Source organism: Lycium barbarum, chromosome 5 (genome assembly GCF_019175385.1).
Source record: "Lycium barbarum isolate Lr01 chromosome 5, ASM1917538v2, whole genome shotgun sequence".
Taxonomy (NCBI): Eukaryota; Viridiplantae; Streptophyta; class Magnoliopsida; order Solanales; family Solanaceae; genus Lycium; species Lycium barbarum.
The window spans coordinates 94855265-94927353 of record NC_083341.1 but is presented as its reverse complement, the minus strand read 5'-3'; positions in this window follow the sequence as shown (position 1 = coordinate 94927353).

Sequence of the window (72089 nt, the reverse complement as noted above, 5' to 3'; positions counted from 1 at the left end):
ATGTGTGGAGTAATTAGTGCCCTTACAGGAGTCGCGCAGAACGAGGCGGACTAAATGGGCAAAAAGAAAAGGTGCAACACCGCTCGGGAAATTGAGCGGATTTGAATAACAGTCAGAGACGTTCGCCAGTAAGATACTAGTAAATATATATGTATGTGTGTATGTGTGTGTGTATAATTTTCGTTTGGTGCCCATATGGATCAAGAGCCGAGTCTCGGCAACTAATGTTGTGATAGACGAAAGGTTTTACTAAACCGAATACATGAAACGACGCGGAGACGGGGATTCGAATGTCATCAAAGGATAGAAAAACCCCTATTCCATTATAACTCGGTCTGGTATGACGATGTCTGAAAAAGAAAATGAGTATGGATAGTAGGAAAGATGAAAGATAAGAAGTGTGAATAAGCGGAATCTTTGAAAAGGTCGATAAGCGACACGTAAGACGATTTGTATGATAACTTGGCGAACAAGTTTACAAATAAGGGAAATTTTCATAAAACACTGGAGCCTTAATAGGAGTGATCTGATTCTAATTCAGATCCTATCTGTTATACTTCTGCACCCCCGATTCTGATAAGGCTCTGCCTATTACGCCTCTGTACTTCTGAACTCGATTATGTTCCCGTCTGATAAATCTTTGTACATCTGCTTCTGAATACGTTTCCGTTTGACACACCCCTATACGATTGACTCTGATTACGAATCTGTCTGACACGCCTCTGTGTGTCTGATTCTGGATATGAATCTGTCTGATACATCTCTGTACGTCTGATTTTGATCACGCGTCTGTCTGATACATCTCCGTATGTCTGATTCTGATTACGACTCTGTCTGATACATTTTTGTACGTCTGATTCTGATTTCGAATCTGGCTGATACCTCTTTGTACGTCTGACTCCAATCTCATGTTTGTCCAACATACTTCCGTACATCTGGCTTCGACCATGAATCTGTCCGATATCCTTTTGTGCGTCTGGCTCTAGTTATGAACCTGTTTGATGTAACGTGAAATTATGATAACGTTGTAAGGAACCGAGAAGTGTGACAAGAGGTGAAAGATGTTGATAGCAATCGTAACGTTGAAAGGAATTTTGAAAGAAAGGAAGGAACCTCCCCGAAGTGTCACGAGGCCCCCTAAGGTCAATCGAACATTCGAGGACGAATGTTCTAAAGGGGGGGGAGAATGTTATATCCTGCATTTTCGAACGTCGAATTATTTGTAAGCTGAGGTGGGGCCCACACATCTATTTTTTTTTTGGGACATGTGAAAAGTTATATGAATCGTATATGTAAAGTTAAACACAACCCGTGAAGGGCCCTGGGGCCAAATCAAAGTGGAAGCCCTCCAAACGAATATTTTTAAGAAAACGTTTTCGGATGACCTGACTTGGAGGGGCACAAACGGCATTATAAGTTTAGAATTTGGGAAAATTCCCACATATAAAAGTTGTAGATAATTGAAATAGCTTTCCAACGGTAGGTCGTGGGCTCCCAGGCGACGTCGGTACAAGGAGATATGGACATTTTAAGGCGGAAAGGTCAAGCTGGGCAGTGAAATGGGCCCAACCCGATTCCAATCCGGGTCAGGCCCATTTCCTTATTATTTAAGGGAGTTTTCAGCCTCCTCCTCCACATTTCAGATCAGAAAAGATCCAGAAAATTCCATTAGAGAGAGAGAGAGAGAAAACTTCAAGGCTAAGAAGGTCATTTTGATCAAAATCCGAGCTCCGAATCCCGAAGCTCATGAAGAGAAAAACGTTGTACGTTGCGTTGCCTTCAATTTGAGATAAATATTGGTCTTGGGGGATGAAATTTTCGTGGTGGATCTTCTGATAAGGTATTTATAAAATTCCTTTTATGTTATTAAAGTGTTTATTTAGAGTTTTAACGAATTAGAACGGAGAAAACAACATTATAAACTCGTTTGTTGTTTTGTTGAAATTTATGGGTGAGGGGCTGTTTTAATTGAAATTGATGGACTGATTTGAATTAATATTTTGGTTGTTTTAATCATGGATTATGTGAGGAGAGTGAAGGAACTTAATGGTTATTAAGTTGTTGTAGGAAAACATACAACTTTGTTATGGTTTATGTAAAAATGGAAATGAAAGTATCAAGAGGAAAATTATGATTATTGTGGATGAATTTGGAAGATGGAAATGTATAATGAACTTGTATGTTGAAGGTTAGGAAAAATTGGAAAAGTAGTGGCTTAATGGAAAGTTTGAATGTTCGCATACCTTATGAATATTGGGTGAAAATGGTATGGATGCTTCCGATGTATGTTGTAATGAATTTGGTGGGTGATGAATATCAAAATAACAAGTTTGGTTTGGAAATGTAAGTTTGAAACGAAAGATGTGCATTATGCCGAAACGATGGCTAGTGATGCCATAGTGTGTGTTTTAATGTCTGTTGTTGTTTTTGCTGTTGTTCTGGGTTGTTGTGTAGTGAATTGAGCCGAGCTAAGTCTCGGGGATGTCTTATATACAGAGGAAATGCTGCCGAAATTTCGGTAGGCAAACATGTGTTAAGTTGGATTATTGAAAAGTTTGAAACTAACAAATGGTAAACTTGACCATTTCTAGATTTTGGACGAGATTGGGATCGACGCCAAGCGAGCGTAAGGCGCTATCGAGGTATGTGAAGCATTTTCCTTTGTTCCTAGGCATGTTCTGGATGTGATAGGCTCGGCCGCGAGCCTTAAGTACGACTCCGTTCCCCGGAATTTGAGACGGAAAACCGCTCTAATTCCTTCAATTCAATTGAAGCTATTTTCTTACAAATTGCCTTTAAAGTGAATTTTTGTACAAAACTCCCCTAAACGGAGTCGGAACACTTCCAAACGATTATGGATGACCTCATAAGGTCTATTAGCGATAATTTACATATGTTGCCTCGAGTTGGTCCGAGGCGGGCCCGCAAGGCCCGATATCTTCTGTAATACTTTAAATACTTCCGTTTTGTCCGATTTTCTCAGAAACCATCTGAACTATTATTTTGATTATGATACAACTATTTTTATGAAATTCTTATAAAATAACTTCTGAACATCTGAGAATCCGATTCTGATAATAATCTGTCGTGCCTTCCCAAGTAGGATATAGGCGCGTACTATGCATACTATCCGTATACTCTGATTTTGGCTCGCCGTTTGGCACCCTTTAGTCTGATTGAGTCTGTATGTGAGTCTGTATGTATGTGGTTTCCCATGGATCTGTTCGTGGCTGTCTCAATACATTCCTTCACTGCGTCCCGGGCCAGGTTCTGTTATCGTGCATATTTCTCTGCATTGTTCACCGCGTCCCTCGGCGTACGGGCCGGGATCTGTATGTCTATATGATACTATGATCTGTGTATGGGGATGGCGGCCAGGATGGCATATGATCTGATCTGATTCTGTCTGTCCACTGCGTCCCGTACTAAGAGGGCCGGGTTCTGTTACCGCGCCCCCAGACAGGGCCGGAATCTATATGTCTGTATGCATGTGCCATCAGTATCTATATAAGCACATGCCTCTGTATGATTCTGTATTGTTCAGTATGACTCTGCACTACTCTGCATGCATAATTCTGTCTGTCCGTCTGAATTACGACTATGTCTGTATGTCCGTATGGCTTCTGATTCTATATGTCCGTATGGATTCTGATTCTGTATGTCCGTATGGATTCTGATTCTGTATGTCCGTATGGATTCTGATTCTGCTCGTCTGTCCGGATTATGATTCCGTCGGTCTGTCCGAACCATGATTCTGTTTATCTGTATGGACCACGATTCTGTATGTCTGTCTGGATCATGACTCTGCCCGTCTGTCTGATGTATGGTTCTGTCCGTTATGTTTCTGTGACTCCGGTTTGAACTATGATTGTATCTGTTATGTTTCTGCTTTACATACTCGGTACATTTTTCGTACTGACCCCCGTTCTTCGGGGGCTGCGTTACATGCCCGCAGGTACAAGCGCACTCGGTGACACCCCGCCAGTCTAGGGCACAGGTTCTGCTATCTTGAAGAGCTCCTTCTGATTCGGAGCATGTACTTTGGTATATATATCTTCTGTTTTCCGTATGTTCTGTATATATGGAAGTTCTGGGTACGGCGGGGCCCTGTCCCGTCATATGATTCTGTATGTCTGTAGAGGCTTGTAGATAGATGTGTGGGTTACGGGTTTCGTCTGTATGTTAGCCTTATCGGCTTATCTGTAAATGTCTGCATGTTCAGGTATATATATATATGTTTGCGCGTGTGCCGTATTTGTATCGGCCTACTTCTGTAATATCCGTTTGAAAAGAAAAATCTGTACGATACGAAATTCGGTCAGGTAGGTATGTACGGATACCCAACTAGGGTGCCAGTCGCGGCCCACGGGGTTGGGTCGTGACATTGCCAACACCACTTGAACATCTTCTATAATATCTTCCACTCATCTGGGTGTACCTGCGTGGCATGAAACGCACCCCCCGAAGAAGAGGGGGTCAGTACGGAAAATGTACTGAGCATGTAAGGCATGAAATATAGGAAACAGAATCATGACTGAAACAGAGAATTACCAAAACCAAGTATGACCATTTAGAACATCAAGGTACTTGCCTTTTTAAATGAAAATCTTGCATATTCATATCATATATCATATATACAGATAACGTGTCCCGGCCCTCCAGTGAGGGACTCGGTGGACAAAATCATGCATGTCAGAGTCATATATCACATATGCATATAACGTGCCCCTGCCCTCCCGTGAGGGACGCGGTAATCATATATCTTGTATACATCTAATCTACCCCGGCCCTCCAGCGAGGGACGCGGTAAATCATATATCATGTATGCATATAACGTTCCCCGGCCCTCCAGCGAGGGACGCGGTAAATCATATATCATGCATGCCAATGTCATGTATCATATATGCATGTAACGTGCCCCGGCTCTCTTTTGCGGGACGCGGTGAATAAATCATGTGCCATCCTGGCCACTACCCCGTCATCACATCATAATGTCATCATATCATATATAACAGGCCCCGGCCCGCAAGTGAGAGGGACGCGGTGAATAATGCAGAGAAGTTCGCACGAGAACATACCCTGGCCCGGGACGCAGTGAATGGACATACTGAGACTTACATGAACAGTGTAGTGCGAAACCATAAGTACATAAATCAAGACTCAATAGATACGTACACTTATCGACATCTGATGGCTCAGAAACAAGTATCGAGTCAATCCGAATTAGTATAAGAAAGTTATAAGCGTTTGAAGTACAGAACGTTCTATGAACATTTCAGAAGCCGTTTTTGGAAAATAAAAGCAACAACCATATCAAGTACTTTTCAGATATCGTTATGGATCAAATTAAATATAAATCTTGGAACCATATGTACGTGAAAGTTACGGACATTTTTACCACAGAACTTTTACGAACATTTCAAAGCAAAACCGAGATCTTTTACGGAAGTTAGGGACATTAAAACTTACAGATCTCTTTTAGAAACACAATTCTTTCTGCTTATCTCGTTATTCAGTCATATAATAAGCTCGATCATATCAGACTTAGTTATATCAGAAGTGAATCAGAATCGTAGACAACCTCGGAAACATATCAAATAGAGCTTCGGAAATCATATATATGCATCAAAACTATATGGAATAGCTTATAGAATTCTTGTGAAAACATGTCAAAAGTGCATAAGAATCATAAACAGACTCGGAATCCAAGAATAGAGTAGCCCCGAAATGCATATCATACCTTATTTGGCTCTAAGACATGCCAAAAGAAAGAAAGGGTAAGCCTTACATACCTGTCCCACGACCAACTAGCTACGCTTATTTGTCCAAACTTGCTAATCTACATTCAAGAGAATTGACATAATCATTAGATTCATCAACATATACTTGTCTTAGTCTTTCAAATGAATTCACTTATATTTTACCGAAATTTCGGCAGTATTTCTACTATAAATACACCATCCCCGAGAATCTAACTCGGCCCAAATCATCAACAACAAATCCGAGAATGTAACTTGGCCAATTTATCAACAATAATCCGAGAATTCCACTCGGCCACATTATCCACAATAATTCGAAATCTTCAAAACTTAATAAGGACAATAACAACACATTGTTTTCTTCCAAATTCATGAACTACACCACAATCTACACATTAACAACTTTGTCAATCAATTCCAAGTACCTTCTAACGTTAGTAACTTCTTTTACATAATTCGACAACGTTTTCTTATATTCCATTCAATCACAACAACCAACTTACAATCTTCCAAACACATGTCTCACTTCCAAATTCATAAATTATATTTACAACTTACACATTAGGAATATCATTCCTACAAGTATAAGAAACCATACTAATGTCATACTAACTTCTTCAATAATACACAAACAATTTCAAATTCATGGAATCCACAACACAACAATCAAACTACTAAATAAAATTAATTCATCCCTTCTACACCACCACCACTCCATTCGGCCACACCCCTATACTTACATATTTCATGAATTTCATTCATTCCTCACTCTACAACATATACAAAGCATCCATAATATATGAAAAGAAGATTGAACATATACCTTTCTTCACTTATCCCTTCTTGCTCGGCTAGGTTCCCAATTTGCACAAAAAGTACTCTACTTTCTCCAAAAATTACTCCATGTTAAAGAGGACGTTTCAATTAGTCGGAATACTAGAAAAATATTTTTTTTTCTTAACAAATTTCCATGGGCTAGGTTTCGGCCATGGTGGCCGAATACCCTCCCTCTCTCTCTCTCTCTCTCTCTCTTTTTTTTTTTTTTGTTTCCTAGTTTCTCTTATGTTGGAAGATGAATGAATTAATCACCTCTCCCCTTTTATATACTTAGTCCCTCGTAATGATAATTAGACATATGTCCCTCCTTCTGTGCTTGAATTAATTTGTCCAACAAAAAGGGGTGGGACCCATGTACACACACACACTTACACGGCCAAGAGGCCTTTCAAGAACTTTCTTGAATTTTTTTTTTGTGAAATTCCCGTTTTGTCCCTAGCCTTCCATAATGTTAGCATGAGCTACTTTGCGAATTTCCCTTTTTACCCTTAACCTTTCTCAATATCTCCATATAAATAATATTCATAAACAACTTGTACATTAAAATAATTTTGGAAAATGGGCTTGCCTTCAACATACCACGACTACCTTGATATATTCGAACGTACAAAATACAAGCTATAACAGATCTGTCCTGTTATACCTTCCTATCTACCTTCCCTTTCATTCTTCAACTTTACATTTCAATCGTACTTCAATATTCTTTACCTTATTCGACATGCGTCTTTCGCACCGTCGCTTACCTGTGTACTTTGTAACTTCCAATATCATCAGTCACTTTCGTCTGGCGATGCCGTTCTTCAGCTGAAATCAAGGGTTAGTATAAGGAATCTTATTTCCTATGGCTTGGCTCTATCGCACGATCTTAGATATGAATGAAATGTAACCATCCTAAATGCCCTGTAGCCTCCTTCTCATAAGTGTGGTCGACAACACACCCATGAACAAGACTCTACCTGACACGACTTTGCAGACAACCCCTAGAACGAACTGCTCTGACACCACTTTGTCACACCCTAGCAATGGTAGGGCATGACAGGCACCCGACTCTCATCAGAGTTGAGCGAACCCTTAGACATCCGCTCTATTAAAACCTGTCATTTCAAAAACTTTTAAGAATATAAAACTTTTCCAAATAGAAATCATTAACTCTATAACGATTATGAAAACTTTCAATCAATAAGTACTTTAGACCCAGCTATATCATCTAAAATACATACTCTTTTAAAATCCATAAATGACTCAACTGATATCATTTCATCGACATCTCGACAAACATACCACAGGACACTGTCTGCAGAAGTCTCTAAGAAATGAACTGAACATTATGAGTCAGAATAGGGCCCTGACATACCCGTAATCATACTTATCTATACATGACTCAGTACAGGTCCAGAATGAGGTGGAACTTGCCAATCCCAACTGACGTCCAAGCATCCTAGCTATACACTTAACCTGCCAAACAATCTGGGGCTGCGGGCATGAACGTAGCGTCCCCAGGCAAAAGGACGCCAGTACGGACAATGTACTGAGTATGTAAGGTGGTAACAAATCATAATCATAATTTGATATAGGAGAGAAGATATCGCAATCTACTCAATACCTGCAGCCTTTACTGGAAGAAACATAAATATATACACGAAGTCTCCAAAACAATCTTCAAGTAAATAATGCAATCCAACACACATTGTTTAAGTAAATAATGCAATCTCACACACATGTCTCTTCCGACATGTTAACAAAATGTCCCTTCGGACAGCCGCTTCCGGCTAGTATCACAATAGTCCCTTCGGATGGCCGCTTCTGGCATAATAATGATGTCCCCTACGGGTAGCCGCTTCCGGCTTAATAATGATGGCCCCTTCGGGCAGCCGCTTCCGGCTTAATATCTCAATCATGTCAACACAAACTTAATCCACCAATATCAATGCAAAGAGATGATGCTATGGAATGTAAACATAAGTCGTAAACGAAATGAAATAGTAAATCCTCGCACCCCCTTCAGAGTGGTTTTGAAAGTCTAACTTTATGTTTCCTTTACTATAAAACTAATTTCCTCGAAATCGTTAGTAAAACCATATACACAACCCAACTGGCACCTTATGGGTGTTCCCTTTGGAACAGAATAGGAGTACTATATCAATAAACAATCACAAGAAACATTTAGATCTTACTCGTCTAAGAATGGAATCATATGGAGTACATATAGAATGAATAGGACGAGAATCATGAATCACATTTGGAACCTATGAATGGAGTTACCCCAAAGTTCATATCATTCATCACTTACATGTAAGACATGCTAAAAGAAAGAAGGGTTAGCCTTACATACCTTTAGTGCTTATTCACCACACAATATGTATACGCTGCCCAATAATACTTCAACCTATATTAAGACGCCAACAACTACGGTTAAGCTATGGGGAGATTCAAAATGTATCCTAACGTTAGTAACTCCTTTCTAGATGTTTAGACGGTGTTTTCTCTTGTATCCAAACCAACTACATACAACCAATCCAACATCAATAATTATATGTTCAATACCAATCCGGACAGCCCACACAACATTCCAAACAACCCACATTCACAACATGCAATAACGATTCACATACGGCTACTACATTACAAGTTATTCCTAATAGTTCGTAGCCTTAATGTTTGCATGTAACAATTTTATAACAGCCCATCCAACATACAACACAATGCATAATCTTAATTATCATTAATCTTCCAAGCTCAATAAGAATAACAACAACGTGTCAAAACAGCCCGTACCTTACAACACTAGATAATAGTGTACATGTGATTATGACACATCCAATTTATTCTTGCTAGTCTATAGTCATAATATTTCGTCGAAACGATTCTATAACAGCCCAACCACTATGACAACATGATGTATACTCCTAACTAAAATTATTTTTTTCCAACTTAATGAAAACAACACGTCCAAAACAGTCCCTAACCAACAACACGTCCAAAACAGTCCCTAACCGACAACATAACAATGTTCGGAATTCTTGCAAACGTTTACGAACATACTAAGCAAACCACATATGATTCTTACACATTATTTCATGTCTTATTTTCATATAATTTCAGTAAGTTATGACCAGCAATCACATGAGTACTACATCATCAATTCATACGCAACTAAGCTACATTATTATCACTATAATCCTTACAACAACTCACAAACGACTTTAGTTCCAACTCCAACCATTAAACACCTTCATTCCCATCATAAAATTCATGACAATAACAATCAAAATATCAAGTAAAATCAGTTCACAAACTTCTACAAAAACAGTCCACTACATGGCATAACTATGCTTCAACATCACTCACATAAAATCATAGACTCAATTTATTTTCATACTAACACAACTTCACCTTTAACCTTCCAATTCTTTTCTTTCTTTTTACCATGGAATCTATGATGGAAACAACCATAATTACTAAAGAAAATCAGTCCATCAATTCCACCAAAACAGTCCCTACGGCCACACAATCATTCCAACACCAACATTCATGATTTTATGCATGCAATTCATGTCCACCAAGTTACAACCATACTTCAACATCAACATATATAACTCCTTGGTTACTATCATGTTCCAACATCAACGCACATCATTTCATGCATACAACTTATATTTACTCATCTACATCACCCTTAATACATGAAAAAGAAAGTTAGATCTTTACCTTGACAACTTGACTTCTCAACTTGGCTAGAGTTTGTGAATTGAAATGATAATGGTTCTCGTTGATCCAATGACTATCTTCACGTTTCTAGGGACGTTCTAAAGGGTTGAAATGCTTGAAGAAATTATTTTTTTGATCAACACACAAAGAGCTCAAAAATCAGCCCCTTGGCCGAGACTCTCTCTCTCTAGGTTCTAAGTTTTCTATGTTTGTGTTGTGAAGTTGAAATGAATTGTAATGGATGATTTCTTAGTCATCATTTGGTTAAACTATGATGACTACAAGTTGGACACAACACATGCTCCACTCATGACATTGAGCACTCAATTAACTTTACACTAAAATTCAATTCTTTTTCTCTATACTTTCGGCCAACCTCACTTCTTTGTCTCCTTTCTTCTTCTTTCCATTTAATTGTTTACAAGACAATTGCATGTGTAGTGGATGATTCATACACTAACCTTGTCCATTGCAATCATACAAAGATGAATGGTCAATATTTAAATGTGCAATGACTCATCCAACTTGTATACCTTCATAAAATAATGCATGCCTTCATAAAATAATGGATACTTTCAATATTCAAATGCATGCCTCAACTTTTTCTCCTCTTATTTTCAGCCATCTTGGCCGAATTTCACTTCCCTTTTTCTTTCCATTTGGTTGTCCATAATATAATGAAAGTGTAGTGGATGAATCAACATTAAATGCATATTTGTATGTATTCCATAATAGCCTTATTTTAGATGACTTTGAGTCATCTTTAGGCATTGGCACATTAATGTTCATCTTGGCTCATTGTTGCCACTAATTTTTACTTAACACCACAATTAATTAGTTACTAATCTCCAATAACATTTTTATACTAAGTAAAATTTATAACCGATTAGTTCTAGTTTAGAAATTAAAAATCCGAGGTTTCTATCTCACGTCGATTCCTTCGCGAATAACTCGACGTATAAAATACGGGGTCTAACAATATAGAATGTCCACATCATAACCTTTTAACCTCTCTAACCATCGCCTCTGATGCAAGTTCAAATCCATCTGCGTAAAGATGTATTGGAGGCTTTTAAGATCAGTATAGTTATCAACATGGACACCGTACAAGTAGTGCCTCCATATCTACAAGGCATGAATCACTGCTGCCAACTCAGGATCGTGGGTTGGATAATTCTTCTCGTGCTTCTTTAACTGCCTAGAAACATAGGCTAAAACCTTACCGTGTTGCATCAATACATAGCCCAATCCAACACTTGAAGCATCACAATACACCATATAGCCGTCTGCTCCTTCTGGAAGAGTCAGAACTGGTGCTGAAGTTAGCTTATCTGTCACGACCCAACCCCGTGGGCCGCGACTGGTACCCTAACTGGGTACCCGTATATACCTACCCGACTGACTTTCGAATCATACGGATTTTTTTTTAAAACATATGTTACAGAAGTACGCCGATACAGATACGGCACGCGCGCAAACATATATATATATACCTGAACATACAGACATTTACAGATAAGCCGATAAGGCTAACATACAGCCGAAACCCGTAACCCACACATCTATCTACAGGCCTCTACAGACATACAGAATCATATGACGGGACAGGGCCCCGCCGTACCCAGAATATCCATACATACAGAGTATACGGAAGACAGAAGATATATACCAAAAATGTACGCTCCGGATCAAAGGAGCTCTTCAAAACAGCTGGATCAGAAACCTATATTGGCGGCGTATCACCTGGCGCGTCTGTACCTGCGGGCATGTAGCGCAGCCCCCGAAGAACGGGGGTCAGTATGAAAAATGTACCGAGTATGTAAAGCAGAAATATAACAGATATAAGCGTAGTCCGAACCGGAGTCACAGAAACATAACGGGCAGAACCATAAATCAGACTGACGGACAGAGTCATGATCCAGACAGACATACAGAATCGTGTTCCATTCAAATAAACAGAATTACGGTCCGGACAGACAGATGGAGTCATAATACGGACAGACGAGCAGAATCAGAATCCATACGGACATACAGACATAGTCGTAATTCAGACGGACAGACAGAAGTATGTCGGACAAGAATTATGCATGCAGAGTAGTACAGAGTCATACAGAATCATACAGAGGCATGTGCTTATATAAATACAGATGGCACACGCATACATTCATACAGATCCCGGCCCTGTCTGGGGGCGCGGTAACAGAACCCGGCCCTCTTAGTACGGGACGCGGTGGACAGACAGAATCAGATCAGATCATATGCCATCCTGGCCGCCATCCCCATACACAGATCATAATATCATACAGACATACAGATCCCGGCCCGCACGCCGAGGGATGCGGTGAACAATGCAGAGAAATATGCACGATAACAGAACCTGGCCCGGGTCGCAGTGAAAGAATGCATTGAGACAGACACGAACCGATAAATGAGAAAATACTTACATACAGCCTCAACATACAGACTCAATCAAACTGAAGGGTGCCAAACGGCGAGCCAAAATCAGAATATCCAGATAGTATGCATAGTACGCGCCTATGTCCTAGTTGGGAAGGCACGACAGATTATTATCAGAATCGGATTCTCAGATGTTCAGAAATCATTTTGTATAATTTACACAAAAATAGCCATATCATACACAAAATAATAGTCCAGAAATGTTTAGAGAAAATCGGACCAAAACGGAAGTATTTAAAATTATACAGAAAGTATCGGGCCTTGTGGGCCCGCCTCAGACCAACTCGAGGCTACATACGTATATTATTGATAATAGACCTTATGAGGTCATCCATAATCGTTTGGAAGTGTTCCGACTCCGTTTAGGGAAGTTTTGCACAAAAATTCACTTTAAAGGAAATTTGTAAGAAAATAGCTTCAATTGAATTGAAGGAATTGGAGCGGTTTTCCGTCTCGAATTCCGGGGAACGGAGTCGTACTTAAGGCTCGCGGCCGAGCCTACCACATCCAGAACATGCCTAGGAACATAGGGAAATGCTTCACATACCTCGACAGCGCCTTACGCTCGCTTGGCGTCGACTTCAATTTCGTCCAAAATCTAGAAATGGTCAAGTTTACCATTTGTTAGTTTCAAACTTTTCAATAATCCAACTTAACACATACTTGCCTACCGAAATTTCGGCAGCATTTCCTCTGTATATAAGACCTCCCCGAGACTTAGCTCGGCTCAATTCATCAACACAACAACCCAGAATGACATCAAAACAACAATAGACATTAAAACATACACTATGGCATCACTAGCCATCTTTCGACATAACGAAACATCTTTCGTTTCAAACTTACATTTCCAAACCAAACTTATCATTTTCATATTCATCATCCAACAAAACCATTACAACATACGTCGGAGGCATATCATACCATTTCCACACAATTTACACAAGATATGCAAAACATACCAACTTTCCATTAAGCCACTACTTGTCCAATTTTTCCTAACTTTCAACATATAAGTTAATTATACATTTCCATCTTCCAAATTCATCAACAATAATCATAATTTGCCTCTTGATACTTTCATTTCCATTTTTACATAAACCATAACAAAGTTGCATACTTTCCTACAACAACTTGATAACCATTTTTCCAAGACAATAAAAATTGTTATCTTTCCATTCACTTCACCATAACATACTTAATATACAAACAAGATCAAATTCATACTCCATCAACACATGACCATACCACACGACCACCTCCTACATTCTTCAATTTTCACTAATTCATTCCACTTCCATTTCTAATACAATTTCCACCACACTACAATTAAATTACAACATGAATTCAAATCATCCAAGACATGTAATACATATACATGTATTCGGCCAACATGCATATTTTTCAACACACAAAATTTCCATGTTTTTCATTCATTCACACATACTACAACATACATATACCTTCCATAACATATCAAAAGTATAAAATCCTTACCTTTCTTCAAGTTCTTCACTTGGCACTAAACTTGTCCTCTTGCCAAACTAATTGTACCAAGTTGTAGAGGACTTTGCACTTAGTAGTATTCCCACAAGAATTGAATTTTAAACTCAAGGATTAGGCTCCAATTTTTTTCTTTCTTTTCTTTCTTTTTCTCCTCTCAAACCCGAAATGGTCTTGTTCTCTTTTTCTTGATTTTTCTTTCTTTCTTGAACCTTCTATGGATATGTATAACCCTATATAATATTACCTAATTAAAATCATGGACTTGGGCCCCCTTTTTTTTACATAGCATGGCTGGTTGGGCCTTGTTTTATTAATTTTGTTGAGCCCAAATTGGTGGTTACATCTTGTAATTCATAAGGCAAGTTTCCAAAATTCCAATTTTGCCCTTGGCCACCTTTCGTAATTCCACACCATTGAATTCATGACCTACACATTCATACCAAGTAAGGTCCAATTGTGGACTTATTCATCACAAGTCAATTTATCTTGAATTTTTCGAATAAGCAAAAATGTCGGATGTAACATTATCATTCAACTGGTGCTGAGTCAAAACGAGCGTATGTGTTATGACCCGTGTTTTCACACGTTTGGAAAGACTTGAATTACGTTGGATTCTTGAGATATAAGATCAATTTGATATTTTGTTGAACATAGGAGTTATGCATGAAAGAATAGAGTCATGAAAGTGTGGGACAAGGTTAAGGGTAATTTTGGAATTTTGGAAATTAGTTTCGGGAATTACAAAATGTGATCCATAAGTATTGGGCTCAAAAAATAATTGAAGCAAAGTGAGGCCCAAAATGGGGTGCTTGGCCGGCCACTTTGGCTTGGTCCAAGCCCATTTTATGGGTCATGTGCTTGGTCATGTGACCAAGCACTTCAATACTTATATAATTGAAGACTATGATAAGTATGAAAGGAGATAACCAAGAACAAAAAAATAGAAGAGGAGAAAGAAGAGGGTTTCGGGTTTGCTAGGAAAAAATAGGTACCAAAAATCTTGCTTCAAAAATTTATTTCTTGTTAATTTCCTACTAAGTCAAGGTTCCTTTGCAACTTGGTATAGTTGGATTGGAGTGGGGAGCACTAGAATCATCAAAGTGACTACATCTCCAAGTGAAGGAAACTTGAAGAAAAGGTATGAATTTCTACCTTTTTATTGTGTTGTGAAGTTTTGATTGTGTTGTAGTATATGGAAATGTGTTGATTGTATGAAGAAATGGAAGTTTGCAATGTGGGTTTGGTATATGTCTTGTAGCCGTGTGTATATGCATGTTGTATAGCCAAATTGTATTGAATTTATGTTATATTCTAGTTATGATTGTGATGAAATGCATGTGGGAATTGAAAGTTGGATGAATTTAGTTGATATGGAAAAATAAGCATATGGCCGTGTGGTATGTTGGCTATGGAGTGGAATTTATTAAGTTTGTTTAGTGTATTGGAGTGTTGTTGTAATGCTTGGCATAGAAATGAAGTTAGAATGATATAAGTTTGTATTGAATTGGAATGTAGAAACTTATGTCGTTTTAGTATGATTTTCCGACATTAAGGAAATGAAGTTGTTTGGTTGTTAATGGTGATAATCATTGATGAATTTGGAAGTTGGAAACTTGTTATGGAATTGCATGCCAAAGATTTGATGTTTTGCATAAGTTAAGACTTTGGCGGACAATTGTATATTATGTATATCAAGTGTATATCTTAAGGCAAACGATATGAAATGTATCTAGAACTATATGGTGATGATCTTGATTGTTGATGAATGTGAAATTATTGATATTAGTGAAAGTTTGGATTGAAAGGAAGGTTATGTCAACTTGTGAGAAAAATGTCTAGTTGAAGGATATTTGTGTTCTTAATGTTCTTTGTTGATGTTAATGTCGTCGTTTGGGTTGTTGATGATTTCTAGCCGAGTTGAATTCTCGGGGTGCCATATGTATAGGGGAAGTGCTGCCGGAATTTCGGTAGCCAAATATGATTAAAGTTGTAATAATGGCATTAATAACTCACAATTGGTAAACTTGACCAATTGCAGTTTTTCGACGAAACGGGAAGTGAGTTTGGAAAGGCTTAAGGAGCGTGAAAGGTATGTAAAGCAAACCCAATTCTTCCCTTGGAATGCCCTTAGTGTATTAGGGTCGGATCCGGGCCTCGAAGGACCTCTTGGCCCTCGGAATCCGCAAGACAAAATTTCAGTTTTTCCTTCAGTAGAATTGAACCATTTTGATACGTTTTTTCTGAAATTATGCAATTGTGCTCTAAATTACTCAGAAAGTCATAGGATGTCTGTATAACCTTCGTAGATGATATTATATGTTTAGAGGGCACAATTTGAGCCCGCCGCCTTATTTGTTCTAAGGCGGGCCCACTATTTACGTGTTTGCCCCTAATGTGTGAAAGCTTCCTTTTTAAGCGATTTTTGAAAGAAATGTTTTAATTACCCTACTAATCGCTTAACGAATATTATTTTAAATATTCTGTTAAATATTATAAATTATTTTGACACTCGGAATGACTTCGGGAAAGTTATACTTCTGTAATTTATTATGATATCCGAAATACATTTATTATGATTCCGTCCGACCCCATTGGATTTGTTTGTCTTTGATACGCTTCATCGAGTCTTTGAAAACATTTATTATATTTTTAAATTGCATTAGTCTCTCACTACTCCATTCGTGGATGTCCTAATGTTTCGCACACTGAGCCCGGGCCAGGATATGTTGTCAAGCGTAATTCTCTGCATTGTTCGCCGCGTCCCGATGTGAGGGGGCAGGTATACGCGTACATGGGTCTGTGGAGTATGATGTGCCATGTCCGCCTATTCTGATCTGATCTGTTATGGCCATTTTGATATGACATTATATGATACGGGGCCACGCCCCTTTTTCTGATTCCTCTGTATAGTGGCACCAGCGTCGGGAGGGTGGCCACATTCTGTCTGCCGAGTCCCGTGGCAGGGACCGGATATGATATGATATGACATATGTTTCTGTACACATTCTGTCTGATTTGGAAATATGCATTTGACACTCTAGATTTTGTACCCATTTTCTGTAATCATTATGATTTGACTTCTGTGATTCCGCTTTACATATTCAGTACATATTTCGTACTGAACCCCTTTCTTCGGGGGCTGCGTTTTCATGCCGCGCAGGTACGGACGACAGGTTTGCTGATCCGCACGTTTAGGATCCCATTTCTGCTATTTTGGGGCGCTCTCTTCTACAGAGCCCATCGTTTGGTACAGGCTGTCACTGCTATCTGGATATGTACTTTGTTCAGGGTATGACGGGGCCCTGTCCCGTCTTATGATTATGATATGTTCTGTAGAAGTCTGTGGATACATCTGTGTGGGTTCTGTACATATGTTTGGGATGTTTTGTTATATGACAGCCTTATCGGCTTCTGTGTGCCAAGTCTGCTCTTCTGCTAAATTCTGTAGCATCCACTAATGTTATTATTATATTATTATTCTGATAATATGCTAATTTGGGTATCGGGTACGTATAGGTGCCCAGCTAGGGCACTGGTCGCGGCCCACGGGGTTGGGTCGTGACAGTATGTCCACTGGAACATAACCGACTTATGGGTCAATTTGGTCAATGGGGCTGAAAGAGAGGAAAAACCTTCTACAAACCTTCTATAGTAACCTGCCAAGCCCAAGAAACTACGTATCTCCGTTGGTGCCGCGGGCCTTGGCTAATTCTTCATAGCCTCAATCTTCTAGGCATCAACTCTAATGCCTTCCTCTAAAATAATGTGACCCAGAAAAGCCACAGAGTTCAACCAGAACTCACACTTTGAAAACTTGGCATACCACTTCTTACCTCGAAGAATTCAAGAGCACTGTCCGCAGATGTTCCGCATGATCGGCCTCTGATGGCGAATAAACCAAAATATCGTCTATGAACACAATCACAAACAAATCTAGAAAGGGCCTGAATACAAGATTCATCAAATCCATGAATACAGCTGGGGTATTAGTTAGCCCGAACGCCATAACACGGAGCTCATAGTGGCCATATCTAGTCCGAAATGCTGTCTTCGGAATGTCTTCTTCCTTCACTCTAACCTGGTGGTATCCTAACCTCAAGTCTATCTTCGAGAAATACTTGGAGCCTTGCAACTGATCAAATAAATCATCGATCCTCGAGAGCGGATACTTATTCTTTACAGTCACTTTATTCAATTGCCTGTAATCAATACACATTCGCAAAGAGCTATCCTTCTTTCTCACAAATAACATTGGTTCTCCCCATGGTGACGTAATAGGCCTGATAAAGCCCTTCTCAAGAAAATCTTTCAACTGCTCCTTCAATTCCTTCAACTCCGCAGGTGCCATCCTATAAGGAGGGATAGATATTGGCTGAGTGTCTGGCAATAGGTCAATGGAAAAATCGATCTCCCTCTCTGGGGGAATGCCTGGAACCTCATCTGGAAACACTTCTGGGAACTCATTAACTACAGGAACAGACTGAAGAGTCGGCGACTCTGCTTGCACATCTTGAACTCGAACTAGGTGAAAAATATACCATTTTCTAATCATCTTCTCTGCCTTAAGGTAGGAAATAAACCTACCCCTCGGCGAAGTAGCATTACCCTTCCACTATAGGACTGGCTTACCGGGGAACTAAAATCGAACTATCTTTGTTCTGCAATCAACATTTGCGTAATAGGAAGGCAACCAATCCATACCCATAATAACGTCGAAATCAATCATCTCTAGATCAATCAAATCTGCTACAGTGTGGCGATAACAAACTATAACCACACAATCTTGATATACTCACCTAGCTATGACCGGATCACCAACTGGTGTAGACACGTCAAAAGGTCTAATCAACTTGGGCTCTATGCTAAACTTACAAGCAACAAATGGAGTAACATATGATAAAGTGGAACCTGGATCAATCAGTGCATAGACATCATGGGAGGAAACCGAAAATATAACTGTAACAACATCAGGAGACATCTCGCAGTCCTTCCTACAAGCTAGTACATATATGCGGTAGTGAGGATAGCTCGAGCTGGACACTCCACTCCTCCCACTACCTCGTCCTGTCGGTGACTGAAAAGCTTGCCCAAAAGGGCGCACTGCAGAAGAAGAACTAGATGTGGACCCTGTAGGCTAAGTAGTGCCCATGCCACCTCCTGACGGACAATTCCTCATCACATGACCTGGTCGTCCATAAGAATAACAAGCATTCCATCCCAATCGGCACTGCCCGATATGTAACCTACCACACTGGGCACACCGTGGCATGGGTGGCCTCATCTTTCCTGACTCTAGTCTGTACTGGGAGCCTGATGCTCTAGAACTCTGGCCGCTCCGGAATAAGAAGACCGATCAAACCTCGGGCCTGAAAACCGTAGAGGTGCACTCCCTACTGAATGATATGAATATTGGGAATGATGTTGCCTCTGTCCTCCTCTGGACTCACTTCCAACGTCGAAAGATCTAGCCCTCTTATCATGGCCTCGGTCACGGTCACGCTCTGCCCCCCTCTGACGCTTGCGATCTTCCAGATTCTGTGTATATGCCTGTATACGGGAAATATCCATGTATGGCTGTAATGCAGCAGTCGTACAAGAATCTATCAAATGTGGCCCTAAAACAGCCAAAAAACGGTGAACTCTGTCCGCCATCTCAACCACCATAGCTGGGGCATACCTAACTATAGAATTGAAATACACACAATACTCTTGAACACTCATGCTGCCCTGCTCAACACGTAAATTTTTTGTCTGCTCGGGCTCACCTGACCTCAGGAAGCAAATAATGGCGAATAAAAGCATCTGCGAACTCTCGCCAAACAGCTGGAGGAGCATTCTCTCCTCTAGATAACTCCTATGTCTGATACCACTGTACTACAATATCACGAAGTCTATATGAAGCTAACTCCACCGACTCAACCTCATTTGCATGCATAACCCTCAAAGTCCTCTACATACCATCAACGAAATCTTGGGGATCCATATTCTGCTTTATCACTGACAATTCTGGAGGATCTAACTTAAGGATGGCCTTAACCCTAGAACTACCAGCTCTCTGCGGCAGAGCCTAAGTGGCTACTAATCTGGTCAATAATTGAACAGCATCCCGCACATCCGGGCCTGGTACATCTAGTTGAGGAACTAGGACAGGTGCTGAAGACGATGTATGCGATGTCTCGTATGGGCTCTCACTCTGAACCTCAGCCTGGGCCCTAATGGCCTACCGAGTCCGGCTAGTGGCCTCTCCTGCGGCTTTCTTGCCTTTCCGGGCAGCTGTAGCTTTCTTGGGAGGCATTGCTGAAATCAAAATAGTTCATCAGAAAGCGAACGCCTAACACATGGCTCTATCGCACAATCTAGGAGAGAAAGAATAACATCATCCTAAATGTCCTGTAGCCTTCTGTTTATAAGTGTAGTGCACAACACGGCTAAAAACAAGACTCTACTAGACACGATCTGTAGAAAACCCTAGGACGAAACTGCTCTGATACCACTTCTGTCACGACCCAAACCGATGAGCCGTGATGGGAGTCTGACCTCTAGCGACCAAACGCCCATATTCTCATAACTGCATCTTACTAATCACCAAGGGCCTACAATGGCATAAACTGATCTCATAAAGAGGGAACATCAAGACCTTATACAATCTGCATATACATACACAACATGCGGAAGAACAGTGCAAGCCAACTAGGCTTCTACATATACTGTACACAAAAGAATGTAAGCCGACAAGGCTACATCTTCTGACTACTGCCTACAACTGTCTACAGACCTCTACTGGAATAAAGCTGTAGAAAGGACAGGACAGGGCCCCATCATACCCATCTATATACGTCTCAAAAGAATGGCCTACCAAAATAGACTGCAACTCCGGATCGAATGGAGTGCACTGATCGCTGCTGGATAAGGGTCCTACTAAACCGGACCACCTCCCTATCTACCTGTACTTGCGGGCATGAACGCAGCCCCCTGAGCAGCGGGGAGTCAGTACGGATAATGTACTGAATATGTAAAGCATAAAGACAACAATTATGAACATATATTTAGAAATCATGAATAAGATCTGACTCATAAGCTGAAATGACTATCTGCATGAATCTGTATGAACTAGTACATGTCTGTAACTGATTGAATCTGTATGTCGGAAAGTATAGACATGTATATATATATATATATATATATATATATATATATATCTAGTAGGTACACGCCTCATTGTCACATCCCATGCCACAACTTCACCCCCTGTCAAGTGTGCCTTTCTCATGTATATACTCCTACATCATAGGCCACTCATGGACCACTCATAGGCCACACCTTCACCCTTGTCAACCGTGCCTTTCACATATGAAATATAATAACGCAGGTCACACCTTCACCGCCTGTCAAGTGTGCCTTTCTCATGTACCCCTGAGAACTGAAAGTGAATGCATAGCACAAATAAAACTGAAAAACAGTATTTTTAAACAATATAATGACAATTGGCCTCTCATGGGCCCTACTGAACTCGTACTACTAGGACAGAAAATCACAAGATCTGTACATGGGGATATACCATAGCCGGGATATGGAAACATTAAAACTGTATTTCTCTTAGTGCTTAAAAGAATAGGGTAATATGGAAACTCTATGACTCGTTTATTGGTTCATATCATAGGATCATGCCAAGTGAAAGAAAGGAAAAGCCTTAATATACCTTGACGTATATCAAGTCGCCCAACTCCTACCTTTTGAACTTGTAAGTGTACAATTATGGTAACATAAGTCTTAATTAGGATACTTGCCTTGCTTACTAATCATCCTCAAGCACATATAAAGCTTAACGAACTGTAGACAACCATCCCCTTTATAAGCTTACCACTCTTCAACTTCGCATTCGATCCAATATCAACTACAATACCTAAAATACAATGACAACAACTATAGATATCAAAATACATGTAAATCCATTCTTAATAATTTCTTAAAATAGCCTCATGTAACTACCTTGTCGTTCATCAATCTATCACTCCCACAATTACCTACAACCACTAAAACTCTCGGTAGTCAACTTAAATATAATGGTAGGAATCATTTACATACCTTGAGGGGTCAAGAATCCTAAGAATCACTTTAACTTCAACTTCCTAAGCTTCCCATTCTAGGAGAAACCCTAGAACCAACCTTCTTCCTCAGAAACTCGGGTTTACGGGGTTCGGGTCTTGTCAAACCTTCACTACTACGCCATAAATGTTGGGAGAGCAAAATATTAGGGTTTTCTGATCTGGGAATGAGAGAAATATGAAATAAAGTTATGGACCATGTATTTATACTCGGAGAATTAAATGCTCCAGTGGTCCGGTTCGACGAGCGGGTCGACTACCCGTCGACGTGTCGACGGTCCGTCAACGTGCTGGTCGACCTGCACCTGCAGAATGTAGAGCTGCGGAACCCTATCGACACGGCATAAAACGGTCCATCGACAGGTTCGACGACCCGTCGATCTTGACTGGTGTCTGCAGATTTTTTTGCTTTAGTTCGAGTTGCGTCGATTTGATTCGTTCAACTTCTAATCCTGTAAATCACTAGGAATACCTGTTGGTACCATTGCACATGGGTTAGGAAACTTCCTATCTCCAAAACTCGAGCTCGGGTCTCAATTCCCAAGGCATACCCAACTAGGAAATCATAAGTTCTATCACTACGAAAACGAGGGGTGTGACAGTTTATTGGTATCACTCTTTGGGTATATATTTTGGCATGGCGGAGTCCTACATCGTCTTTATGGGTTCCTGTATTTTATATAAAGGCTCGTAGACAGATGTATGTAGCTAGATGTCCCACAACCTTATTAGTTCATCTTGTTGTGTAATATTTTGGCAGCCTACCCGGATTGTGATGATGGGCACAAAGTTGATGATTATATAGCGATGTGTCATTATCTTGCGATATATGCCCATACAAATTATGATACCCATGAGTTGTCTTTATGGTCCACCTAGAAATGGATATGCGATGTATGTTCAGGGGTGCTCAGTAGGTTAGCTCCGGGTGCCCGTCATGGCCCTCTAGTTGGGTCGTGACAGTTTTGCTCGCTCCAGCGAGGCGAATGTACCAGAATGGAAATTTTCTGAGGCACTTAAGATCTTATCGACACTTGGAACTCATTTAATCACTCTTTGTACAAGAAACAGACCCATAAAACACCACAACCACAGTATCACTAGATGCCAGTTAGAATCAACTAGATACCAATTGGACACATCTAGATACCAATTTGACCGAAGTGGCACAATAAAAGTGAAAGAAGGGAAGTTTCCTAAATGCTCTATAACCTCTTATGGATGGGTACATACGTCTACGTACCATTCCACAAGACTCTACTTGACATTTCTCTTGTAGTCGTGAGACTGGTAACTTAAAGCTCTGATACCAACTTGTCACGACCCAAATCACGGATCATGCGGGCACCTACTCAATCTCACCTGGTAGGAAAACTCTTCTCGAAACACAACTCAATTAAACCCAAATAAGAACAATATTAATAATATCATAGTTATTTTCCAAACAACATTTTAGAAGAAATAAATAATAAGAGTACATAATCAATACTGTATGCCAAAACTAGGTCTAGGCTGGTACAAGAGCTTCTAAGATTTACAACTTAGATTCGTTTACATCACAACTCAAATACAACATGTCTTCTAGAATGAAATTTAACAGAAGTCTTCGGATTAGACACCGGGAGACCTTCAAAAGCTAATGGAATCTCGAACACATCCTGTAACAACTCTACACACCAAATAGGGTTTAGCTGTTACACCTCAGAAATTTTCCCGCACGTGTGTGATGAGTAGAACAATGAAGGGCTTGAGTGTATGATGTTTTACTAAGTCGGGAATGGCTAATTATGATTTTTTGGAGATAAGAAGGTTGCGGAAAATTTTCAGCTCATTGGTCGTAAAGGGCACTATACGGCCCGTAAAGGGATTTACGGACCGTATAGTGCAATCGTCCTCCAGCCTTCCAAAATCTCAAAGTTTCTGCCAAGTGTTGAAATGGCTAAATACGACTTGGAGGACGGCCCGTAAACTGGTTTACGGATCGTAAACCTCGGTCATAAACTGCCATAATCCTCAGCCAAACTTTCTATTTCTGGGATGATTAAAAACGATCATGGAGGACGAACCGTAAACCACAATAGGGTCCGTAAACTGTGGTTTACGACCACTGTTCACCCCGACGAAAGTTCATTAAAAATAAGATTTTGTGATCATTAAAAGGGACTTAATCCTCATTTCACTTCATTTTTCATCCATACACCTCAAGAGAACTATAGAACATTCCAAGTATTTCTTCCATAAGGATCCAAGAGAATCAAAGTAAAACTAAGATCATCAACACCAAATCTAAGCAACAAAGTGTATGAAACTACATATTTCAGACAACTACATATTTCAGTCGATGTCGAAGGCCTAGAGCAGTCCTTTATCGCTTCAATCTTCTGTATGTCAGTTATTTTCGTTCATGCTTAATTTATTTTACTTTCATTCGCTCCCCCTCCTTGGGGTTATACTTACACCATATTCGAATCTTTTCCTTCTAACCTACAACTTGATTATCTTCGTACGAAACCTTAACAGAATCATAATTATATAGTACACAATCTTACTCAATAGTTGGCACTCAAGTGATATAATTAGGGTAGTTGCTTATCTCATAGTAACCACATACTTTCTTCATACCCATTCCTTATCTGTCGTCCTATTTTCTCGACAATCGAATTATTTGATATTCACATAATTCATCATTTCATGTCGTAAGTTTTTCTTTCCCCTGTACTATTCCATTTTAGTTTGCTTTCGCAATTAACTTCGTGCTTTGCCCGTCGACTCTTTCAGAGGCTCCGCTTAATTACGTTTCTCACGGTTCACTTCTCCTGACATTTGGATCTTCCAATCTCAACCGGTAGCGAAATAAGTATCAATCTATTTCGTAACATTGGTACCACACCTTTCCCCTTTTCTCGTACATTCTCTCCAGTTAATGTTTTTCGTATATGACAACACTGGCTATTAGGGTTCACCAATCAATCGACATCATCATAAATGGGGGGGCCTACACATACGCATATATATCACTGCCATTTATTTTACAATACATCTTCAATCACTTGTTCGAATTTACTCTAATTTCAGGGCTGCGCTGCTTTTTCTTTCTTTTTAACAATCCAATCCGTCTCAGCTCGTGTGACCCCTATAAAATTTCTAGCCATTCCACATATCCTAATTCCATTTAGGTTACCCCGAATTTCCTATTCGTCTCTCATATCTATGTTGCGAAAATTTTGTACATTTCCCAGGGGGTCACCCATCCCAGAATTACTCTGGCCCTGGCACGCTTAACCTTACAACTTTAATGCATTTAGGCACGTTAAGACCGGTATAATTACATCGATTGCCCTGCACAGCCTTTGTCACGTAATTTAAGGCAAATCGGGGTCTTAACAACTTTTCAAAACGTTCTCGTAGCGGGTCCCACCGCGACTTAGCGAGAATTCTTTTACTTTTCTGACTATATAGTTACCGTGTCGCCCCTTGTACGTCCTCAATATTTACCTCCATGTATATATATATTATTCTAGACGGCCCCCGAGTTGGAGTTTTTATTCCACAAATTCCATCTCCAATCAGTCGAGGAAAACTGATAAAATGTTACTGTAAGGCATCTTCCGACCACCAACAAAAGAAAACTAGAGTCCGACGAATTTCGCGGAATCTTTTAGTACTTAATTCACATAACTACCTCCATATTTTTATATATATATATTTGAGTCGTGAGCGAACCACTCAATTCCCGCCTGCTTGTCATACGCTTTGTATTCTTTCAATTAGAGGAAACTTGATCGTCGGACATTTTTGCCCTTCCGCATATTTTGCCCTTCACATGGGCTATGCTAAAACAAAATGGGGTTAGAACATATTTCTGGTCCCTCCAAATAAATTGTGAATTCGCTACTCGTATATGCTTTCTCGAGATAAAATTTTCCATATGAGGATAACGCTTCTTACGAATGACATGGAGGGTATGTCTTAAACTTTTAACCCAACATAAGAGATTTACCCTATCGGTATCGACTTTCAAGACATATTAAGAATTTATATCTTATTTTCCTGTTTATATTTCTGGAAAAATTTGGGCAGAGGTTCCTCTGTATTTCTTACTATCCCAAAACCTGTACACAGGAAATACCAACCATGCCTCACAGGGCCAACACATATACGTATATACATATCATATCATATCGCATCATAGCCACACGGGGCTAACAATTTCAAATAAAAGTACAAAGATCCCGAGGCTTACCTCACATGCCCAACTCAAACTGCACCTGTTACACTTTCCTGTTTACTTTCCCTTACGATTTTAAACTTTATGTTTCAATCGTGCTTCAATACCTTACCCAGCATACGTCTTTCATACCATTGCTTACCTGTGTACTGTGTAGCTTCCTATATCATCAATCGCTGTCTTACGTCGATACCGTTCTCCAGCTGCAATCAAGGGTTAGTAAAAAAAAGGACTTCATTTCCTACAGCTGGCTCTATCGCACGATCTAAGATTCAAAGAAAGGTAACACCCTAAATGCCCTGTAGCCTCCTGTTTATAGATGTGGTGCACAACACACCGATAAACAAGACTCTACTAGACACGGTCTGTAGACATTCCGAGAACCAAACCGCTCTGATACCACTTTTGTCATGACCCAACTCCGTAGGCCGCGACTAGTGTCCGTGCTGGACACCCAGACGTACCCGATAACCCAAATTAGCAAAATGAGAGAATATTTCAAATATAAAAGTCACTTGACGTTAGTAATTAGCATAAAAGAACCGACACAGTACATGGAGGCCGATGAGGCTGTCACAGATCGTATCATACCCGAACATATACAGAACCCACACAAGTATGTCTACAGACCTCTACAGATCATAACATAATCATAAGACGAGACAGGGCCCCGTCATACCCCTGAATAGCATACATATATATAATAGCGGCAAACTGTACCAATATACAGGCTCTGAACAAAAGAGCGCTCCCAATATAGCAGAATAGATGTCCTAGGCAGGCGGTCAGCAAATCTGTCTTCTGTACCTGCGCGGCATGAAAACGAAGCCCCCGAAGAAAGGGGGTCAGTACGAAATATGTACTGAGTATGTAAAGCACAGAACGTAGTAAACAAAGTCATAATCAGAACAGAAGGTACAGAAAATGGACAGAATATCCAGATTAGCAAAATATTGATCATAAAGCATAAATAGTATTTGTTGAAAACATATGTCGTACCTGGTCCCAATACGGAACAAGATCATAATCGAAACAGGACTTACAGAGAAGTGAGTGTGACATCTGAAGTATCAAATGCATATTTTCAAAACATGAGGAGTGTGTTCAGAAACATACAGCATATCATATCCGGCCCCTGTCAAGGGCTCGACAAACAGAACGTGGCCACCCCCCGACGCTGGTGCCACCATACATACGGAACAGAGTAGGGGATAACCCCGTAACATAACATATCATATCAGATGGCCATATCAGATCATAGCATATCAGAATGTGTGTACATGGCACAGCATACTCTAAAACCCATGTACATATATACCTGCCCCCTCACATCGAGGCACGGCGAACAATGCAGTGGAATACGCTTGACAACATATCCTGGCCCGGGCTTAGTGTGGGAAACATTGAGGCATCCACGAATGGAGTAGTGAGAAACTAAATGCAATAAAAATATCATAGATTTCCAGAGACTCAATGAGGCATATCGAATAACAAATCAAATCGATGAAGTCGGACGGAATCATAGCAAGTGTATGTCATATGTCATAATGAGTTACGAAAGAATAATCCTCCTGAAATCTTTTTCATATTCCAAAATAGCTTACCAAACTCGAGGGAGTCAGCAAACGATTTTCCTTAATAGTTGAAAGGATAGTTAAAACATTTTATTTTATATTATTCGAAAATAAGGCAATAGTACAATAAGAGGGCAAAGCGGGAATAGTGGAGCTAAACGTAATACAAAATATCGTACCTTTACAGAGACTCGATAAAGTATCCAGAATAAGTATCATTAGTAGTCGGAAAAGTAGTTAAGACGTTTCCTTAAAAATTGCTTGAAATCAAGTTACAAAGGACCATAAGGGTAAAATCGGAAATAGTGGGCCCGCCTCGGGACAAACAAGGCGGCGGGCTCAAATTACGTATATTAAGCTTATGGGGTCACCTACAGAGGTCTTAGGGGTATTCCATAACTTTCTAGGCAGTTTGGAGAAGTTTGCATAATTTTTCAGTAAGCCTGCTTAGAGGGTTCAATTCTATTGAACGAAAAAGGAGCATTTTCAATTGCGGATTCCAATGGGCAGAATGTCTTCCGAAGTTCAAATCCAATCCTAGTACACCTAGGACATGCCAAGAGAAGAATCGGGATAGCTTTACATACCTTTGACGCACTTTACGCCTTTCCAAGTTCACTTCCCGTTTCGTCCAAAATCTGCAAATGGTCACATTTACCAAATGTTAACCATAAGGCTTTAGGCTTAAATCTCAAGTCAACACTTTTCTACAAAAATTTGGGCAGCATCTCCCCTATACACATAGCATCCCCAAGAATTTAACTCGGCCAAGCAATCAACAACAACCCAACAACAACATCAACAACAACAACAATCACTATAACCACAATATAACTTAACTAGCTATCTTTTCAACATAATGTCATAACCTTCATTTCAACTTCAATTTCCAAACTAATCTCAATGGTTACACATTCATCATTAATATAGATCATCACAATATAATTTGGAAATATTTCATATCATTTCTACGAAATATTCACAAGATAGACAAAATATACAAACTTTCCACCAAAACATAATTCACCCAAAACTTCAAATCTTCAACCTACATATTCATAACATATTTCCATCTTCCAATTTCATCAACCATAATCATAATTTACATCTTAACAACTTCATTTCCATAATATCACAAAATTATTCTAAGGTGACATAATCTTCTACATTCCAACTTCAACCAAAATTCATTCAACTTTCATTCCCAATATAATTTCTATCATAACCACAACTAGAATACAACATAAAATTCAACTCATATCATATATACAACAATATACACACACGGCTACATACACTATATTTCATACCCACTTTGAATTCTTCCATTTTTCCATACAATCAACTCATTCCCACATACTACAACACAAACAAGACTTCATAACACAAATAAAAGGGATGAATTCTTACCCTTTTTCCTAAACTTCTTCACTTGAATATATGATCAAATTGAGGAACCAAGTGCTCCTTCTTCCAAAATAACTACACCAAGTTGTAGAGGGACCTTGAATTAGTAGGAATTCAACAAGAAAATAATTTTAGAGGCAAGATTTTGGGGGTTGATTTTTTTATGGCCAAACCCGAAATTGGCTTGAGTTGTTGTTCTTGTCTTCTCCTTATGTTGTTTTCTTGAACCCTCTATAGGATAATGACTACTATATATTATTAGAACATGGAAAATTTAATTAGGACCATGGGTTTGGGCCATTGTTGGCCGGCAACCCCTTTGAGTTGGGCCCAAATTTTTCTTTTCATTTTTTTGGGCCAACTCGGTTGGTCCCGAGTTGGGCCTAGCCCACTGACCTTTCAACCTTAAAACGTTCATATCTCCTTGTATCGACGTCACCTTGGAACCCACGACCTATGGATGGAAAGCTAATTCAATTATCTACAACTTCTATTTCTTGGTATTTTCCAAATTCGAAACTTATAATACCGTTTTTTCCCCCCAAAGTCAGGTCACCCGAAAATGTTTTCTTAAAAATATTCGTTTGGAGGACTTCCACTTTGATTTGGCCCAAGGGTCCTTCTTGAGTTGTGTTTAACTTCACATATGTGATTCATATAATTTTTCACATGTCCCAAAAAAAATCTTGACGTGTGGGCCCCACCTCAACTTACAATTAATCCGACGTTCAAAAATACGGGATGTAACACTTGAAGTATTCAAGAACATAGAAAATGAGTCTTGCATGGGTGAATAGTGTCATAATGGAATAGTAATTGAATGGAATCATGAATGTTGATATGCTATGATTATGAATACATTTAAAATGGTGTCTAGACCATGGAATAAGTATTATATATGAGAAAACGCAATACCGGCCTAAACCATTAAATGTGGGGAAATTGGAAGGAAATGGTGGATTTTGCTTAAGGTGTGTAAACGATGATTGTTGCTTGTAATATTATAAGTATTGTTGTGAATGTTTGGGAGTTGCAATAGAACGGGGAAAATTAGAAGAAACAAAGGAAATGCCGCCAAGTTTTCCTTAGGAATAATGATGCGTTTTCGTAATCCGTTAACTAACATGAGCCCAAATTCTCTCGTGAAGGTGACGACGTGACTTCGAAGGAAGACAAGTGAGCGATAGCCTAGCTCGACAACAAAGGTATGTGAGTCTAGACCCTTTCTTTCTACGGCATGAATCCCATGACATGATTTCCTCTCCTTCTATGATTCTCCTATACCCGGAAAGCCAAGAGCTTAAGTTCATAAAATAGCTATATGAGTCAAGAGATATGATATGATGTCCCTAACGTAAATGATGTTGTTCCTTGTATACACTCACCTTATACATTGATCCTTTCAAGGTGGGGCAGAATGTTCATGTATGCCCATAATAGAATCGAGGGTACACGACCTTACGTCACCTCGATGGAATACAGCTGATCTAAAGTTCATATGCATGTATAATATCAAGTACATTTTTTTGAAAAGTATAATGTTATAAGTATTTTTACATAAGCATGTCATGATTGCATTTACACCGGGCCTAGTTGGCCGGGCAGACACCACTTCGGCGGGCGGCGATACGGACACACCATGACCCTTTTGGGCATGGGCAGACACCACTAGTGGGCGGCATGAGATGGTACCCCGGACTCGGGAGGCTTGGACGCGGGCTCAGATTATTGATTATCACACCGTTTCGACATGGACGGGCAGCTTGCATGTCATGCATTTATGATATTATGATAAGTATGAGTAAGATAGCATGCATTACTTCTCTTATGATTATTATCCAGATTCAGATGTTCTGATTGATGCTCTCACTATATTGTTGTTGCTCTTCTTCATTGTTTATGCTTCTCATACTCAGTACAATATTTGTACTGACGTCCTTTTCCTTGGATGCTGTGTTCATGCCCACAGGTAGACAAGGAGGCGAGCTTGATCCAGATACTTAGGAGTTGTCAGCTGTAGAGAGCACTCCATTGTTCGGAGGTGCTTATGATTTCTCTTTTGGTACATATGTATGTATATATATATATATATATATATATATATATTTTTTTTTTTTTTAGCGTGACGGAGTCTTGTTCCTTCCATTGTATAGTATGTCAGTAGAGGCTCGTAGATGCGTAGTGTGGGTAGCATGGCTTCACATCTTTCATGTATATGTGTGTGCATCATTTTGAGGTGCTAAACCTTTCTATATACAAAACTATTTGTGTTTTCATATAAATTATGATCTTTTCCATGTTTTAAGTATAAACGTGATAACAAGGCATTAATCGAGTAAGGAAAGTGGTAGAGCGAGCGGTGCTCAGCGGTCAGCCCCGGGTACCCGTCGCGGCCCCTAGCTGGGTCGTGACAAAAGTGGTATCAGAGAAGTTCGTCCTAGGAAGTGTCTACGAGCCGTTTCTAGTAGAGTCTTGTATATGGTGTGTTGCGCGCCACGCTAATAAACAAGAGGCTACGAAGCATTTAGGAAAATGACCATCTTTCTTTTCACTAGATCGTGCGATAGAGCCGTGCATAGGATTTTATCCTTCCCTAAAAGTGCGTTGTGATTTCAGAATGCCGCCAAAAGGAAAAGCTACGGCCGCCCAGAAGGGCCAAGCTACGACAAAGAGGAGGGTGGAAAGAGAGCCCCCGACAAATGTGAAGGAAAGGGAATCACAGAATGAGGCCTCGCCTAATGTAGAAGGGCAAGAAGGAGCCTCAGCTCCGGTCCCTCCTCCAGGTGCTTCGGGTCAACAAGTGACCGAAGCTATTCAATTATTGACACAATTGGTTTCCGCCCAGGCACAGCGGCAAAATGCGGGCCCAAGTGACCGTTCCGCCAGTACTAGAGCCCGTGATTTCTTGACTTTAAATCCTCCGGAATTTTTCGGGTCGAAGCCAGATGAGGACCCCCAAGGCTTTGTTGACGAGATGTTGAGGACGCTGAAACTTATGCATGCTTCTGAGACCGAATCGGTAGAGTTGGCCTCTTATAGACTCCGCGATGTGGCGGTATTGTGGTATACCAACTGGATAGCATCAAGACCAGAAAATGCATCTCCTCCTGTCTGGCAAGAGTTTGTCAATGCTTTCATTCGTCATTATTTGCCACCTGAGGTCCGCCGAGCTAGAGCGGACAGGTTCCTGAATCTAAAGCAAGGAAGTATGAGTGCCCAAGAGTATAGTATGCAGTTTAATTCTCTGGCCAAGTATGCTCCAACTATGGTGGCCGACATGGGAGACCGAGTCCACAGGTTTGTGAGTGGTCTAGGCCCACACTTATTTAGAGATTGCTTGACGGCCTCTTTGCAAGACGGGATGGATATTCCCTTAATACAAGCACATGCTCAAAATCTCGAGGAACGACAACAACAGCAAAGAAGTGACCTTGATAATGACAGAAGGCAAGGTAAGAGAGCTAGGTCTATGGGAGCGAGCAGTGAATATAGAGGGGGATCGAGACAGATGCATTCTAGGCACTCAGGTCAGTCGGCGACTAGTGCACCTCCTAGATTCCCGGATAGGAGAGTTGATCGTTCTTTCCATCCAGGACACGGCCAGAGTTCGAGGGCATCCGATTCTCAGTCTAGGGGAGATTTTAGTCAGCGGAGATTTCCAGTACCGCGGTGCAGCCAGTGCGGTAAATTGCATTTCGGGCAGTGCCGTCAGGGTTCAGATGCCTGTTATGCTTGCGGGCAAGTTGGCCATATAATGAGAGAGTGCCCTTCAGCGAGGGGTAGAGTTAGGACTCAGCCTACAGGGTCAGCAGCTGGGTCTTCCTCAGTATGCCCGACAGCACAGACTTCTCAGGCTACGGCAGGTAGGGGCAGAGGCAGAGGGGGAGCATCTACTTCAGGTGCTGTTCCGCCCCGCGTATATGCTCTAGCAGGGCGTCAGGATCTAGAGTCCTCCCCAGATGTTGTCACAGGTACTCTGACTATATTTTCCCGCGACGTATATGCTTTGATTGATCCAGGATTTACTTTCTCTTATGTTACCCCATATATTGCTGATTGTATTGGGGTGAAGCCTGAGCCAATTAAACCTTTCGAGGTGTTCACTCCGGTTGGTGATCCCGTAATAGAGAGGAAAGTATATAAAAATTGTGTCGTTGTGATATGTGATCGCCGGACCAAAGCCGATCTAATCGAACTGGAAATGATAGACTTTGACATGATTATGGGAATGGATTGGTTGGCCTCGTGCTATGCTAACGTCGATTGCAGGACAAAAATGGTTCGATTTCAATTCCCGGGAGAGCCCGTACTGGAATGGAAGGGTAATACTGGATCCCCAAAGGGTAGTTTTATTTCCTACCTCAAGGCGAGGAAGATGATAGCCATGGGCTATATTTATCATCTAGTTCGGGTTCATGATACAGAGGCAAAGCCGCCAACTTTCCAATCTGTTCCGGTGGTGAACGAATTTCCAGATGTATTTCCAGATGAGCTTCCGGGTCTTCCTCCAGAAAGGGAAATCGATTTTTCTATTGACGTATTACCAGACACCGAGCCTATTTCTATTCCTCCGTATCAAATGGCTCCGGCAGAATTGAAAGAGCTAAAGGTACAGTTAAAAGACTTGCTTGAGAAGGGGTTTATAAGACCTAGTTCTTCGCCGTGGGGAGCACCAGTCCTGTTCGTAAAGAAGAAGGACGGATCTCTACGAATGTGTATCGACTACAGACAGTTGAACAAGGTAACAATAAAGAATAAAAACCCTCTTCCCAGAATCGACGATTTGTTTGATCAATTACAGGGCGCCAAGTGGTTCTCCAAGATAGATTTGAGATCGGGTTATCATCAGGTGAGAATTAGGGAAGCAGATATTCCCAAGACTGCCTTTAGGACAAGATATGGTCACTACGAGTTCTGAGTGATGTCGTTTGGGTTAACAAATGCCCCGGCGGTGTTCATGAATTTAATGAATAATGTGTTTAGGCCATTCTTGGACCTCTTCGTGATAGTATTCATCGTCGATATTCTAGTATATTCTCGCACAGAATCAGAACATGCAGATCATCTAAGAATTGTTCTTGGCGTTCTCCGAGCCCGAGAATTATATGCGAAGTTCTCGAAGTGCGAGTTTTGGCTAAATTCTGTGGCATTTCTAGGCCATGTTATTTCAGATGATGGCATCCGAGTCGACACTCAGAAAATAGAAGTTGTGAAGACTTGGCCATGGCCTACGACGCCTACAGAAGTTCGTAGTTTTTTAGGTTTGGCAGGTTATTACCGAAGATTCGTAGAGGGCTTTTCTTCTATTTCAGCCCCATTAACTAAGCTAACCCAGAAGTCGACGAAATTTCAGTGGAACGATACCTGTGAGCGTAGTTTCCAAGAGCTAAAAGAATAGATTGACCTCAGCTCCAGTGTTAACACATCCAGAAGGGTCGGATGGTTATATTGTATATTGTGACGCTTCTGGTGTGGGACTAGGATGTGTATTAATACAGCATGGCAAGGTCATTCCATATGCCTCACGACAATTGCGGAAACATGAACAGAATTATCCGACTCATGATCTCGAATTGGCCGCGGTTATTCATGCCTTAAAGATATGGAGGCATTACTTATACGGTGTGCACGTCGATATCTATACAGATCACAAGAGTCTCCAACATATTTTTAAACAGAAGGAGCTAAACCTACGGCAGAGGCGGTGGTTGGAATTGTTGAAGAATTATGATGTGAATATCCTGTACCATCCTGGAAAAGCAAACGTTGTAGCCGACGCGCTTAGCCGTCGATCAATGGGCAGTTTATGCGGGATTCCTCCAGAAAAGAAAGAAATGGTTCGTGAGCTCTATCAACTAGCAAATCTTGGGGTATGTGTAATTGAATCGGGTAAGGCAGGAATTAGTGTTAATGATCCTACAGTCTCGCCCTTGAATGCGGAGATAAAAGACTGCCAGTATGAAGATCCACAAATTCGTCATCACAGAGATGTATCCGGTGGAAAAGAGAAGTCACCATTTAGAGTTTCCATAGATGGGGTTCTTAGATACCGAGACAGACTGTGTGTACCGGATGTGGTAGGATTACGCCGACGGATTCTAGAGGAAGCGCACCATTCTCGGTATTCCATTCATCCAGGTACGACCAAAATGTATCACAATCTTAAATCGCTATATTGGTGGGATGGCATGAAACGAGACGTAGCAGCATTTGTGGCGCAGTGCCCAAATGGGCAACAGGTGAAAGCAGAACATCAGAAGCAAGGAGGCTTATTGCAAGCAATGGAAATTCCTACCTGGAAATGGGAAGAGATTAATATGGATTTTATTGTGGGATTACCCCGTTCCCGAGACAAATATGACTCTATATGGGTGATCGTGGACAGGCTCACGAAAGCGGCTCATTTCCTCCCAGTCAGAACCACGTATTAGGCGGAAGATTATGCGAGGTTGTACTTGAAAGAAATTGTGCGACTTCATGGAATTCCTGTAGCCATTATTACAGATAGAGGGGCCCAGTTTACAGCTAAGCTTTGGAAATCTTTTCAAGAAGGGTTAGGTACTCATGTCAAATTCAACACAGCATTTCACCCATAGACTAACGGGCAAGCCGAGCTTACCATTCAAACTTTAGAAGATATGTTACGAGCGCGTGTACTAGACTTCGGCGGTAGTTGGGATGATCATTTGCCATTAATTGAGTTTTCCTACAACAACAGCTACCATTCCGGTATTCAAATAGCCCCATATGAAGCTTTGTATGGAAGATAATGTAGATCCCCAATTAGATGGTTTGAAACCGGAGAAGTACAATTGATAGGCCCCGACTTGATCCAACAAGCATTTGAAAAAGTTAAAGTGATTCGAGACCGACTGTTAACAGCTCAAAGTCGCCAAAGGTCTTATGCGGAAAACCGCCGACGAGATTTGGAATTTCGGGTAAATGATTGGGTATTTCTGAAAGTATCACCGATGAAAGGGGTGATGAGATTTTGCAAGAAAGGAAAGCTAAGTCAAAGATACATCGGACCCTATAAAATTGTCCGTAAGGTGGGTCACGTAGCATACGAATTGGACTTGCCTTCGGAGATTGAAGTAGTTCATCCGGTATTTCATGTTTCGATGCTCCGCAAATGTATTGGAGACCCAACAAGGATAGTTCCGGTAGAGGATGTGCAAGTGATAGAGAAGTTGACATATGAAGAAGTACCTATTGCCATTTTAGATAGACAGGTGCGACGACTCCGAAATATAGAAGTACCGATGGCGAAACAATAACCGGGAAGAAATGACGTGGGAAGCGGAAGAAAAGATGAAAGCCAAATACCCGCATTTATTCCAACCCCCGGAAGGGATTCAAGATGAAACGTCGAAGATGTAAGGTATGTACACTTTAGTATTATGCTTTTAGTCGTGTGTGGCCATGGATGTGTTGATAGTGTGATATAGCCCTATAAGGACATGATATTGTGGGTTGCTGTGACAGGTTGGTAGAGTCAAAATTACAAAGGAGACTCTTGCAAAAATTTTCTAGAATTACCGAGTGTCGAACATTCGAGGACGAATGTTCCAAAAGGGGGGAAGAATGTTACACCTCAGAAATTTTCTCGCACTTGTGTGATGAGTAGAACAATGAAGGGATTGAGTGTATGATGTTTTACTAAGTCGGGAATGGCTAATTATGAATTTTTGGAGATAAGAAGGTTGTGGAAAATTTTCAGCTCAGTGGTCGTAAAGGGCACTATACGGGCCGTAAAGTGATTTACGGACCGTATAGTGGAATCGTCCTCCAGCCTTCCAATATCTCAAAGTTTCTGCCAAGTGTTGAAATGGCTAAATACGACTTGGAGGACGGCCCGTAAACTGGTTTACGGACCGTAAACCTCGGTCGTAAACTGCCATAATCCTCAGCCAAACTTTCTGTTTCTGGGATGATTAAAAAAGATCATGGAGGACGGACCGTAAACTGTGGTTTACGACCACTGTTCACCCCAACGAAAGTTCATTAAAAATCAGATTTTGTGATCATTAAAAGGGACTTAAGCCTCATTTCACTTAATTTTTCATCCATACACCTCAAGAGACCTCTAGAACATTCCAAATATTTCTTCCATAAGGATCCAAGAGAATAAAAGGAAAACTAAGATCATCAACACCAAATCTAAGCAACAAAGTGTATGAAACCTAGTTGGAAGTCATTCCCTTCAAGAATTTCCAAGAAAGGTGAATTAGGGTTTTGGTGCTAGAGAAGTATTCTCATTCAAGGCTTGTTCAATCATCATCTAAGGTATGTTTCATGACCATACTATGTGATTCAAGGTGTTAGAAGGCTTAGATACTTGAAGTATACAAGAACATAGAAAATGAGTCTTGCATGGGTGAATAGTGTCATAATGGAATAGTAATTGAATGGAATCATGAATGTTGATATGCTATGATTATGAATACATTTAAAATGGTGTCTAGACCATGGAATAAGTATTATATATGAGAAAACGCGATACCGGCCTAAACTATTAAATGTGGGGAAATTGGAAGGAAATGGTGGATTTTGCTTAAGGTGTGTAAACGATGATTGTTGCTTGTAATATTATAAGTATTGTTGTGAATATTTGGGAGTTGCAATAGAACAGGGAAAATTAGAAGAAACAAAGGAAATGCCGCCAAGTTTTCCTTAGGAATAATGATGCGTTTTCGTAATCCGTTAACTAACATGAGCCCAAATTCTCTCGTGAAGGTGACGACGTGACTTCGAAGGAAGACAAGTGAGCGATAGCCTAGCTCGACAACAAAGGTATGTGAGTCTAGACCCTTTCTTTCTACGGCATGAATCCCATGACATGATTTCCTCTCCTTCTATGATTCTCCTATACCCGGAAAGCCAAGAGCTTAAGTTCATAAAATAGCTATATGAGTCAAGAGATAAGATATGATGTCCCTAACGTAAATGATGTATTTTTTTGTATACACTCACCTTATACATTGATCCTTTCAAGGTGGGGCAGAATGTTCATGTATGCCCATAATAGAATCGAGGGTACACGACCTTACGTCACCTCGATGGAATACAACTGATCTAAAGTTCATATGCATGTATAATAACAAGTACATTTTTTTAAAAAGTATAATGTTGTATGTATTTTTACATGAGCATGTCATGATTGCATTTACATCGGGCCTAGTTGGCCGGGTAGACACCGCTTCGGCGGGCGGCGATACAGACACACCATGACCCTTTCGGGCATGGGCAGACACCCTGTAGTTTCGTATGTTGAGATTGGAGCTACCTTTAGGGAGGTATGTGAGATTATGTGCGCTTATCTTATGATTGTGAGGGTTTAAGTTCATATAACAAGCTATGGATGGATTGGAGGACCAGTGATTTAAGGAAATTAAGTTTGTTGAAACTTTGGAGAAAATATGAAGGACAATTTTGGCCCAAATTGGAGGAAGAATATCTTTTAGTATATGTGAATTTTTGAAGCAAAGCAAAAGCCTAATGTGAATTTCATTAACTGTAGTTCCCAACACAACAAACCGTGCGTGAATCTGACGTCGAAATAAAGAATTATGAGCATTTTAAGATGGGCTGTCAGAATAGGGAATTAACCCTACGCGAACGTGCCAGAAGGTGGCGCAAAAATGCAAAGGAGAGCCCAGCAACTTAGCGCGGACACGCCATAAGGCAGCAGGATCGCGCTGAGCAATTCATCGACTCTACCCAAGTATAAAAGTGGGTTTACCCCCTTATTTTTAGACCAAATACTCCCTAAAGGTTGCCAATCATTATGGAGAGTTCCCCCAACTTCCATTTATCAAATTTTACCGCGAATTAAGTGAAATCTCCGAATTTATGTCCGGACAGCGTATAGTTGTGATTATAAAATCGTATTGCGGCGAAACATGACTTGGATTGAAGGTGATAATTGAAGATATTGCAGTTCTAGCGAGTGAAAAGTATGAATCTTTCCTTATTAATATTGAATTAATCTTAGTTACGAAGGAAATGTTATTAAATGATCGTATAATGATTTTATCGGTTGAGGAATTGGATAAAATATCATTGTTATATCCCGTAATTTCTCACATTTGGATAAATCGAAATAATTGTGACTAGTAAGAGATAAGGCAATATTTTGATTTTATTTAATATAGATGTTATGATGAAAAATATTGATGCGGAAATATCGAGGAAGGCTAAGGGAAAAATTGAAATTTCGGAAATTAGTTTCGTGAATTACAAAATATGAACCAAAAGTAATTGGGCTAGAAAAAATCAAAAAAAAAAAGAGGCCCAAGGTGTGTGTGTGGCCGGCCATAGAAGCGAAAAAGGGCCCAAGCCCATGTGCTAAATTTAATTGATCAAATAAATACATAAAGAGGGCCACCATTAGTCTTCATCTAGATTCTTCAAGAGAAACAGGACTTGAGAGCACAAAGAGAAGGGCCATTCGGCCAACACAAGGAAAAAAACATTCTTAGCTCATCAATCCTTGATCCAAAAACTATAATTTTCTAGTATTCCTACTAAGGTCAAGATCCTCTTCAACGTGGTAAACTTTTTGAGGCAAGAAAATCACTTTAGTGGCAAGTGAAGAATTTGAAGGAAAAAGGTAAAAAATCTATCTTTTTTTATGGAAGATTTATATATGTTATGGTGAGTAGAATTGAATGGAAAATATGGAGATGTTGTGTGTGGTGTGTGAACCGTGTGTGTGCGTGTGTGTGTTATGGACGTGTGGTGTCTTTTGGTGAAGGAGGATGAATTAAATTTATTTAGTATGAAATTTGTGTGTTGTGGCCTTCTGATGTAAATGGAAGAATAATAGTTCAAGTTGGCATGAAAATTTGTTGTTAAGTTGTTGTAAGAAAGTATGTGATTTTATTATAGTTTATGTAATTATGGGAATGGAGTTGTTAAGGTGCAAATTGTTGTTGTTGTTGATGAAAGTGGAAGAAGAAAATGAGACGTTGTGACTTTGTCACATTTGTGGAGATTTCGAATGGAATATGGTGATAGTGGGATTGTAGAATATTTGGTGGAATTGTATGAAATGCTTTTGAATTGTATTTGGTTGATCCTGAATTAATAATGAATATGTGAGCCTTGGAATTGGCTTAAAAATGCGTAGTTGAATTGAATAATGATGAAATATGTAGAAAGGAAAGTTATTAATGTTAGAATGTGTTTAAATTGATTCTTGATGACTATTATTATGGTTGTTGGTATTGTTGGTGTGGTTGTTGATGAATTTGGCCGAGTTAAATTCTCGGGGATGTTGAATTTACAGGGGAGATGCTGCCGAAATTTCTGTAGACAAGTACTAGTTAGAATTGAAGTTCTAAATACTTGTAGCTAATGTTTGGCAATTGATAACGTTATTGTAGATATTGGACAGCCCGAGACTTGAGTCGGGATTTGTTTAGAGAGCGATTGAGGTATGTAAAGCCTACCTTTCTTTCTTTTGGCATGACCTTTATGAAATGAACGAATGACATATGTGTGTGCTTCTAAGAAAAATTCTATTCTTAGCGCCGCTAGGATGGCCGACGTCTTTGATCTCCATGAGCTGTTCCATATGATTTGCTACACATATATGATGTTCGAAAGATTCTAGTTGGTATACTTCCGAATGATGTCCGAAAAATATTTGATATGGCTAAAGTTTTGGATACATGTATTTTGATATGTACATATGATTCTAAGACCCCATTTGATTTGCTCCTTAGCGATAGTTGAAAGTTCCCTAATATGATTGCTACTTGAAATTTCCAAAAAGAGCTTCTGAAATGCTTTTAGCAAGTTCTGTACCTTAAAAGTTTGTAACTTTCGCATACTAACTCCGATTGACCCGAAACTGATTTCTGAGCCTTCGGATGTCGTAAATATATTTGTCCATCGAGTCTTGGAATTTATTTATTCAGTTACATGCATATAGTTTTAATACGTATCTATGACTTTTTAAGCTCTATTTGAGATATTTCCGAGTTGTCCACGATTTTTGTTCACATTCGATATGAGTATGCTCGACATAATGGAGCTTATTATATGAATGAATAACAAGATAAGCACAAAGAATTTTGTTCCTAAAGAGTTCTGTAAGTCTGGATATCCCTAACTTCCGTAAGTAATCTCGGATTTTCTTTGAATGTCCGTAAAAGTTCTATGATAAAAAGATTGTCCGTAACTTTCATATACTAACTCCGATAGGTTCAGAACGTGTTTATGATCTTCAAATGTCGGTAAATGTATGTATCTGTCGAGTCTGGATATGTGTGCATATGGTTTCTCACTGCTCTATTCGTGCAAGCCTCAGTATGTTATTCACTGCGCCCGGGCCAGGTTCTGTTATGTTATCGTGCATCTTCCTCTGCATTGTTCGCCGCGTCCCTCTCCCTTGCGGCCGGGTTCTGTTATATGTATGTCTGTATATGATGACATGGGGATGGCAGCCAGGATGGCACATGATGATTCTGTTCACCACGTTCCGCAATAGACGGCCGGGATCTGTTATCTGCATATACGGTACATGATTCTGACATGCATTGATTACTCTATTCACCGCGTCCCTCACTAAAGGGCCGGGATCTGTTACATGCGTATATGGTATCCGATTTTGGCATCTGATGATTCTGTCCACCGCGTCCCTTACCAGAGGGCCGGGATCTGTTACATGATTCTGTCCACCGCGTCCCTTACCAGGAGGGCCGGGATCTGTTATATGTGTTTATATGATATATGACTCTGATATGTTTGGTTTGTGTTCGGAAAGTAAGCATTTTGGCATATTGTATCCTCTGTACTTCTCCTGACATATGATATCAGCATACATGATCTGTGTCTGGAAAGCAAATATTCTGACGCTCCGGATCCATACTTTTTCTTACATAAGACCTCGGCATATATGATCCGCGTGTGGAAGCAATCATTCTGATATTCTGAGTTTGCACTTTTCTGACATATGATATCCGCATATATGATTTGTGACTGGGTAAAATAGCACTTTGGTAATCTAGGTAATGTACTTATTTTTGTACCGTTGTTCCGGTTATGGTACTGTTTGCTGTACTTCATGCTTTACATACTCAGTACATATTCCGTACTGACCCCCTTTCTTCGGGGGCTGCGTTTTATGCCCGCAGGTACATACACTTATTGTGGTGATCCGTCAGTCTAGGGTGCCATTCTGCTACTTGGAGTGCTCCTTTGATCCGGAGCCCACACTTTTGGTACAGATCTTTCCGTTGTACATATTTTTGTGTATGTGACTATTCAGGGGTACGGCGCAGCCCTGTACCGTCATATGTTTCTGTTATGGTTTTTAGAGGCCTGTAGACATGTATGTGGGTCGTGGGTCGCATTAGTTCTGTGATGTATGTAGGGTTTCCGTCCGGCTTTCTTATATAGTACAATAAACTGATTTATTTGGGTGTTATAATGTAATAGACGACCTAAGTGATATGTATATGGTTTTGTATGCACGAAACTCTTAATATGTAAACGCAAGTAAAATCTGGTTATTAGGTATGTACGAGTGTCCATCTCGGGCACCAGTCGCGGCCCACGGGGTTGGGTCGTGACAAAAGTGGTATCAGAGCGGTTTGTCCTCGGAATTTCTACAGGCCGTGTCTAGTAGAGTCTTGTTTATCGGTGTGTTGTGCACCACATCCATAAACAGGAGGCTACAGGACATTTAGGGTGTTACCTTTCTTTGGATCTTAGATCGTGCGATAGAGCTGTGCTATTAGGGTGGCTCCTTTCTAACAAATTGCTATGTTTTCAGCGATGCCTCCGAGAAAAGCGATAGCCGCCCAGAAGGGCAAGTCAGTGGCAGTTGGAGAGACTAGCCAGGCCTAGAGAGTTACCAGGGCCCGTGCCCAGACTATACCCGAGGTTATGCCCCAGTCAGAGGGCTCTGCTACGCTACCATTATCAGAGGAGCCTAAAGCAGCAGCCGCTGCCACTATGGATCAGGAGGAGGCTCCCCCATTAGCTCTAGAGGCCCCAGCACCCGAGCCCCCAGCTCCTCAGCCAGGGGCGGAGGACAGGGCGATGCGAGATGCGGTGCAGCTATTGACGAGATTAGTAGCAGGACAGGCTCGCAGACGCGGGCTAGGGGGTGATGATGTGGATAGGTGTGACAGTTTGAGGGTTCGTGAATTCTTGACTTGTGGTCCCCCAGAGTTCTATGGGTCAAAGACCGAGGAGGATCCCCAGGACTTTATTCGCCAGATGCAGCGTGCGCTGAGATTGGTTAGAGCTTCCGAGACCGAGTCTGTTCAGTTAGCTTCATATCGACTGCGCGATGTAGCGGTAAATTGGTATGAATCCTGGGAGTTGTCTAGGGGTGAGGATGCTCCCCCACCCATGTGGGACGAGTTTGTAGCCGCCTTTCTCAGCCACTTTTTGCCCCCAGAGTTGCGGCGGGCGAGAGTTGACAAATTTTTACAGCTGAGACAGAGGGGCGGGAGTGTCCGAGAATACAGCTTAGAGTTTGATTCTCTAGCCAGATATGCACCCACCATTGTAGCCGATATGACTGACAGGATGCACCGATATGTGATGGGGTTGGATGATTACCTGATTGATAGTTGTATGGCGGTGGCATCCCAGTCAGGGATGGATATCGCACGGGTGCAGGCCTATGCTCAGGGGATGGAGGATAGACGTAAAAGACGTCAGCCTGATGGAGATTATGACCGGGGCCAGCCCAAGAAGGCTAGATCAGCTGGTCATTCTGGGGAGTTTCGAGGCGGACGGCCTCAACAGCATACTAGACAGTCTTCTCAGCCAGCGCGAAGCGCACCCCCACAGTCTACTGGTGAGAGATTTGATAGCACAGGATACTCAGAAGCAGGACAAAGCTCCAGGGCCTCGGGTTCGCAAGTGAGTAGAGGTTTCAGTCAGTCAAAGCCATCCATGCCTTGGTGTTCTTATTGTGGAAAGCCTCACCCAGGGAGGTGTTATCGTGCTATGGGCGCCTGTTTCTTTTGTGGTCGTCAGGACCATGTCTTGAGGGAGTGTCCGTTTAAGAATGGTCTAGGTGGTACAGCCCAGCCCACCGGGTTAGTTGCTGGTTCATCTTCCCCTTCTGTAGCTATGCGCCCTACGGGGCGGGGTATGCCGACACCAGCGGGCCGTGGTAGAGGTCATGGCGGAGCTCCCGGTTCTAGCGGTCCTTCGAACCGCTTATATGCTTTGGCCAGCCGACAGGACCAGGAGGCGTCACCAGACGTAGTTACAGGTATACTACTTATCTTTTTCCGAAATGTGTATGCGTTGATAAATATATTTTTCCCTGGTTGCTAGTGGAATTGGAATGAAACCCAAATCGATAGAATCGTTTGAGGTAGCTATTTATATAGATAAAAAGCGAGTGTTGAGAATTTAAAAGGCTAACTCGGTAATTACATAATCAGAAAAATAAAAGACCCTCTTTAGATCGGAGTGGGACCCGCTACGAGAAATTTCTGAAAATCGTTAAGACCCCGACTTGCCCTAGACTACGTGAGAAGGATTGTGCGGGGAAGTGGGTGCAATTTTACCAGCATTAACGCATCGAAATGCATTAAAGTTTTGAGGTTAAGCGTGCTAGGGCCAGAGCAATTCTGGGATGGGTGACCCCCCTGGGAAGTGTATTAAAATTTTCACAAATATAGAGATAAGGGAGAAATAGGAAATTTGGGGTAACCTAAGGGAAATTAGAACATGCGGAGCGATTAGAAACCTTAAAGAGGTCGGGTAGATTAAGGCAGAATAGGCCGGTGAAAAGAGAGACAGAGCGACGCAGCTTTAGAATAAGAGTAAGTTTGAATAAGCGTTTGGAGAATGTTTTGTAAGTGAAATGGTAGTAAATGTATGTGTATGCATATGACATCCCATTTATGACTGTATCGATCAACAGGTGGGCCCTAGCAGTCAGTGTTGCGATATATGATAGACATTGACTGAATGGAATCTAAAAGGCAAAGCGAAAGATATGGTACAAATGTTACAAGTAGACTAATACTGATTCCACCACTAGTTAAAGCCGAAAAGTCTTAGTACAACGATGGTCGGGAATAGAAAGAAAGCGAGTACGAAAAGGAGGATAACAGCTGTAACGTTTGGAAATTTTTGAAGGAAAGACAAAGACCTCCCCAAAGTATTACAAGACCCCATAAGGTCAGTTGAACATTCGAGGACGAATGATCTAAAAGGGGGGAGGATGTTATATCCCGTAATTTGGCACATTTGGATAAATTGAAATAATTGTGACTAGTAAGAGATAAGGCAATATTTTGATTTTATTTAATATAGATGTTGTGATAAAAACTATTGATGCAGAAATATCGAGGAAGGCTAAGGGAAAAATTGGAATTTCGGAAATTAGTTTCGTGAATTACAAAATATGAACCAAAAGTAATTGGGCTAGCAAAAATCAAAAAAAAAAAAGAGGCCCAAGGTGTGTGAGTGGCCGGCCATAGAAGGGAAAAAGGGCCCAAGCCCATGTGCTAAATTTAATTGATCAAATAAATATATAAAGAGGGCCACCATTTGTCTTCATCTAGAATCTTCAAGAGAAACAAGACTTGAGAGCACAAACAGAAGGGCCATTCGGCCAACACAAGGAAAAAAAAATTTAGCTCATCAATCCTTGATCCAAAAACTATAATTTTCTAGTATTCTTACTAAGCTCAAGACCCTTTTCAACGTGGTATAATTTTTAGGCAAGAAAATCACTTTAGTGGCAAGTGAAGAATTTCAAGGAAAAAGGTAAAAATTCTATCTTTTTTTATGGAAGATTTATATATGTTATAGTGAGTAGAATTGAATGGAAAATATGGAGATGTTGTGTGTGGTGTGTGAGCCGTGTGTGTGTGTGTGTTATGGCCGTGTGGTGTCTTTTGGTGAAGGAGGATGAATTAAATTTTTAGTATGAAATTTGTGTGTTGTGGCCTTGTGATGTAAATGGAAGAATAATAGTTCAAGTTGGCATGAAAATTTGTTGTTAAGTTGTTGTAGGAAAGTATGTGATTTTATTATAGTTTATGTAATTATGGGAATGGAGTTGTAAGGTGCAAATTGTTGTTGTTGTTGATGAAAGTCGAAGAATAAAATGCGACGTTGTGACTTTGTCACATTTGTGGAGATTTCGAATGGAATATGGTGATAGTGGGATTGTAGAATATTTGGTGGAATTGTATGAAATGCTTTTGAATTGTATTTGGTTGATCCTGAATTAATAATGAATATGTGAGCCTTGGAATTGGCTTGAAAATGCGTAGTTGAATTGAATAATGATGAAATATGTAGAAAGGAAAGTTATTAATGTTAGAATGCATTTAAATTGATTCTTGATGACTATTATTATGGTTTTTGGTATTGTTGGTGTGGTTGTTGATGAATTTGGCCGAGTTAAATTCTCGGGGATGTTGAATTAACAGGGGAGATGCTGCCGAAATTTCTGTAGACAAGTACTAGTTAGAATTGAAGTTCTAAGTACTTGTAGCTAATGTTTGGCAATTGATAACGTTATTGTAGATATTGGAGAGCCCGAGACTTGAGTCGGGATTTTTTTAGCGAGCGATCGAGGTATGTAAAGCCTACCTTTCTTTCTTTTGGCATGACCTTTATGAAATGAACGAATGACATATGTGTGTGCTTCTAAAGAAAAATTCTATTCTTAGCGCTGCTAGGATGGCTGACGTCTTTGATCTCCATGAGTTGTTCCATATGATTTGCTACACATTTATGATGTTCGAAAGATTCTAGCTGGTATACTTCCGAATGATGTCCGAAAAATATTTGATATGGCTAAAGTTTTGGATACATGTATTTTGATATGTACATATGATTCTAAGACCCCATTTGATTTGCTCCTTAGCGATAGTTGAAAGTTCCCTAATATGATTGCTACTTGAAATTTCCAAAAAGAGCTTCTGAAATGCTTTTAGCAAGTTCTGTACCTCAAAAGTTTGTAACTTTCGCATACTAACTCCGATTGACCCGAAACTGATTTCTGAGCCTTCGGATGTCGTGAATATATTTGTCCATCGAGTCTTGGAATTTATTTATTCCGGTACATGCATATAGTTTTAATACGTATCTATGACTTTTGAAGCTCTATTTGAGATATTTCCGAGTTGTCCACGATTTTTGTTCATATTCGATATGAGTACGCTCGACATAATGGAGCTTATTATATGAATGAATAACAAGATAAGCATAAAGAATTTTGTTCCTAAAGAGTTCTGTAAGTCTGGATATCCCTAACTTCCGTAAGTAATCTCGGATTTGCTTTGAATGTCCGTAAAAGTTCTATGATAAAAAGATTGTCCGTAACTTTCACATACTAACTCCGATTGGTTCAGAACGTGTTTATGATCTTCAAATGTCGGTAAATGTATGTATATGTCGAGTCTGGATATGTGTGCATATGGTTTCTCACTTCTCTGTTCGTGCAAGCCTCAGTATGTTATTCACTGCGCCCGGGACAGGTTCTGTTATGTTATCGTGCATCTTCCACAACATTGTTCACCGCGTTCCTCTCCCCTGCGGCCGGGTTCTGTTATATGTATGTCTGTATATGATGATATGGGGATGGCGGACAGGATGGCACATGATGGTTCTGTTCACCGCGTTCCGCAATAGAGGGTCGGGATCTGTTATCTGCATATACGGTACATGATTCTGACATGCATTGATTACTCTGTCCACCGCGTCCCTCACTAAAGGGCCAGGATCTGTTACATGCATATATGGTATGCGATTTTGGCATCTGATGATTCTGTCCAATGCGTCCCTTACCAGACGGCCGGGATCTGTTACATGATTCCGTCCACCGCGTCCCTTACCAGGAGGGTCGGGATCTGTTATATGTGTATATACGATATATGACTCTGATATGTTTGGTTTGTGTTCGGAAAGTAAGTATTTTGGCATTCTGTATCCTCTGTACTTCTCTTGACATACGATATCAACATACATGATCTGTGTCTGGAAAGCAAATATTCTGACGCTCCGGATCCGTACTTTTTCTGACATAAGACCTCGGCATATACGATCCGCGTGTGGAAGTAATCATTCTGATATTTTGAGTTTGCACTTTTCTGACATATGATATCTGCATATATGATTTGTGACTGGGTAAAACAGCGCTTTGGTAATCTGGGTAATGTACTTATTTTTGTACCGTTGTTCCGGTTATGGTTCTGTTTTCTATACTTCATCCTTTACATACTCAGTACATATTCCGTACTGACCCCCTTTCTTCAGGGGCTGTGTTTCATGCCCGCAGGTACAGACACTTATTGTGGTGATCCGCCAGTCTAGGGTGCCGTTCTGCTACTTGGAGTGCTCCTTTGATCCGGAGCCCACACTTTTGGTACAGATCTTTCCGTTGTACATATTTATGTGTATGTGACTATTCAAGGGTACGACGGGGCCCTGTCCCGTCAAATGTTTCTGTTATGGTTTGTAGAGGCCTGTAGACATGTATGTGGGTCGTGGGTCGCATTAATTCTGTGGTGTATTTAGGGTTTGCGTCCGGCTTTCTTATATACTACGATAACTTGATTTATTTAGGTATTATAATGTAATCGACGACCTAAGTGATATGTATATAGTTTTGTATGCCCGAAACCCTTAATATGTAAACGCAAGGAAAATCTAGTTATTAGGTATGTACGGTGTCCATCTCGGGCACCAGTCGCGGCCCACGGGGTTGGGTCGTGACAATCATGTGGGATGTTTATGGAATATATTGGTATTGGTACTATTGTTCTTGATTTTCGTATTGTTATTGTTATTATTAGTTGCTGGATTGTCATTTCGGGCTTGGCATATAAACATGGGAGATGTTGCCCGAATTTCGAATGATTTTAAAAGGATTTTAATTTAAGGCTTGAGAAAATTGTATGATGGTGTGCCTAATAATATTATGAATGATTTTATATGTAGATTACGAGACTACGAGCGATCATAAAAAGGTTGCAAGGCAAGAGGTAGGTTGGAAAGTCAGAAAGTAAGCTTTTAGTTATGTTAAAGCTAAACCCCCTTCTTTCTTAAGGCATGATCCCTTGTTGTGAACCTATATATGATACCCTACATAACTCTATTTCTGAAATAACAAATCTTACAGTTCCCGATGTTCCTGTAATATCATTAAGCTTGTTTCATGGTTATTGATGTTATTCATTGATGTTGATCTCACCTTATGATTTTGTTACTTCAAGGTGAGATATGTTCATGATGATGGTTTCATAATAATAATCAAACGAGTCTAGGAGCAGGTTCTTGCGGAAGGTTTTATAGGACATGAATAGAGTGGTAGTAGAGGATCCCTAATGAGGTATTTAATGCTTGAAGAGAGGGTTATGCTGTATTTTAGGACTTTCTTAATGTTTAGTCAAATGAGAAGAAGTACTAATGGCCCGAGCTGTGCTTATAAGTCTTATGTGATTATATAGACCCTACGGGTTAAGTGATGACCATGGGAAGTGCATAGAGATTTCTTGTAGAAGTTTGGTTGTGATGTCGATTATAATTACCACTGGTCTACGACCAGTCAGGCAGATGTTACCATGGGGCTACGGCCGGTTAGGCAGATATGTGCTTACCACTATGCTATGGATGGTTGGGTAGCTATGCGTTTACCACCACGCTACGGATGGTTGGGTAGTTATTACCACCGAGCTACAGCTAGTTGGGAAGTTTCCACTGATCAGTCGGGCAGTTGCGCTCTACCGTCCGACGATAATTGGACGGGAAGTTACCACCGTGCAACGGCCGGTCGGGCAGTTACCACTGACTAGTTGGGCAGCTAACACCAGGACGATAAGTAAGTTAGAGACACAGTATCAAACATAGATGTAGCTAAAGAGATGAGAGTATTGAGAGACATGCATACTAGATTCTCATTGGCAAGTCAGAAGTGCCAAGTTGAATCTTATACTTCTTCTTGCAGTACATATTTATTGTATTGCATTTCCTCCTTACATACTCAGTACATTATTCGTACTAACGTCTTTTCTTGTGGACGCTGCATTCATGCCCGCAGGTGTAGACAGACGGGACGAAAATCTTCCGCAGTAGGCTGCTTTCAGGTACTAGTTTTGATTGTGGGGCTCCACTTATGTACTTCAATCATGTTCATAAAGGCTTTGCAAGCAGATTCCTGTATACAACTTAGTTATGTTTTGTTAGTGGATATGTTGACATCGTAGACCTATTTTACTTATACGTATGCATGACATTATATTCATAGTTAGCCTTCTTGGCGTTATTTTTTCATTTGAGACATAGTGAGTGTAAGTTACAGTTTGGTTCGCTCGGCCCCAGTAGGGCACCGGGTGCCAATCACGCCGTACCAAGGTTGGGGGTATGACAAAGTGGTATCTGAGCAGGTCTGTCCTAGGGTTGTCTCCAAGCCGTGTCTAGCACAATCTTGTTTATGGCGTGCAGTACACCACACTTATAAACAGGAGGCTGCAGGGCATTTAGGAATATTTTCTTTCTTTCCTATCTTAGATCGTGCGATAGAACCATGCTATGAGGATTCCCTTTTTCCTGACCATATGTTATGATTTTGAGCAATGCCTATGAAGAGAAAAGCAACAGCGGCCCAGAAGGGCAAGACAGTGGCCGGAAGAAGGATTGAGCGAGAGCCGCCGGTAGATATAGAGGAAGGCGAGTCCCAGAATGAAGTTCCATCCTGGAGCTCCTATACCTCAACCGCTCCAGTGGGGCATACAGGAACTCCAACACCCCCAGTTCCCCTACCTGATGCGTCGGGTCATGAGGTACGAGACTACTCAGTTGTTGACTCAGATAGTAGCCGCTCAGGCCCAGCACCAGGGTACATGTTACAGGGACAGAGCCGTTAGTGCCAGAGTCCGAGACTTTCTTAATTTGTCCCCTTCAGAGATTTTTGGGTCGACACCAGAGGAGGACCCACAAAATTTTATAGATAAAATGCTGAGAACATTGCGAGTGATGCATTCTACAGACACCGAGTTAGTAGAGTTAGCTTACTACAGATTATAGGATGTGGTTGTGTGTTGGTATAATGCTTGTATGTCTTCTAGAGGGGCTAATGCACCTCCACCATGTGGCAGGAGTTTGTAGATGCCTTTCTTCGACATTATTTACCACCAGAGGCCCGTCGGGTGAGAGTAGACAGATTCTTGACTCTTAGGCAAGGGAACAGAAGTGTGCTGGATTATAGTCTCCAGTTTAACTCCTTAGCTAGGTGCGACAGGTACTCGGGGCTAACCACCGAGCATCGCTTGTTCTATTACTCATCATACTCATTTAACGCTCTTTTGTCGCATTTATACTCAAATCATAAGAACATCATCTTTCATTTTGAAACATAATTGATTTTTATATACACTGGCCTTTCGGCTATCAAAATCATATTCATATATATATGCCTAATAGCAACCTCTTGAAATCATATAACCCACACTGCGTATCTACGAGCCTATACTAGAGTGCTAGACATATGGACGGGACAGGACCCCATCGTGCCCAAAGCATATATGTACATAAAATAGTAAATCAATGGCACCTCCGGAATAATGGAGTGCTTTCGAAACTCTGCTTATCGGCTTCTACAAATCTGGGTCTCCTCCCTGCTTACCTGTGGGCATGAACACAGCGTCCAATGAAAACGGACGTCAGTACGAATATTGTACTAAGTATGTAAGGCATGAATGAAATAAGCATAATAGAGAATCATAAGACTTAGGATGAAGGCACAACCTGCTTAACCTTTAAGGGAGGATACCTTTCATGCCTATATCATATACTACCACGGTACATGTATCATAGCTCATACATCGTCGTATCACACACACACACTCACACACACACACACACACACACACACACACACACACACATATATATATATATATGTACAGCCTCAGATGCCTGCTCAATTCGTGTTCGTTTATTTACTCGTTATTAGACTCATTTCTATGTAACTCTCACTCCTTGTTCTAGAGTCTATATCTGTCACATTTTAGGGTTCATCGTTTCAATCTCTACACTTGTATTCTCTTTACTTACTTCCACCCTTTAAGGGTTTTACTTGTACCATTCTCAAATCCTTTGCCTCACCTTCAAATCTTGAATTCATATATCACTTACTATACTACATCTCAATTATATTGTTTCCCATCATTTATATCTATGATAATTTATGTGGGAGGTCTTAAAATACTCATCTTGCAGTTTTGTAATCACGCAATACAACCGCCATAGCAATCCGAACAAGAATGTATTTTACATAGCTCATTTGGTCAATGTCTAAATCTGCTCCAATTAACAACTTTTTGCCCCATAGGGATGCCTACAAGAGTAGTCGGTATAGTTATCCACACCCCCCATGTAATGTCACTTGCCCTCTTCTTCGGTGCTCAAAATTCACTTGTAACGTCATCTTTGTTTTCCAGGACCTAAGTCTCATGCGCAACTAATACTCCTTATGCCTCATACTCTTTTACTCTTGTTTTGTACTCAACATTAGTTTCAAAACCAATCATGACCATATTGCGTTTGTCATTGGTGATAGCTTTATTCTTTCATTTTATCGTCATACGGTAAACTTCATAACTCATGATCATTTTTCCTTTTCAACTTATTACTTCATATACTCTACTCGTTCTAACTTGGTATAGGATATTCGTAGGAGATGCATCTTCCTTTACTCATAGCACGACTACTTCTCAAGTATGCGTACTTTGTATATTTCCTTTTCTCTGTATTCCTATTCTTATTTCTTTACATACCTTCCTCCCCAATTTATCTCGTTCCTCCCGTTTTATAATCAATCCTTTATTCTTAACTTAGTACCATTTTGTCCTTTGGAATATACTACCCTTGTACAATCTATTCTTCGCTTCCAAAACTTATTCTGTTCATTCTTTTAATCCCCTCTCATCCTCCTTATGTTGATCCGTTTTCTAATAATCGTCCTATTTTGTTATTCATCTTTCCATATTCTCGGTCTTTCACATTCAGCTAAAGATATCACTTATACCCTTGACTATACCAATCACAACCACTACTACTTTGCCATATCACTTTTCTCTAATTTCTTTTCCAAGTTGACTTCCCCCCCCCCCCCCCCCCCCTTCCTTTTGTTTTTCATTGCTTGCTATCATTTCTGTCATTGAGGAACCTCTATGCTGGACTCTCCTCTAACAAAGTCTTATAAGCTTCCTCATCTACTGCTCCATGGCTCGCTTGTTGGTTTCACACTTGCATTCACTCTTTATTCATATAGAACATGTCACATCTCTAGGCGTTTCCTCGCTACACTTTGTATTGCAATTCTTGTTACGTTCTCATTATACCTTGATCATAATCAATTCAGGTGACACTTCTTGATCTCATTCGCAATTCCGCTTATGACATAGAATAAACCTCGTGAAGGAGGCATACTCAACCAATCACTCTTTCTGATTATCCCTACTTTACTTACCACATAAGTGATCTCACCAATGTATTCACATTCATTATAACCTTTCATATTGGTATCTCTATCTCTGGGTGCTGTTACTTTATTTCCTAGTAAACTTATCGTATCTTACTCGTGCTTATCCATCCAATCAATACCTCCATATCACACTCTATTGGAGTTACCCTTCCCTTTCTATGTCATATTTTAGTGCTACCAAACATTTTTCTTTACCGTATCAATGTCGATCTTATAACTATTGTTACTATCAATTCAATAGTATTTAACTTATCTCTCGTAATTGGTAACGATACTCTTAACTTAATCTTGCCTTGCCATTACCTTTTTTGCACATCATCTTTTCTTGTTAGGACATATTACAAGCTTATATCTTATCTCCTTTGGATTCTAGGAAAACTTCGGCAGAGTTTCCTCTATATTTCTTACTATCCCAAAACCTGCATGCAGCAATTACCAACAATGCCTCACAGGGCCAATATATATATATATATATATATACGACATATCTCGGCCACACAGGGCTCCCACTTTCAAGTAAAAGCACAAAGATGTTGAAACTTACCTCATATATCGCACGCTTCAAGATGTGCCTGATCTTTTAGCGATTTGCCTTGTTACCTCTTCCTATTTACTTTATCTTTCATTCTTCGGCTTTACATTTCGATCATATCTCAATATTCTTACTTTATTCGACACATCTTTTGTACCGTTGCTAACCTTTTCTCTGATTTATTCAATTTGCTTAGTTCTCAACTTATAGCTGAACTTATCATCAAGAGACAAATTTAATCAATTTCTTTGTCATATGAGCACTGACTTACTTTCACGACAATCAATTTATCATCATATAATTACATATTTCGATAACGTAGCCTCAACGAAGGGGCTTACCTCCGTAGCTTTCAATGTCATCTATCACTTTCTTCTATAATTACCATTCTTCTGCTGCAATCAGGGGTTAGCATAAGAAATCTCATTTCCTATGGTTTAGCTCTATTGTACGATCTTAGAGATGAAAGAAGAGTAACCATGATAAATGCCCTGTAGCCTCCTGTTTATAGAAGTGGCACGCAACACACGATAAACAAGACTCTACTAGACACGGCTCGTAGACACTTCCTAGGACTGAACTGCTCTGATATTACTTTTTTCACGACCCGACTAGGGGCCGCGACAGGTACCCGGGGCTAACTATCGAGCACCGCTCGTTCTATTACTCATCATACTCATTTAACGCTCTTTTATCGCATTTATACTCAAATCATATGAACATCTTCTTTTATTTTGAAACATAATTGATTTTTATTTACATTGGCCTTTCGGCTATCAAAATCATATACATATATATATATATGCCTAATAGCAACCTCGTGAAATCATATAACCCACACTGCGTATCTACGAGCCTCTACTAGAGTGCTAGACATATGGACGGGACAGGACCTCGCCGTGCCCAAAGCATATATGTATATAAAATATTAAATCAATGGCACCTTCAGAATAATGGAGTGCTTTCGAAACTCTACTTATCAGCTTCTACAAATCTGGGTCTCCTCTCTGCTTACCTATGGGCATGAACACAACGTCCAAAGAAAACGGACGTCAGTACGAATATTGTACTGAGTATGTAAGGCATGAATGAGATAAGCATAATAGAGAATCATAAGACTTAGGATGAAGACATAACCTGCTTAACCTTTAAGGGAGGATACCTTTCATGCCTATATTATATACTACCACGGTATATGTATCATCATAGCTCATACATCGTCGTATCACACACACGCACATATATATGTATATATATATATATCATAAAACCGCATCCGCTCATGCACATTAACGTTATCTGTATTCGGCCACGTAGTGGCTTGACAATCTCACCTACATATTTTTCGGGCTTTTCATACATACAACATATATATATAATCGTAGCATATACGTATTTATATCATATACTACCTGGCCAACCAAGGCTTCAGGATTATGTCTACTTGGCCTTACCAAGGCTCAGTGTTATGTTTACCTGGCCCTACTAAGGCTCAGTGTTATGTCTACCTAGCCCTACCAAGGCTGAGTGTGATGACTACCTGGCCCTACCAAGGTTTAGTGTTATCCGTACCCAACCGCAGAGGTGTGCGCGCGTTACATAAATATATACATATTCTACCCGGCCTTATAAGCTCGGGGTTTCATAATAGTCATACATAAGCACGTATATATATATATATATATATATATATATATATATATATATACATAAAAGCCCATAAATATCTTTAGCGTCATCACTATTATCATCGTCATCATTATCATCATCACTATCAACATCATCATCATTATCATCATCACAATCAACATCGTTATCATTATGATTACATATGTCTCATAAACTTATCATAACCTTTCATGGAGCATGCATTTGGATTTAAAGATAATCTATGAGAATTGCATCGTATTCGTAGCATGAACTTCGTAATAGTGTCGCATAATAAACTTTATAATTCTAACTTAGGCTCACCATTACTATCATCGTATCTATGGCATATCTCTTTCCTTAATCTCATATGGAACCCCTTATGAACATAGACTCGTAATGTTTCGGAACATTGGTCATAGGACACGTATTAGAGTTTATAGACAACCTATAACAATATCGGGGTGACGTAAGGTCGAGAGCCCCCGATTCCATCATGGAGCATTCATAAGCATTATGCCTTACCTTGAAGGAATTAGCATATAAGGTGAGTGTAGTCAATGAACAACATCAATGGATCGTAATATGGATCATTAGCCTTGTAGAACCATAATATTATAGGCCTTAGAATCTTTAGACTTTGACTCATTATCATCATTATCGTAACATACCTCTTATCTTATCCCATATGGCAATTCATAAACATAGGCTCTTACTTTTCCGGTAGGTAGGAAAGTCATGGAGAGGTAAGGAAATAATATCATAGGAATCATATAGGGATCATTAGCTTCGTAGGAATACTATACCATGAACTTTATGACTACTAGACTTAAATTCATCATAGGTATTGTTATGTTCGTAACGTGTCTCTTTTCTTTATCTCATATGAAGTTCTTTATACTCGTAGATTCATAGTTCCCAATGTGTAGGAAAATCATAGAGAGATAGAAGGATTAATACCATAAGATTTATGCCTTAGAAGGGAAGGACTAGCCTTACATACTTCCTTCATTTAACAATTTCCATCGCTTAGTTGTTCTCCTTCAATGCTCACGTTTCTACCTTCAAGAGAATTCGCATTCACATTAGCTAATCAATTACATGAACGTGGTTACTAAAGCTAGAGAAAATTGGGAAACATTTCCTTTGTTTATACAACCTTTCCTATATTGTATATCAACTCCCAAACATCCAGAATACCGTTCACAATATCATAACCAACAATCTTCATTCATCTACATTACCCTCGTTTCACAATTCCACTTCAATTCATCCATAACCATGGTCATAGTATACTAGTGCGTTTTCTTGCATATAATACCTATCCCATGTCCTCAATATCATTTACAACATACTTATAATCACAACATATCAAAATTCATAACTCATTCCAAACTACTACTCAAAATCTCATTATTCTCATGTTTATGACCCATTTCCTATGTCCTTATACAATCCAAGTGTTTCAACTTCCAAATACCTTAAAAAATATGTAAATACAATAAAACTTACCTTAGATGGTGGAGGAATGATCTTTGAGTGAAACCACTTCACTTGAGCAAAACCCTAGTTCCACCTTCACTTGGATTCCTTGTCTTGGATGAACTTTAATGAATTTCTCACACTTGATTTCCTTGGTTTGATGTAATTGATCACAAATACCCCTTGAATTCTTGTTAGAGAAGTGTTGAGAGATGTTTTAGAGAGAAGGGGTGTGAAGGGAAATGAAATGAAATGAACTTGGATCCCCTTTTTAATACACAAAATCAGTCCCGACCCATTTATACGGACACACATACGGTCCGTACAATTTATACGGTCCGTATGTGTGACCGTATAATGGACCGTACAATTCATAGTTTTCCGAAAATCATTTTCGTCGACTCGTTTGATCTCCAATCCGGAACCTTCTTGACACTTGTTTATCACTTCATTAACAATCTAGGGGACATTGTAACTCTTCTCCAAAGCATCATTAAGTCATCGTTAATTCGTTATTCGTAAATCCTTTTCGATACATCTCGTATGTCTTGCCTCCTCTTGGCAACTTTCTTCTCTTACTTCGAATGTATTTGAAATCTCACTTAGAATCATCGAATGTTATTTCTTACTCATCAAAACATCGCATACGTCGTACCCTTCTTCAGTCTATTCACTATGCATGAACAAAAAATATTCTGAGGTGAAATAGTATGCTCCCACTATTGTAGCAGAAATAGAGGATCGAGTGCACCAGTTTGTGGCGGGACTCGAGCCGCATTTAATTAATGAATGTTCCATAACAGCTTTACTTAATGGTATGGACATTTTCTGTGTCCAGACATATGCTCAGAATCTAGAAGATCAGAAGAGACGACAATCTAAGGATTTGAATGAGGGTCAGTTTAAGAGAGCTAGATCTTCTAGTCAGTTAGAGGATCTCGGGGGTAGTTTTAGGTTCCCACTTTCAGCTACTAGTATTCCTTTACCATCACGGAGGCCGCGTTGTAAGAGGTCGACTTATTCTGAGTGAGGTCGGAATTCGAGGGCTTCAGATTCAGCACCAGAGAGAATTGGCACAGATGAGGATGCCCCCTCCACGATGCAGTCAGTGTGGTAGAGCCCATTTTGGACGATGTCGTTAGGGCTTTGGTGTATGTTATACATGTAGTGTTTCAGGTCACTAGATGAGGGATTTCCCGATGAATGATAGAGGTATTATAGCTCAGCCCACTGGATCAATAGCAGCTTCAGCTTCCTCGTTACCCTTCCTAGAACGAGGCCCTCAAATTTCAGTTAGCAGAGGCAGAGGTAGAGGTGGAGCGTCTAGCTCTGGCGGTGGTCAGAATCGCATATATGTTTTGACTAGACATAAAAATCAGGAGCAGCTACCCTATGATTATACAGGTATATTTACTAGTTATGTGTGGTTAAAATGTTATTATTACTTATGGTGGCCGGCGTGGTATTGTGCATTCTAGCTTGCTGTGTCACAGGTTGGTAGTATTATAATTACTAGGAAACCCTGCAGAAATTTCCATTGAGATCCCTAAGAGTTTACCATTCGAGGACGAATGTTTTTAAAGGGGGGAGGATGTTACACCCTGTTACACCCCGTATCTTCGAAGAGCACTTGTCAAATTTCAAACATAAGTATGTTGAGTTAGGGTTAAGTAAAAACACTTTTGAATATAAGGAACAAGCATTATTAAGTATATTTAATAAGTGAAGGATGTATATAAGATATACCGGAAGGTTTTATAAAGAAATGAGTGGAAGAAATGAAGTAGTACGACTTCGGTGAAAGGATGGGTAATGTTTTGTGTGAAAATTTTGGTCCAACTTGGGGGGCGAATATCTCTTAGCATATGAAGTATTTTAAGGCGAAACAAAAGCCTAAAATGAAGTTCGTCGAGTCTAGTTTTCAACGCAACAAACCGTACATCGATAGGAGATCGGAGTATAGAATTATGGACGTTACAGGTTCAGCTGAAAGAGCAGAAACGCGTGCTACAGTAACCGACCTGCTACAGTACTGCTACAGTACCGCGACCCGGATTTGACCCGAATTTGACCCTTATAAAAAGAGTAAGAACCCTCTTTTTCACCAGATGTTAGCCCAGATTTTGCCCAGAAAATTCAAGAGAGAGAGAGAGGGAAACAAAAAGTAAGCAATTTTCATGTGACGGAGTATTAATCGAAGCTCGGATAAACGCATAGATGTGATTGTAGTATGGTTTTGCGGTGGATTCAAGGTGGATATTAAAGATATCGCTGTTGTAACAAAAATAAGGTTTGAATCTCTCCTTATTAATATTACTTTTGGTTTATCTACGAAGATAGAGTGATGAAATGGTTGTATAATAAAGTTGTTGGTTAAGAAATTGGACAAACATCGCGTGGGATGTTTTATGGAATATTTTTGTATTGATGATGATGTTGTTGATGTTGGTGTTGTTGTAGTTGTTGTTTTGTTGGTATTGTGATTTCGGGCTAGGCATATGAACAGGAGAGGTGCTGCCCGAATTTCGGCAGATTATAAATGGATTTATTTGAAGGACTAAGACAAGCGTATAACAAAGAGTCTAACGATTGTGTAAATCCTCTTAAATGTAGATTTCGAGCTTGTATAAATAGGCGTAGCTAATAGGAGGTGGAACAAGTATGTTAAGGCTCGTCCCTTTCTTTCAAAGGCATGGTTTCGATGTTATGACTTCTAAAATGTTTCCATATCTTCCTTGTTTTCAAAAGTTAGATGTTTATGAATCCAAAGCAGGACCCCTTTCCTAATAATTCATAAATGTTTTCCAAAATGTTCGTATTTCCTAAATCAGAGATTTATGGCTCCGTGAGCTCTTATGATAGCAACGATGAACCTGTTTTCACAATGATAATGATGAGGTCAAAGATGAGAATATTTTCCTACGATTATTATGATGATGATGATTCCGTGTTTAAAGGTTCCAGGTTTACGATTTCAATGACGATATAAGAATGTTGAGCTATTTCTTGATTTCCCAATTTTATTCATGAATGATGACTATTTTAAAGATTCCAAAGTCTATGAATTGACGCCTTATGAGATTTATGATCTTATTCTATGTTCTCTTAATGCTATTCTTCATTGATAGTCTCGCCTTATAATAATTGTTCCTTCAAGGTGAGAAAAATCCATGATGATTATTCCATAATATAATCGTAGGTTACCGACCTTACGTCACTCCGATAGAGACATAACTTTCCTTAGGCTCTCCTGCATGCTTCATACATGATATATGTATATGATACATGAACATGATATATGTACATGATACATGAACATGATACATGTATATGAATATGGGAACGAGGGCCAGAGCGCTATAGACGCGTATCCACCTGATCAGTTGGTATTATATGACATGATATCATCCCGGACGCGGGACATATGTGGCTAAATGGATCGGAGTCGACGCCTCGGCAACATGATATGTTCTATTTTCTGTATATATATGAACAAGAAATGTTTTTCAAAGAAAGCTAAGCATGCATGGCAATCCGCCCTAAGAGGCACCCATATGTACAGGTTACTCTTTTACCTTACGATATGCTCAATATTTCCATTCTGTTATTACTCATACTCTACATCCCTTAGTATGTTACTATTCATGCCTTACATACTCGGTACATTACTCGTACTGACGTACCTTCTTGTGGATGCTGCGTTCATGCCTGCAGGATCAGGTAGCCAGTTGGACGATTTACAGCAGTAGGACCTCCCCTCAGTAGCAGTCAGTACGCTCCATTGATCCGGAGCTACACCCCTTTTGGTATGCTATTCGGTTACGTACATATATGGGTATGGCAGGGCCTTGTCCTGTCCTTTCTACAGTCTGTATTCTATAGAGATCTGTAGACAGTGATATGTAGTCGTTTTGTCATGCACCCCCGTCAGCACTTATTTTGTTGTACAGCAGATATGTTGCGGTAAAATCAGCTTGCGCTGTTACTCTCTGTCACGCCCCAAAACCCACCCTAGACGTGACCGGCATCCGACGTCATGAACAACATCGGAAGAACCTAAACGACACAATAATAATACTTGAACCCGCCAGGTTCAACATTTGCCTCCAACAATTTATAAATTAAATGCAACACATCATGAACACATGAATTAAATCAGCGGAAGTCTTTATAAGTAATAGCCATCAACGTGGCAAACACCCATTAAGTCGTACGAGACTTTGACAATCTACCCACAATTATGACAACTATCTATGGAGCTTCTAAGAGACATAACAGTCGTCAAACCTCGGGACGCAGCCCGGAAATCTAGAATAATAAACGAAACAGGAAGTGTTCCACGAACAAGGATGTGGGTTCACCAAATCAACAATAGTAGCAAGTTCTCTTAAGCGTTGAAAGTATCACGAACCTGCTCTTCTTCGTTACCTAACATACCATCAAAAACAACAATGGTATGCCTGAGTACTTTCGTACTCAGTGAGTGCCTCGGGGACAACAAGTATTATGAAAATAAAATATAATAATATATAAAGAAATCAGTTCTGAAAAAGATAGCATAAAAACAGTCGTTCCACTTTGTGATTCTCAATATCATTTGTTAAACAGTTTATAAATCCATTAATCAATATAGAAACAAGTATTCAACATGTGTATCTCCATAAGAATTATCAAAAATCGATTATGAAGTCTTTTGTTAAGTTACAACTTTTAATTATGCCTTTCAAATTGATCATGATTGTCAACAACGGTTCCATGAGAGATTACGAATATTACACATATACGAATATTTTACATACTGACACAAGCCCAAGAATCAATCACATCGAGGGGATGACCGTAGGGTTCCCTTGTCACAACTCACCACACCGAATTATAAAGTATCGGTGACCACTCATCCTCCTGAATGGCTAGGCATAAACACACCGGGATATGAAATCCCGGTAACCACTCATCCTCCCGAATGGCTAGGCACACTGCGCAATACACCGAAATATAGATTCACGGTGGCTACTCTTCCTCCCGAATAGCAAGGCCATTAATGCACCCCAGGTAGCGAACTCGGGAGTGGCCACTCCTCCTCCCGAATGGCAAGACAATTAATACACTAGGATCCATAGTGGCTACTCCTCCTCCCGAATAGCAAGGAAAACAGAACAACAAAGTCCATGGCATAGAAGCCGATTCACCAATTGTCTCAAAGCAGTCATACCATCAATAACATTTAAGTTCATTACACATATCGATCAACGAAGGACATATCAATTTAACTCTTTACCATTTACCATGCCAAGAATTTCACTTACGAATTCAATATCACTACAAGCCACTCACAGGAAAGAAGATAGAAAGCAAGCCACTCCTAGGCAAACTAATGAATCAATCGATACTCCTGGTTAGGAAACCACGGAGGCTAATCGTCCTCTGGACTAACACAACTTTACCATACAGGTACAAAAACACAAACAAAAATACAAATAATGTCATATTACTAAATTATCAATCATGGCTTAGGGCCGAACCTCACTTCTCAAGTCATCATCTCAAATAGAGGCATTTCAAGTTACCACCGATTGAGAATCTTATTCAAATTTCAAATTTAAGAAACCCATTTTACAACAGAACAAGTTGAAGGTTTAACCTTTAGAAGATGAAATTCGATCATCCAATAATGGGGAAAAGCGAGTTTCACAAAGTAGTATAGTTCGTGTAAGGTTCGATGCGGGCTTGACCCTACACACGCATGACCTTGTCTAAAAGAAATCTTCTTTGTAGTCAAATTATCATTACGGACCATTATGCCATATTGTAAGGATAAGTTATTCCGACCAATGTTTGAAAACGTATAACTTCTTTACGAAAGATTTCCATGTCTTAAATCATCAATGAGAATATCATTACCAACCCTTAACCATCATTATTAAACCTATCTTATAGAGGAAAACATTCATAATATCACATACATATATAGGGTTTGTTACAATCTAGGTTTAATGTGGGTTTGTCCCCTCACACACATTAACCTCCATTTAAACATGAATTAGAGTTCAAGGAACATGAAAAGATTGCTTTTCCTTTCATTCATTAAAGGATCTTGAATAATATTTATACTTCCAAATTCAAGAACAACAACATCAACAACAATCTCAACAATTATTTTATATCAATATCCAACTAATTCTATCCATTTAATCATACCAAAACAGCCCACAAATCATTTGATATCCAAAAATTATAATCGAACTTTCAATGTCATTTTCTCTATTCTAACTCGTCAAATCTATCAATGATAAGGATAAAAACATCATTAAAATCTTAGACATACATTAGGATTTTGTATGAGAAGTTCACCCTTTTTATTCAATAAAAAAGTTTTAAGAAAAGAAGTCATGCATTCCAAATTAAGATTTTCAAAAGAGACATACAAATCACAATAATGTTTTTAAAAGGGAGACATACCTTAAATTGTTAAACAAGATTTAACAATTCACTTTTTCTATTGAAGAACACCCAAAAACTAGCTCGAATCAGTTTGGAAGGAAATATGTTGCAAACCCTTAATTGCTCCAAAATTTGAATTAAAGACTTGAATTTTGGAGAAGATTTCCTAAATCTTGAGATGGGTTTTCTTGAAAACCCTAGATTAGGAATGATGATTTACTGATTAGATTACAAGGATATATATTAGAATTGAGTTGGAATAATTAGAATGGACTTACCTTGGTGTTCTTGATGTTGGAGGAGAGTAGGAGGTCGTTCTAGGGTTTGAAGGAATGAACAATAATGAGTTGAACTGATATGGACGAATATATATTGTTCTATGAAAGTGAAATTTACGACCTGAACACTGCTGGTCGTAAAGTCAGTTTACGGGCCGTAAATTGATTTACGGACCGTATTCTTCACTTTGGACTGCACTGTGTCGCTTCAGTAAAATGGCCATAACTCCTTGCACAGATGTCCGTTTGACCCCCGTAAGATACCGTTGGAAAGGTATTTCAATGCTCTACAACTTTCATCAAGGAAGGTTTCCCAAATTCCAAACAAGTTTTGAAATACGGGCCGTAAAGTACAATACGGTCCGTATTTAACCATATGACCTCAAAATGTCAAATTCCAGAATGTTCAGAAATTCTTGGTTTCAGTTTACGGGCACTGTTCATGGTCATAAATTGAAATACGGTCACTGTTCATGGGCGTAAACCACCATATCACAACTGAACAGAAAAATTTCAATTTCCACATTCTTTATCTGATGTTCTAAGTCTAGGATCGTGGTCAAAACTTTCGTTAAAGGTAAGGGGTGTTACATTATCCCCCCCTTAAGATCATTCGTCCTCGAATGAAAGTCGTGGCTTAAGATTCTTCACTAAACCTCAAATTTCAAATTTTCAAGAATTCTTCTAGCAAGGTGAAACATCCTTAGAGATAATATACGACTAACCATATAACGAATGCATCATTAAGGCCTAAACACAATTGTGAGATTTATACTTCACTCTAAACTTTCACAGGAAAACCATCCGAAAGGTTCAACACATACCTATAGTATGGAATAATATCCAAGGTAACACGGCTTGAGTAATACCACAACAACTAGATAGAACTAAGCCCTTTTTGATTTCACCTCGCAAGTCTTAAGATACGACATAAGTCTACTCCGAATTTTTAACAATATCACTTTTTCACTCTATAACGGGTCCATCAGCAAATTCAAGCCTAACCATTTCTGCTTGACAATCCAGAGTTTCATAACACTCGGAAAGCTAGTCCATCCCCAAAAATCACATCACAGTTCATCATTTCTAATTCAAACACATTAAAAGTAATCTCACAGCCCTTAACTACAATGACACAGTCTCTATACATTATAAAAGCGATAACAAGCACGCAGGGGTATTCATAGAAAAAGGGTGTCAACCATTGTTCGAATTCCACACAAAATCAAGGGCAAGATTTTGAGTTATATAAGAAAGAGTCGAACTAGAATTGATCAGCTAATACACTTCAAAAGAACATATAGTAAGAATACCTGTGACCCCGGCTCCAGGATCTCCTGCCGTACCCGTTCGAATCAAACTATAAAGTCGAGGTTGTCCCCTATAAGCGGTGTTAGCAACCGTTTTACCAGCCCTATTACCACGAGCATTAGGGGTGTTGTTAGCATTACCATCAGACGGATTATTCCTTTGGCCTGAAGAGTTAGCCATTTCAAGAAGCCACTTCCTACAATATTTCTTGATATGACCCCTAATCCCACAATGGTGACAAACACGATCCTCCCATCTAAATGTTTGTCGGTTACTACCTTGCGAATATCTGTTCTGATCATTGTTCCTCTGACCTTGTCCACCAGATGGAACGCCTATATTAGACTGAGAACCAAACTGTTGAGGTGCATAATTTCCTTTTCGTTGCCCTCTATCATACGAACCAGTGAAACCACCCACAGATCGAGCCTTCTTACTTTGTTCCATGTCTAGCCGCTCTTCTCCCTTCCAATTCTCTTGTTGCTCGGCAAACCCAACCAAGGAATTACCGTTCTTGACCCCAGCAGTGGTATGGTTAGTGACCCTGGTGGCTCGTCCGCCAGGCGATGATTTAGAAGCACCATTGTTTCCCTGATTACCAGTCCTCGCAGGAGTTGAAGCCATTTCTGCGGGGTACGAATTATTGGACACGTCAGAATGATCCTAAAGGAAGTTCAGGCTCTATAGCACAATCTAGAATAAAGAGGAGTGAGAAACACCTATAAATGCCCTGGTAGTCTTTCGATCATGCAGGTGATCAGACTGCACAAGGAAGACTCCACTAGACACAGCTCCACAGACACAGACAACTCCTACGACACATTTAAACCTAGGCTCTGATACCAAGCTTGTCACGCCCCAAAACCCACCCTAGACGTGACCGGCATCCGACGTCATGAACAACATCGGAAGAACCTAAACGACACAATAATAATACTTGAACCCGCCAGGTTCAACATTCGCCTCCAACAATTTATAAATTAAATGCAACACATCATGAACACATGAATTAAATCAGCGGAAGTCTTTATAAGTAATAGCCATCAACGTGGCAAACACCCATTAAGTCGTACGAGACTTTAACAATCTACCCACAATTATGACAACTATCTATGGAGCTTCTAAGAGACATAACAGTCGTCAAACCTCGGGACGCAGCCCGGAAATCTAGAATAATAAACGAAACAGGAAGTGTTCCACGAACAAGGATGTGGGTTCACCAAATCAACAATAGCAGCAAGTTCTCTTAAGCGTTGAAAGTATCACGAACCTGCTCTTCTTCGTTACCTAACATACCATCAAAAACAACAATGGTATGCCTGAGTACTTTCGTACTCAGTGAGTGCCTCGGGGACAACAAGTATTATGAAAATAAAATATAATAATATATAAAGAAATCAGTTCTGAAAAAGATAGCATAAAAACAGTCGTTCCACTTTGTGATTCTCAATATCATTTGTTAAACAGTTTATAAATCCATTAATCAATATAGAAACAAGTATTCAACATGTGTATCTCCATAAGAATTATCAAAAATCGATTATGAAGTCTTTTGTTAAGTTACAACTTTTAATTATGCCTTTCAAATTGATCATGATTGTCAACAACGGTTCTATGAGAGATTACGAATATTACACATATACGAATATTTTACATACTGACACAAGCCCAAGAATCAATCACATCGAGGGGATGACCGTAGGGTTCCCTTGTCACAACTCACCACACCGAATTATAAAGTATCGGTGACCACTCATCCTCCCGAATGGCTAGGCATAAACACACCGGGATATGAAATCCCGGTAACCACTCATCCTCCCGAATGTCTAGGCACACTGCGCAATACACCGAAATATAGATTCACGGTGGCTACTCTTCCTCCCGAATAGCAAGGCCATTAATGCACCCCAGGTAGCGAACCCGGGAGTGGCCACTCCTCCTCCCGAATGACAAGGCAATTAATACACTAGGATCCATAGTGGCTACTCCTCCTCCCGAATAGCAAGGAAAACAGAACAACAAAGTCCATGGCATAGAAGCCGATTCACCAATTGTCTCAAAGCAGTCATACCATCAATAACATTTAAGTTCATTACACATATCGATCAACGAAGGACATATCAATTTAACTCTTTACCATTTACCATGCCAAGAATTTCACTTACGAATTCAATATCACTACAAGCCACTCACAGGAAAGAAGATAGAAAGCAAGCCACTCCTAGGCAAACTAATGAATCAATCGATACTCCTGGTTAGGAAACCACGGAGGCTAATCGTCCTCTGGACTAACACAACTTTACCATACAGGTACAAAAACACAAACAAAAATACAAATAATGTCATATTACTAAATTATCAATCATGGCTTAGGGCCGAACCTCACTTCTCAAGTCATCATCTCAAATAGAGGCATTTCAAGTTACCACCGATTGAGAATCTTATTCAAATTTGAAATTTAAGAAACCCATTTTACAACAGAACAAGTTGAAGGTTTAACCTTTAGAAGATGAAATTCGATCATCTAATAATGGGGAAAAGCGAGTTTCACAAAGTAGTATAGTTCGTGTAAGGTTCGATGCGGGCTTGACCCTACACACGCATGACCTTGTCTAAAAGAAATCTTCTTTGTAGTCAAATTATCATTACGGACCATTATGCCATATTGTAAGGATAAGTTATTCCGACCAATGTTTGAAAACGTATAACTTCTTTACGAAAGATTTCCATGTCTTAAATCATCAATGAGAATATCATTACCAACCCTTAACCATCATTATTAAACCTATCTTATAGAGGAAAACATTCATAATATCACATACATATATAGGGTTTGTTACAATCTAGGTTTAATGTGGGTTTGTCCCCTCACACACATTAACCACCATTTAAACATGAATTAGAGTTCAAGGAACATGAAAAGATTGCTTTTCCTTTCATTCATTAAAGGATCTTGAATAATATTTATACTTCCAAATTCAAGAACAACAACATCAACAACAATCTCAACAATTATTTTATATCAATATCCAACTAATTCTATCCATTTAATCATACCAAAACAGCCCACAAATCATTTGATATCCAAAAATTATAATCGAACTTTCAATGTCATTTTCTCTATTCTAACTCGTCAAATCTATCAATGATAAGGATAAAAACATCATTAAAATCTTAGACATACATTAGGATTTTGTATGAGAAGTTCACCCTTTTTATTCAATAAAAAAGTTTTAAGAAAAGAAGTCATGCATTCCAAATTAAGATTTTCAAAAGAGACATACAAATCACAATAATGTTTTTAAAAGGGAGACATACCTTAAATTGTTAAACAAGATTTAACAATTCACTTTTTCTATTGAAGAACACCCAAAAACTAGCTCGAATCAGTTTGGAAGGAAATATGTTGCAAACCCTTAATTGCTCCAAAATTTGAATTAAAGACTTGAATTTTGGAGAAGATTTCCTAAATCTTGAGATGGGTTTTCTTGAGATGGGTTTTCTTGAAAACCCTAGATTAGGAATGATGATTTACTGATTAGATTACAAGGATATATATTAGAATTGAGTTGGAATAATTAGAATGGACTTACCTTGGTGTTCTTGATGTTGGAGGAGAGTAGGAGGTCGTTCTAGGGTTTGAAGGAATGTAAAATAATGAGTTGAACTGATATGGACGAATATATATTGTTCTATGAAAGTGAAATTTACGACCTGAACACTGCTGGTCGTAAAGTCAGTTTACGGGCCGTAAATTGATTTACGGACCGTATTCTTCACTTTGGACTGCACTGTGTCGCTTCAGTAAAATGGCCATAACTCCTTGCACAGATGTCCGTTTGACCCCCGTAAGATACCGTTAGAAAGGTATTTCAATGCTCTACAACTTTCATCAAGGAAGGTTTCCCAAATTCCAAACAAGTTTTGAAATACGGGCCGTAAAGTACAATACGGTCCGTATTTAACCATATGACCTCAAAATGTCAAATTCCAGAATGTTCAGAAATTCTTGGTTTCAGTTTACGGGCACTGTTCATGGTCATAAATTGAAATACGGTCACTGGTCATGGGCGTAAACCACCATATCACAACTGAACAGAAAAATTTCAATTTCCACATTCTTTATCTGATGTTCTAAGTCTAGGATCGTGGTCAAAACTTTCGTTAAAGGTACGGGGTGTTACACTCTCATCGATTTGGGCCCAGGATAGTCAGTGAGAAGTAAACACAAGCATAGGAGTGCTTGTCCAGTAATGGTCGGGCACTTGTCACGGCTCATCGGTTTGGGTCGTGACACACCCCGTAGTTTCGTATATTGAGATTGAGCTACCTTTTACGCGGTATGTGAGATTATATGCGCTTATCTTATAATTGCGAGGGATTAAGTTCATATAACAGGCTATGGAAGGATTAGAGGACAAGTGATTTAAGGAAATTAAGTTTGTTGGAACTTTGGAGAAAATATGAAGGGCAATTTTGGCCCAACTTGGAGAAAGAATATCTTTCAGTATATGTGAAGTTTTGAAGCACAACAAAGGCCTAAAGTGAAGTTCCCAACACAACTAACCATGCATCGGTCTGATGTCGGAATAGAGAATCATGAGCATTTTAAGATGGACTGTCATAGCAGGGAATTAACCCTGCGCGAATGTGCCAGACGGTGGCGCAAACGTGCAGAGGAGAACCCAGCAACTCAACGCGAACGCGCCATAAAGCAGCGCGATCGCGCTGAGCAATTTTTGAGTTGGTGCTAACCAACTCTAGCCAAGTATAAATGGCTGTTTACCCCCAAATTTTCATACCAAATTCTCCCTAAAAGTTCAAAAATATTCTGGAGCGTTCCCCCAACTTCTAAATATCAAAATTTACTACGAATTAAGTGAAATCTCCGGATTTAGGTCCGGACAGTGTATAGTAGTGATTATAAAATCGTATTACGGTGAAACTTGGTTTGGATTCATGGTGATAATTGATGATATTGCACTTCTAGTGGGTGAAAGGTATGAATCTTTCCTTATTAATATTTAATTAATCCTAGTTACGGAGGAAAAGTTATTAAATAATCGAATCATGAATTTATGGGTTAAGGAATTAGATAAAACATCGTGTGGAATGTTTATCGAATATATTGGTATTGATAATATTGTTGTTGATGTTGGTATTGTTGTTGTTGTTGTTGTTAGTTGCTGGATTGTGATTTCGGGTTAGGCATATTAACAGGGGAGACGCTGTCCAAATTTTTGCAGATTCTAAAAGGATTTTAATTAAAGGCTAGAGACAATTGTATGATGGTGTTACACCTCGGAAGATTCCCCATGAACGTACGATGAATAAGGCCAACAACGGATAAGAGTGTATGATGTTTTACTAAGAAGGGAATACTACTCATGAGTTTTGAAAATGAGAAAGTTACGAATTTGAATTTCGCCCAGTGGTCGTAAAATGGAATACGGCCTGTAAAGTGATTTACGGACCGTAAAGTGCCATCGTCTTTCAACTATCAAAACTTCAACTTTCTGTCAAATGTTTAAATGGTAAAATACGACTAATAATACGGACCGTAAACTGAAATACGGCTCGTAAACCTCGATCGTAAACCACCATGACCTACAGGAACCCTTTCTGTTTCTGATATGCTTAAATACGGTCGTGAAGGACGGACCGTAAACCAGTATACGGCCCGTAAACTGGGTTTATGGCGACTGTGCATTTCAACCACTGTTCATAAAAATCAGATTTTTAGCTATTAAAAAGGGGGACCCAAGTTCATTTTCTCATTTCATCTTTATGAAATTTCTCCCTAGAAATCTCTAGAACACTCCAAACACTTCAACAAAGAGAATTCCAAGGATATTAAGGATCAACTACATGAAACCCACGAAATCAAGTGTGGGGATCACACTAAGGTTCATCCTTCTCAAGAAAACCCCAAAAGAGGCAAAGTAGGATTTTGGTGCTAAAGGAGTAATTTCATTCAAGGCTTGTTCAACCATCATCTAGGGTAAGTTTCATGACTCCATCATGTTGTTTACGGTATTGGAAAGCTAAAATTCTTGAATTGTAGAAGGACATAGAAGATAGGTCTTAAATGGGTGAATAGTGTCACAATTGAATGGTAGTTGAATGGAATCATAGATGTTGATATGCTATGATTATAAATACGTTGTAAATGATGTTTAGACCATGAAATAATTATTATGTAGGAGAAAACGCGATGACAAGCTATAATCATAAATGTGGAAGAAATTGGACAAAAATGGTGGATTTTGCTCAATGTACATAAATGATACTTGTAGATTTCAATATTGTAAGTGTTTTTGTGAATGTTTG